The 72,089-nt window shown below is 35.0% G+C and overlaps 1 pseudogene; it reads right to left on the reverse strand.

The window, feature by feature from the left end:
* Window positions 1-6,420: 6,420 nt before the first annotated feature.
* Window positions 6,421-56,766, reverse strand: LOC131856715 (small ribosomal subunit protein RACK1-like; annotated as a pseudogene).
* Window positions 56,767-72,089: the final 15,323 nt, after the last annotated feature.

The following is a 72,089-nucleotide window of genomic DNA, read 5'->3' on the forward strand; positions in this document are numbered from 1 at the left end:
AGAACCAATACAATTATCATACCAATAATTAAAGACTAGTTGTAGAATTTAAGAACTAATGGATTAAAGCTGAAGTCAGAATTAGTGCTATGCATAAAGTAATCAACCTAAAGAAGAAGAGATATGTAGCTACATATACACAATATTTCAATTTCGCTATGATACAAATTTGTGATTGATGCCCAAGTCCTTCTCTTGTAATTCCCTCTAAAGAAGAATGGTTAAATATTTTTAGATGTTCTTAAATTTGAAATTGCTTGTTTTGTTGCCTACGTCATAATTCATGTGCTGTGATAATACCATACTAATATTTTCATGTCTAGAATATAAAAAAATTACTTAACATATTCAACATCTAGATACAATACAAAATAGGTACAATAATGTTGCTATTACATTACAAGTGACCTAGAATTATCTTGTGTTTTCCATACATTGAGTTCATCTAATTTCTATCCATCTATTCATAAAATAATAAAATGTTTTTAAATGTTTAATGATAAAAATACATTAATGTATTTCATCACCAAATGGAGCTCTTATTATATTTTTATTGAGAAAAAAGATAGCGATGCTCTGTGAAACGGACAAGCATTAGACTAAAACCTATGGTCATATAACACACAAAAACAACAAGAAACAATGATCAGAGTTAGTGTTATTCAACTGTAGACTAATCTAAGCAGGCATATCAAAAGAGATACTAAAAACAGGCTAGAATATTTGACTATGGAAACAAATATCATAAGGCATCTCCAAATGCCTTCTAACATGTTCTTAGCTCCTTCTCCTTTGTTCCTCTCCTCTCCAAGTTCCAAATTAGTGTAGCTCTCAGCAACTTTTTGCACTATGGATGCTTATGGAGGTTCAAGATTGTAGATGATTACTCCAAATGCTATGCAAATGTAAAAAAAACTAATTAGATATATTATGAAATGAACTAAGATTTATTTTAGTCCAAAATGACAATATATGTGATTTATGCTAAATGCTCTCTCTAAAATTCACTATAGATTAAATGCATACAAGTTTTCAGGATTATGGTTTGTGAAGAAATGGGCTCTATTTATAGGAAAAATAGTGCAATGGATGGTTGAGATTGAGTAATCTCAACAAGGGTCAGGATTGAATGATATTCAATCCATGTGAAGGATTTCAACCCAATCCCAAGATGACAAGTGTCAATATGAGATAGGTTGAGATGAGAGGGAATAAGCATTAAATGCTTGACATGACCTGAGAGTTAACCTGGGAGTTAAGGTCAAGGTTGGGTTGAGTGAATAAAATCTTTATTCAAAGAATAAAGCTTTTATCCAATGGATAAACTCTTGTGCAAAGGCAAAAGAGATAACCATGGTCAAAGCAATAAATGCTTGAGGAGATACATGAGTTACATGAGGGTTGAGTTAGGGGTTAACCATAAATGGTCATGTAAGAGCCATTAATGGTTTGGGAGACTTTAGAGGTTAAATTATTGAACACACAAATCATTTATTGCTTTTCAAAGACTTTGAAGTCTTTGAGAAGTGACTCCAAGTTGCTTAGGAATGTGACAATAATTAGGGGATGGATTAGGCTAATTTGGAAAGGTTTAGAAGAATCTAGAAGGGGGTTTAGGAGTGCAAGTGGATTTGGTGGGTGAGGGAAAATATGATTTTAATTAAAATAAAATTAATTTATTTCAACTTGTGGTTGCAACATGCATTTGTAGGAAAATACAAGTGGGGGGGCGGGGGGAATTTAATGATTTAAATTAATGTTTTATTTAATTTATTTAAAAGAGGAAAGAGGATTAAATTGAATAAATAGTATTTATTCATTTAATTGATTGTGAATTTGGTTGAATTAATTAATTAAAATAAATTGAATAATTTATTTAATTAATAGGAGAATGTTTGAAGATGAATTAATTTAATATTAATTTAATTAACTAATGGATTAGTGGATTTTTAATCAAGTAAATACGAAATATTCATTTAATTAAAATGGACAGATTTATGTGATTACAAATAGAAAAGCATATTACAAAGTTTTTATGACAATGGTAGAATTGTAAGAATTAGATGCTATGAGTGAGCATTAATAATAGAAGAAACTTGGATCATGAAAAGGAAATAAAGGAGAGAGAAACCAACTGGAATATTATAAAATAATATAAATACCTTAACCCCCCTAGTGCAAGTGAGGGGTTTGAACCTGTGACCAAGCTCTAATACCACTTGTTACAAGTGTGGTTGTCATTGCACCAAAATATCAACTTGTTAAAGCCTGATACAACAACTAGACTTATAGAATCCACAAGAGGCGGTTAACCCATGTCACAAACCTGAGAGTTGCGCTACACTACACAAGGAGACCAAGGGCGCACACCTTGCAACATAAATAAATATAGAAAGTTGAGGAGGATAAGATAAATATTGACAACTAGATATAAGTAGTAAATGAACCTAATAAAGAATAATGGGGGTGTCCTGAAGGAAAGTATAAAATAAAATATTTGTAGAGTCGTAAAAAACACATAACTAGATTGGAAATATAGTTGAAAGAGAGAAGAATAATGATCAATACCATGGGTTAATGATAATAATATACAATAGTGACTAGTATGTAAATATACATCTTCCACTTACTACTAAATATAAAGTTAATATTAAGAAAAAAGTGAAAGTAGATGAAAGAACAAAAACAACAATCATAGAAGAAGGAAAAAGATTGAGGGAATGTTAGGAAAATGTTAAATTTTGATAAAATTAAAAGGATATGGATATGAAAGAAGAGATAGGAAATAAAAATTAAGAAAATAACGGAAGGTTTAAAATAAAGGTGTGATTAAATAACTAGAGAAAATGAGGAAAAAGTTAAAAATGTGATGAGAGAATCCAAAATAATAATGTTATAATTGAATAATGCTATGGTTACTATACCAAAAAATGTATTTTTATATAATTTATAAAAGTGCAATCATACATTTGTCAAATATAGAGTTGACACTTTTCACCTTCCCATTCATTTGCAATGTAAATCCTCTCTTTATGTTGAAACATGTGGGGGATTTTGGGAGGAGTGGAGCGTACTTTGTATACATAGCCTATTGATTCCCTAACAATGTGGTTTATACATGTGAGAGACTTAATGGGATTTCCTAATATCATAAATGAACTTAGGAAAATGAAAGTGTAGTTTGAGAAGTCATGACATTAGCCTTTGAACCTCAATTTTTTCAAACCTCTTAAAGGGACACTTCTCAAGTGTCACACCTAGGCATAAGTCTAGAGTTATAGGCTAAATATGTACCTAACTAGTAGCTTCCTACCTTAGAATCCTAGAAAGCATAAAAGTACTTAAAAATAAACTTTTTCAACATTTTAAAATCTCTTAGACGATTAAATCTGGGAATTCCAACAAGGATGGGAACTTAACTCCAAAAATTAAAACTTTAGACTTAATGCCATTAAAAAATGGTATAAACATGTACAAAACTATGTTAGATAAATCACATTAAAATGAGACTAAAGTCTTGAAAATGGACTATAGTTAGCATTATAAAATTAATCACAATTAAAGTTCTTTGCAGCTCTCTAATTCTATTAACCATGGAATTTAACGTACACACTTCATTTAGGTCATCGATGTATAATAACATCTCATAGATGAAGTGATAATAAAAGAATATAGAGTAATACATGTGTTCATAAATAAATCTCTATTATTAATTGTAATAGGACATCATAGTAAAGTGTAATTGTTTTAGTATTAATTAATATGATCTTCAATATCACTAAATATCAAAATCACACAATAATACTCCTTCAATTGAAACAAGATACTTTTTTGTTAGCTTAAGTCGAGAAGGGACCTAACTCATTATACATCCATATAAAAAATGATTAGTCATAATATTAAATTAAGATAAATCCCAACAACCAAAGAATCAAACAGTTTATAAACTATTTATATAATAAAAACTAGAAAAGTACAGAAACATCAACCTATAAATTGCTAATGGTAGAGACAACAAAAGGAAAAAACAAAGGAACACTAAGAGATGTAGTCCCATCCATCCAATATCTCCTCTAGCTCCACCTACCATGGGGATAAGGTTTTAGTCTTCTTACCTTTACAAAATCCATCCTCTCCCTTTGTAGGAGCTTTCCTCTTCTTTATCTCAATTTTCTTTCCAACTAATACCACCTCCATGAAATGTTTTTTCATCAAATTTCTGTTAATTCTAACCAAGTTCTCAATACCCCCCTTTAGGCATTTAATCCATCTATTTCTCTTGCATCCAAGGAAATTTTGAGGGGTTTCTAAACTTTCAATCCTAGCATATAGGTCCTCTAATTCCACAGAAAACTCATGCAAATCATGAGACTAATTAGTGCCACCAAGATAGATATGAACTTGTATTACAAAACTTTATCAATTAAATCATCATCACATATAAAATTTACTTACATAGCATGAATTTTATGTTCTTTAGTCATACAAAGGCTTTAAAGCTTAATTAAACTATTCTATAGAAGAAAATATACTCATTAAACATAATAACACATAGAGCCAATACTTTGAATGACTATAAGGGAATTAGTATCATAAGGTGTCTATGAAAACATAAGAAAAATAACATGGAGTGTGATGCGATATGTTGATACAAAAAAATTCTCACACAATCTAATCTAGAAAGAACAACACTAGCAATAAAATTATGGATTGTCAAATCCTAGATCATTAACATCAATGATAAGTCTGTCAAAGAGTGGGCCTCCCAAAGTCATGTATGATTCACACTCAAAAAATAATAAAGGATTTTATTGTCTAACATAATACACATATACTAATGAGAAGGTTGTTGGTTCCTAACAATGACTTATTAACATGGACACATATTCTAGACTCGGTACGCCAATTTATTGTATCACATAGATACTAATTTACTAACAGAGACACATTTACTTGTCAACCTAGGAATATACAACTTGAAATGGGTGAACATTGTGTGTGAACCAAGAAGTTATGAGGTATGCTAAGTTGACTTTGAAGAAACTATCATTAAACTAACAAGAAATATAAAATCTAGTGTTAATCTAATGATATGATCCTATCTTACTACACATGGAACCTATTTCTTCATACAGAAATGAACTGGCTAATAAAAAACATAATTCTATGTTCTAGTTGCTTGCATGAACAAACATAGAATGGAGTTTCCATGGTATAGGGCAATCAACTGATAACTAAGATAGTAAACAACATAAACAAACCTACCTAATAGTGTAGCAGAGATGAAACAATCCCCAAGTGGGCCCCCTTGGATGTGTCTATTTTATGGTAGTGCTCGTTAACCACAAGAAAACATCATATTTGTTGCCTTCCCAACCATGGATGATAAGCTCTTATCATCACCCCCGAGCACAGTACATGTCCTTCATGTTGTTGAATTCATGTCTATTGATGCAATCATGACCTTGCATATATATAAATAAATACCTCCTAATAGACCTCAACTCGGCCATATATTTTTGGTGCCAAGGAAGGGGTCAGACCTATATATTACAAGTTGTACATATGAGTCTCCATTAGTTGCAAGTTGCATTTAACTTAATCACAAGTTACACACAAGTGGTTCACCCAAATAAGGCCTGCCCCAAATTAGACTCATATAACTAAGATATCCAAATGCCAAAGCCGATATGCCACTTGGCATTTTGTGCACTAGGTCGGCCCTAGAAGGGATCCAACCTAGCTACACAACATTGCTCCCTCTTAGCTAGGGAGGATTCCTTCCGAATAAAAAAGTCTCATAGTGACTACCACCATGGCTACTCCCGTGAATAATACGTTCACCATAGCTACTCCCAGAGGGTGAACAAGAACATCATGAAATTTCTTCCATGATTCCCACCATACCTACTTGCAAACGGTGGGCTCACCATGCCTACTCACAGAGGGTGGAAGAGGGTTTTCACCTCAACACTCTCATAGAGAAGGATGCATTACCAGGTCATGCCTACTCGTAGAGGGTGGCTCCACCATGCCTACGTGCAGAGGGTGGAACAAGGGCTCTAGCCTCAGACTTCTCCCAGAGAAGAATGCATCTCCACCATGCCTACTCGCACAGTGTGGATCCACCATACCTACTTTCAGAGGGTGGAATGAGTGCTTTCACCTCAAACTTCTCCTCATAGAGAAAATTGAATTAACCAAATATTCATGAAGATGTAGCTCCCTTCGAAGCTGAAATGTTAGGCTCCCTATGAAACTAAAAAAAAAACATGCTCCCTTTGAAGCAGATATCAACCTTCTGACCTCTTTGTCCAATGTTACTTCTGATGATATGACAGACTCCCTCTAAATGCTGATTCTTCCTCTACAAAGAAATGCAATAAATATTCCTTCTTTGAATGCAATCTCTAATTCATCCTAGGATTTCTTGGTGGGCAAGAAATCGGGACAAAGATCAGCAACAATGCTCTTACTCTCAAGATCCCAAATCTTTAACGTACTATTGCATGGTGGCACAAAGCCAATACATGTTAGGGCTGAAGCAAAGAGTGTAGATGATTTCCCCTATATCGAGTGAATAAAGCCTCTTGCCCTCAACAAGGTCCTAGAGAACAGTAACCCCATCCTTCCCACCGTTGGCATAGAGTGAGCTGTCAAGCAAGACGACAATAGTGTTCACATAGCCAGCATGGCCTACAAGTGTGTTCTTGAGTTTGCAGTTGGTGAGCTTCCAGACCTTGATGGTGTGGTCCTCGGATCCCGATACAATGGTGGGGTCTATAGAAGAGGGGCTGAAGTGGACGCAACTAATCTAGTTAGAGTGTCCATTAGCATCGACCAGGATGGTGTACTTGCACTCCCCCAAAGTGTTCCACAACTTGATTGTGCAGTCACATGAAGTGGACACAATTTTATGATTGTCAATGGAGAAGGCCACACTAAGGACATCCTTGGAGTGCCTCATGAAGCTTCGGGTGGTGAGGCTAGAGCCTCAACTCACTGTCCCACAACCCCGATAGAGTGAATTGCCCATCTAATGAGATCACCACCTCCTGTGCGAAGTGAGAGTGGCCCATGAGGTGATGCCTCGACATGCCATAGGTTGTCTCTTTTGGTCAGCTACCACAATAGGATGGATTTTGTTGTTCACTACCCTTCAAGTGATTAATGTTGATCTTCTAATGATGATTGCTACCTCTTGAAACTAGTTCATAGTCCTTCAAATGATGTTCACTAACTTCAAGAAGAATTCATTGATTAGAGAAGTAATTTTCTTGAGTGTATTGAACTCCCTCAAAAACATGGGATCTACCTTCAAGCAGTTAGGCTCTATAGAAGGAACCCACTCTGATACCATGTTGATTTTATGGTAGTGCTCGTTAACCACATGCAAACATCATATTTGTTGCCTTCCAAACCATAGACGATAATCTCTTATCATCACCCCCGAGCACACTACATGTCCTTCATGTTGTTGAATTCATGTCTATTGATGCAATCATGACCTTGCACATATATGAATCAATACCTCCTAATAGACCTCAAGTCGGCCATATGTTTTGGGTGCAAATGAAGGGGTCAAACCTGTATATTACATGTTACATATGAGTCTCCCTTAGTTTCTAGTTACATTTAACTTAATCACAAGTTACACACAAGTGGTTCGCTCAAATAGGGCCTGCCCCAAATTAGACTCATACAACTGAGATATCCAAATTCTGAGGCCGACAGGCCACTTGGCATTTTGTGCACTAGGTCGGCCCTAGAAGGGATCCTACCTAGCTACACAACAACAAGATGATCTTCTAGGAACTAACCAATCCTAAGAACTACAATAAGATCATTGACATATGGATTTTGATAATAACACTAATAACAAAAGTAGAATATTGTTTTTATTCAAAGCTATAAAAACAAAGCATACTAAGTTCAGAAAGATAAGATACATATCATATTCAATCATTCTTCCTATATAAACCTAATCGATGGATTTATAAGAAACACTTATAACCAACTCATTACTCAACTAATTCACTCCCAACAAGATAGGAGGACAACTTTTATTTGAGAATAAACACACATAAAGATGAGTCATCTTAAGACTTAATCTTTCCCACAAATCTAGGACAATACTTTCATCTAGATCTCCTCAGCTACCCAACACATGTTCAAAGAAAACAACTACCTCGATCTGAACTAGGAGTCTCCATTATGGCATTGGTTACTGGCTTTGACAATTTCAACAAATCTCTATCCAAGTGTGACCTCTACTCTATAAAACAACAACAAATGTCTTCTTGTTGACTTAGTCCCCCTTTATTAACTGCATACGCCAATGTTAAAGTACACAATACACACATGCATAATATTACCTTAAACAACATCCAATAACATCATTTATACATAATTAATATAGATTTCTCATAACTTTTATAAGGTTATCTAGTTAATAGCGAAAGCTCATAAGTTAGGATCAAAAGACTTATATCTAACATAACCATAATGTCCAAACCATGAAATAATAATCATAATTAAAATTAAGAGTTCATATAAAATGACCAAAAATAAGGCTCATCAAAGGTGTTTTTCCAAAGCCATACCTAAGTGAAGGCCTTACATCCCCTCCCATTGGAGTATACATCCTCTTGGAATCCTCTAAGGCCTGGGAAATTCAAGCTTTTAAACTAAATAGAACTATTATATGAAACAAATATCAACAATACCACTTTATCTTAATAAATATTAGTACAACTAAAGATAATATGATCATACAATAAATACTCTTCATGCATTCTTATTATAAAATAAGGGTTCATGGTAAATCAAAATGTTTTAATAGTTCTCACAAAGGTTTAACGATGATATCCCAAATAGCTTCATTTGACATTATTGATTAAGATCTTTTGAACAAGGTATTCAGCATTCATAACTTTGATTATTAAGGTGCTAGTTATTTCCTTGTATTAATTTTGTTTGTTTTAAATACTAATGAAATATTTTGTATTTTATTTTATTTTCATACATTATTTATTTTATTGAAAATCTTAGTGCTTAAGTTTTATTTCTTTATATAGATTCTCTAATGTATCATTTGCTTGATCCTTTTGTTTTATTATTTAGTCCACATCTATTTTAGTATTAGTATAGGTTACAGTATCTTATTTATTTTTTGGTCGCTTTTTTTATTTTGTGGTTATTGAGTCCACTTTATTCTTTTCTCTTATTTTAATTTTTTTTACTATTGTTTAACCTTATTCCTTGTATATCTCTCCTTCTAGCTATGCAACACTTTCCCACCTCCTTGAACCAACAAGTTATAGTCTCCATAGATCTACAACAATCCATCTTTCTACTTCTTGAACTTTCTATCATCTTGATGATTGATCATAGAATATCATATCAATATTGATACAAAAAATTAAACACAATCAAAACCAAAAAAAACAACAATAATACCAATACAATCAATATATATATAAAATGAAGTACTTTAACCTATTTTTGTCATATCTAAAAGCATATTTATTTTAGCGAACCCTTAATCTTTAAATGCAATTATTGTTTGTTTTATTTGTTTACCCTAAACTATTTATGATAATGGTTCCGTATTTTCTTTTTCATGTTGCGTAACTGGACATGTCCTCCGTCATATATATGTTTGGCAATTCAAGTCCCTTGCCGTTGTAGTATTGTGACAATACTTGAGCAATGATGAAAACTGAGGAGAACTGGTACAAAACTGTTTCCAAACATTGCAATATTCTGCTCTGTTGATTTGGACACTGAATTATTGGAGCAGAAATCAGAGTGATTGTGACACTCATTCAAACAACAGAACCCTAGGCCCACGCTTTCTGAGCAGTCAGTTCCAGCAAACATAAGAGGTTAACTTTTCGTCTCGTCGTTTGGTCGCTTTGGAAAAGACAGCCTTATTGCAGCGAACGAAATCACCATAGGAGCGATGTACACTCGTATCTCTGCTGCATTACCACACATTACCTTACAGATCAAGGATTGTCAACTAATATTGACAACAAAATTTCTCTTTGGAGTTATGTAATTTGTACTACTAATAGCATCACAGTCATATATGAACACCTACTCATTTGGCTTCTACTTCATAAACTGATTTAACGTTGACGAGCTTCTAACACTTCTACCTGAGGTTGCACATGGAGGGAATCCTTACTGCTGGAAGAGATGCGGACAACAAGAGGAAAACATTAACAAGCAAAACCCCGTGCATAACCCATTGCCACAGTATTTTATGATCAGACGCTTGTCAGTACTCATGTGACACCACTTTGTAATTTTATAGTACTCTTCTCTGCTGCTAGGAAATCAAAAGTCTCCTGTTTTTGATGCTAAGGAGAGGGTAACTAAGTTGGTTATCCTTCGGTCAATTTTACCTTGCGCTTAGCGCATGAGGCACGTTGTTATCACTCAAAATGTCGAGATCTTTACAGTATATTGTAAGGAAAAATACAAGTGTAGAAAATTGTAGAAAAGAACAAAGTTCCATAACATTCAGATTTACGTGGTAAAATCTGGTAAAAATGTATCAGTTAAAAAACTACGGAAAAATATTTTTCGTATTGATTCTGAGAAATTACAGAGTTAGAACAATCTCAAGACTATACATGATGCAGGAGCATCCCCAGTTCACAGCAATCTTGCATCAACCAATAACATTTTCCTTTCTGTGTGTCTCGGTTTTGACTCACCAGATCATGTGGAGTTGGATTCTACTTGAAGACTTGATCATCTTTCTTGCTTTCAGATCGCATCTCATTTAAATCACTTTCCGACAAGATATCTCTATTGGTTTCCATGACAGTTTCTTGTTACCAGTTGTCTGAGACCTATTCTTGTGATCTACTGGAACCCATTCCCAAGCTTGTGGAGCCTTGGGTATCTATTTTGTGGTTCCTTAGTGTGTGGCCGACCTTTTCCCACGATATGCATTTCATTCTTTGGATTTTTCGGAGGAATCTCTTGGTGGAGGCCGACCTTGTTTATTTTGCATATTAGGTCTTGTTCTTTGGGTTTTGATCCCTTTTAGGCCGACTAGATCCTTTGGATCGATATATATATTTGTAATCATGCTTTAGAATGGAAATCAATTAGAATTAATCAGAGTATTAGATAGATAGACTGTGCCTAGAAGATAGATCTTTCTATTCAAGGTCCCGGTTGTGACCTATTCTACCAAGCTTATTGCTAGTATGTTGTAACCCGATTGTTACTGGTTGGGTGTAATCAAATTTCATGCAATAAATCAATCTATTTTGCATTGCCTCCATCATATCTATGTATTTTTGTTGTGTTTACTCTTGCTGACCAGTTCAGATTGATCTCTTTGAGGTCCCTTCTCACCGGTGACTACTTCAAGTGGTATCAGAGCGAAGTTTCATTTTGGAGGTTGCGAGTCCTCAATTTTTGTTGTAGGGTGGCAGATTTCAGATCCGACCTGCAATTGCAGAGAACTAGCGTGAAATGATAGCACGAAGAGGAACTATGAATGGTGGAATGCATGGGAATGTAGACCCTGCTGTGACGGAGATGTTGCGAGGAATAGCAGCTCAGTTAGAAGTCATGGAGACATCCTAGAGAAGAGGCCGACATATTGAAGATGTAAGTGAAGATGAAGGAGAAGAAGCCCTGGTAGAACAAGTAAACCTACTGGCATTTGATCCAGATGAAGAAAGGTTTTTAAGGGTTTTGAGTAGGGTGAACACTAAACCTCATTTTACCCCACCGGAATATGATGGGAATATAGATTCAGATGAATTGATGGATTGGATCTTGGAGATAGAGAAGTATTTTGATTTTGAAAACACTGCAAAAGAAAGGAAGGTGAAATATGCCTATACCCGGTTGAAAGGTCACACATCTCTTTGGTGGGAGCATTTGCAAGTTGATAGACAAAGAAGAGGTAAAGAAAATATTAAGATATGGGATTAGATAATTGCTAAGTTGAAATCAAAGTTTGTGCTGACGAATTATCAAGTGGATTTATTTTGAAAGTTGCAGAATCTGAGGCATAAGGAATCTAGTGTGAAGGAGTACACTAAAGCATTTTACAAGTTCAACATCAGATCCAAACATGTTGATGATGAATTTGAACAAATTACAAGATATTTGAATGGATTGCGAATGTCTATACAAGATGAACTCAGTATGATCAAATTGCAGAGTGTTGAAGAGGCTTACCAGTATGCACTAAAGGCTATACAGAAATTAAACAAAAGACATGAGTAGAGACAAAGAGTAGAGGTGGAAGGTTTACTAGAGGAAGATTTTAAGGAGGAAGATGGTATGCCAAAGGAAGAGGAACCAATACATATTAGAAAAAAGAAAAGGAAGTGAGCAAAGAAGGTAATTCATACTAGAAGGATGATAGAAATTTCTACCGGAGGAGACAACCAAATGGTTACCGAAATGAGAACTTTAAAAGACAAGACAAGAGGACATTTAGAGGAACTTGCTTTATGTGTGGAGGAGAAGGACACCATGCATTCGAATGTAAGAAGAAAAAGGCTGCCGAAAGAGAAACAATGGTGGAAGAAAACCCCACCGGATCAGACAATAAACCAAAAGATGGAAAACTATTGATGATGAGGAGAGCTTTGTGTCATACCGGAGGAGATGTAGAGCAAAGAATCAGTTCAAAACTAGATGTAAGGTATCCAATAAGTGTTGTAAAGTTTTTAATGATAGTGGTAGTTCAGATAAACTTGTTTAAGAAGAGATGGTGAATAAGTTGAAAATGGAGAGATTGAAACACCCTAAGCCTTATCAGATAGTATGGATTCAGGATGAACATAAGTTGTTAGTAAGTGAACAGTGTTTGGTGAAATTAAAAATTGGGAATTATCATGATGAAGTTTTGTGTGATATTATGCCTATGGATATTTGTCATCTTTTGTTGGGTAGACTTTGGCAGTTTGATAGACATACAATACATGATGGAAGAAAGAATACATACACTATTGTGGCCAATGGGATGAAGCAAACCTTGTTACCTTTGGGGGAACCTTTGAAGAATGAAGTCTATACAAATGCCAGAATCTATTTAGTAGATGGAAGGAAATTCATGGATGGACTGAGACATGAGAATGTGTGTTTTTCCCTAATTCCTAAGAAGAGTGAGAGATTGGAACCAAAAGAAGAGCACCGAGAAAAGATAAGATATTTACTAATAGAATATGAGGACATCATTTCAGATAATGTACCTGATGGATTTCCACATGTTAGAAGTATTTGTCATTGCATGGACTTGGTTCCCAAAGCCAGTTTGCTTAACAAAGTTGTCCACTGGTTGACACCGACAGGGAATGAAGAACTGAATAGACAAGTGTAGGAGTTGTTAAAGAAAAGTTTGATTAGGGAGAGTCTGAGACCTTGTGTAGTACCAACTATACTAGCACCTAAGAAGAATGGAGAGTGGAGAATGTGTATCGATTCAAGAGCAATAAACAAGATCACACTGAAATATTGATTTCCTTTGCCTAGGATGGATGACATAAAGGACTATTTGAGTAGAGCAAAATAGTTTACAAAGATAGATTTGAAAAGTGGATATCATTGGATCAGGATCAAAGAAGGTGATGAGTGAAAGACAACATTTAAGACCAACAAAGGACTATATGAATGGTTGGTGATGCCTTTTGGATTGACTAATTCACCAAGTACTTTCACGAGGTTGATGAATGAGGAATTGAAGAAATTCTTGGGTAAATTTGTTACTGTGTATTTGGATGACATTCTGATTTTTGGTAAAATAAAAGAGGAGCATTTGTTGCAATTAAGACAAGTTTTGTAGGGGTTGAGAGAAGAAAAGTTGTTGATCAATATCAAGAAGTGTACTTTCATGAAGGATGAGTTAGTCTATTTAGGATTTGTGATATCCGAGGATGGTTTGAAGATGGACCCTAAGAAAGTGAAAGACATTGTTGAGTGGCCTACACCGGAAAGCATTTGGGAGGTAAGATCATTTCATGGATTGGCTAGTTTTAAACAAAAGTTTATAAAAAATTTCAATTCAATTTGTAACCCTATGACTGAGACCATGAGACGAGATTAGAAGGAATTCAAGTGGATCACTGGAGCAAAAAATAGTTTTGAATTGTTGAAGTGGAAAGTGACTGAGCAACCTGTGTTATCTTTATCGGATTTCAATAAGGTATTTGAAGTGGATTGTGATGCAAGTGGAACAACAATAGGAGCAATTTTGAGTCAAGAAGGGAGAGCAATAGTCTATTTTAGTGAGAAATTTAATGATGCCCGAAAGAGATATTCAATATGGGTCAGTGCAAGAAGATGAGTCCACTTTTTGGCCAAAAAGTGGAAGTGTTTTCCCTGATTTTCAAATTTTGTCTCATTTGAGATTAAATTTTGAAACACTTAGAGATTGAATCTTGGAAAAATTCAGTAATATAAAAGATAGCCCTCTGAGTGTACTTTCCAAATATGTAATTTATTTTAATACCCACATAATAAAAAATAACTTTTTGAATGGAGTTCTGAAAACTATGTTTTAAAAATGCCTGTTTCAGGACCATACCATGCATGTGTACGACCCACACTTTTTGACACGATTAAAATTATTTTCTCAAACCGTTTTGGGAAATGGTTTGCAACACACTGAAGATTGATGAGCATATTTTTCTGTATTTTTTTTTTCTAATATTTTATTTTTAATTAATTTTTTAATGGCCGTAATTATCTTTTTAAAAATTTGACGTGTACGACCCACATAATTTGATGTAAACTTAACATTTTTTGATTTTTTTTTTTTTAAATACAAAATAATTTTGTGTAGATTGATGACATATAATTTTTTTTCCAAAATTCTTTAAAATAAAAAAGTTATTAAATTAACAAAATTAGTTAATATTTCAAATTTATGGACCTGATTTAGTATAAATTAAATGAAAAATTGTTAAAATAATCAATTTTTAAATAAATTTATATATTTAGAATCTAGATAGTATAATCTTAAATGGGTTTTAATTTCGTATAACAATTTTCTGATTAGAGGCACGTAAACTATTTCTGAAGTTCATATTTGTGCTTTCATTCATGTAGATTTGAATTTGCAGGTCCATGTCTCAGGTGTGGCCATCCCAGGCCTATCTCAGGCCTAATCTCGAGCCAAGTGGCAGGTTGTGGAATCAACTTCCACAAAACGGGCCCCCATTTTCAAACAAGGGCGGCTTGTGGAAAAAAAAGGAAAAATGCCATTTAGAAATGGGGGCCCGTTTTTTAAAAATGAGCCCCCATTTTAAAAAATGGGCCCTCGTTTTGTTTAAAAGCGGGCCCCCATTTTAGAACAAAATGGGGGCCCATTTTTTTTTGCTTCAAACCCCCATTACCTTTCAGCTTGGGAGCCCGAACCATAAACAGGCCCTCATTTTTTGAACACAGGCCCCCGTTTATAAGAGCGCATTTTCCAACGCACAGACTTCCGCGAATTTGTGACTCAATACCTTGCACTTGCCCATATATGATAAGGAATTTTATGCCATAGTTCAAGCCTTGAAGAAATGGAGACACTACTTGTTGCCTAAAGATTTTGTGTTGTATATAGATCATCAAGCTTTGCAGTATTTGAATAGTCAGAGTAAGTTGAATAAGAGACATATGAGATGGGTATAATTCTTGCAGAGTTACACCTTTGTGTTGAAGCATAAAACTAGGAAATCTAACAAAGTTTTTGATGCATTAAGCTGGAGAAGAAATTTTTTGACATAGATGAGAGTGATAGTATTAGGTTTTGAAGATTTGAAGACCTTGTATGATGAAGACCCGAATTTTGCAGAACCTTGGAAAGCATGTAGAGAACCAGTTATGGTTGATAGGAGAAAATGGATGGATTATTTCATTCAGGATGGGATGTTATTCAGGAGAGTTGAGTTGTGCATACCTAAGAGTTCCATGAGAGAGAACCTAATAAAAGAGAAATACAGTGGAGGACTAGCTGGACATTTTGGTATTGACAAAACAGTTGCATTGGTGAGTGAGCAGTAGTTTTGGCCCCATATTCATAAGGATGTTAAGAGATATGTGCAAAGTTGTAGATTTTGTCAAGTTGCAAAGGGTAGTAGACAAAATGTGGGATTGTATAAACCTTTGACAGTACCGGTAAGACCTTGGGAGAATATAAGCATGGATTTTTTACTTGGATTGCCTAAGACATTGAGAGAGAATGACTCTATATTAGTGGTAGTGGATAGATTTTTGAAGATGACTCATTTCATACCTTGTTAGAAGACATCAAATGTATTACATGTAGCAGACCTATTTTTCAAGGAAGTGGTGAGATTGCATGGATTACCTAAGAGCATAGTTTCAGACAGAGACACTAAGTTTGTTGGCTATTTTTGGAGAACACTTTAGAAGAAGATGAAGAGAGATTTGAAGTTCAGTTATACTTTTCATCCACAAACTGATGGACATGCAAAAGTTGTTAAGCAGAGTTTGGGAAACCTATTGAGATGTTTAGTGGGAGATAAAACCGGAAGTTGGGATTTGATCCTTGCGCAAACATAGTTTGCCTACAATAATTCAGTGAATAGGAGTATCAAAAAAACACCTTTTGAGATTATTATCGGAGTGCATCATAGAGGAATATTAGAATGATATATATTAGCAGTGAAGACCGGAAGAGTTTAGAAGCAAAAGATTTTGTAGATCACATGGCAACATTGCATATTTAGATTAAAATACATTTGGAAGACATGAACAACAAATATAAGGAGAAGATAGATGAGAAGAGGAGACAAGGAATTTGAAGTTGGTGATGAAGTGATGATATATCTGAGAAAAGAGAGATTCCTAGTTGGAACTTATAATAATTTTAGATGAAGAAATTTGTACCTAGTAATATTTTGAGGAAGTTCAATTACGAATATGCATATGAAGTGGAGCTAGCGGATAATCTAAGTATTTCACCTATATTCAACATTGCATATCTTTATGAGTACCATGAACCAAAATTCAGTGAGGACAGTGTTGCAGACCTTGAGAAACAATTGCCCTAGAAGGAACTAGAGATTGAAGAGATTTTGGACAATAGGATTGGGCATAGTACCCAAAACAGTTAGTATAAGGAATGTCTTGTGAAGTAGAAGGACAGACCAGTTGAAGATTCATCTTGGATTTCTCAAGCAAAGGTAGAATTCCTTGGTTTCCCTCTGACCCTAGTAAAGTGAGAGGCTCACTTTTTTATTAACCATAGATGTTTGATGCGGGATCATCCCCGATTCAAAGCAGTCTTGCATCAACCAAAAACATTTTTTTTTTTTTTTTTTTTTTTAATTTTTTAATTTTTTTTTTCTGTTTGCAGTTTTAGTTTTCCTTTCTATGTGTCCTAGTTTTCGCTCACTAGATCCTATGGAGTTGGATTCTACTTGAAGACTTGATCATCTTTCTTTCTTTCAGACCGTATCTCATTTGGATCACTTTCTAGCAAGATATCGCTACCGATTTCCATGACAGTTTCTTGTTACCAATTGTTCCTTTGTTACCGGTTGCTTGAGGCCTATTCTGGTGATCTATCAAAATCTATTATAAATCTTGCAGAGCCTTGGGTGTTTATTTCAATGTTCCTTGGTATGTCGCTGACCTTTTCCTGTGATCTACGTTTCATCCTTTAGATTTTTCGGAGGAATTTCTTGGTGGAGGCTGATCTTGTTTATTTTGTGCATTAGGTCTTGTTCTTTGGGTTTTGATCTCTTTTGGACCGACATGATCCTTTGGATCGATATATATATTTGTAATCATGCTTTAGAATAGAAATCAATTACAATCAATCAAAGTAGATTAGATAGATAGACTGTGCCTAGAAGATAGATCTTTCGATTCAAGGTCCCGGTTGTGACCTATTCTACCAGGCCTGTTGTCAGTATGTTGTAACCCGGTTGCTACTGGTTGGGTGTAATCAAATTTCATGCAATAAATCAATCTTCTCTACATTTCCTCCATCATATCTATGTGTTTCTGTTATGTTTACTATTCCTGACAGGTCTGGATTGATCTCTTTTAGGTCCCTCCTCACTCGTGTTTGCTTCAGTACATCAAAACATGACTTTGAGGAGCATAAAAAAACCGAGTTGTAGAGTCCTAATTGAAGACAACTTACTAACTATAGTAAGTATGACTCTTACAACTACATGTAAAACACATGTCAAAATTACCATTTATAGTAAGTTCTAAAAAACTATTTGTGCCTCCTGACAGAATGCATTCGACATGTCAACTAATGGTGAGTGCCTAGTGGTGCACTAGCAGACAATCCATGATGACTCAACCACTGCTAGAAGAGTATCCAAGGTGACTCAACCACTACTAGAAGAAATCAATTTGGACTTCATAGTCCAACACAAATTAGCAATAGTTGAAATGTATGATGAAGAGGTTGGTAGTTCCAGAAAGAAGAAGTGCAAAATTGATATTAAATGGCCTAGATACCTCATTGAAAGGGAAATACACTTTCCTTTATGCATTCCCCAAGGATAAAAACAAATCATAAGGGATATAGTTTTTGATTAAGGAAAAAATAGGTTTTAGGGGGACCCGAAACCCCATACAGCAAGTTTTGAAGGGACCCAAAACCCTCCACATTTTTCCAAGATCTAGACCCCAACAAATAATGTTGCTCAAAGATACTAACAATGAAACACAATAGCCAAAATTTAGAAGAATAGGCCAACACCAGCAAAACACAAGCACAACCACAAATAGAAAAAGTCAGCTAAATAATCATAAGATAATCATTACAAATCCAGTTGGCACCACCAACACCGCTACACCAACAAACTATAGCCCATAAGAGAAACGATCGAGGGTTTGACTGGCACACTTAGCCAACAAGCAAAGATTTTATGGGTTCCCTTAACCTGAGACAAAATTTCCAAGCTGCTCAAACTAAGCCCAGACCTTAACCAAAAACAACCACAGTCCATATTGGGCCCTTGAAAACTATCAGCAACCAACCATACAAGACACCACATAGTAAAAATAATAAATATTAAGAACTGAGTATAGGCATGGGTGTTTTGAAAGGCTCCCTTAACCTTCGAGTTGGGTTTTATAATGACACCCAAAACCACTAGAAAGAAGCCAGTCACCTCTCAGCATCTGAAAATCACACCTCTAACATCATCACACCTCTCCACCTCTATAGGATAGGGACCCACCTCAATATGGGTTGAAAGAAAGGAGATTGTTAGCCGAGAGAACAAAGCTTCCAATCACGAACCAAAGTCCAAAAACTGAGAGATGGAACCACTAAGTTTTTCTGGATAATTGGGTTGCGAAAAGGCTCCCAAAACCTTGCACTTAGAAAGAGGCCTAATCCAAAACGATCTCCTGCAGACAAGCTCCTCCATAGTCTCCACCTCTATAGGAAAAAAGTTAAATAAGCCTCGCAGCAAGGAGAAAGCATCATTCAACATTTTAGCCTCAATAAACTGGGTATCCAACACGCCCAATAGGATCTAACCTAGAAATAAAAACACCACCACCATGGGAGTGAACCTCTAGAGAAACACAAAAAAAATAATGCACCCACTAGCTTGAAGAGGACTCCCTATAGATCTAGAAATCAGGGTCAAGCAAACCCCCCAAGCAGAGAACCCTTGCAGGAACAAGGCCCTCATCAAGGGCTGAAGATAAGCATCCAAATCATAGCTTGAGGGGAGAGAGAAACCACCATAAAACCTTTGCAATGGCACAGAAGCAATAGGGGTATCAAGAATAGTCCTCAAATAGATCATTGAGAGAAGCTCTGAATCTGAGCTCAAAAAACTCACTCAACCCTCTGAAAGAAAGAGGGACTAGAGAGAAACAAAAACAATAAAACCCCAAACCCTTCAAAACCATCCAAAGCTCTAGAGAAACAAAAGCACCACCTGAGTCCCAAACAACCTCCCCACACCAAGGCAAAAGAAGAGCCACAAACCCATCGACATAGGGACACAACATCACCCATGCAAGCCCTCTACACTAGAGGAGGAAAGAATAAAAACCTAACAAAGAGTAATACCCTCCAGCAATCACAAGCACAGGCCCCACCCTCACATCGACCAGCCTAGAATCCTTGACCCGAGAAAAAATAGGGCGCATAAAATAATCAGTAGGGAATGAAGGAGGGGAGATAGCCACAAGCTACGCAAAGTAGACAACCAAGAGCATAGGAGGGAGTAGACCACAAACCCCAACATGCACGGCACATGGAAACAAAACTTTGACCAAGGCCACAAAAGCCCTAATGCCAAGTCTTCCAGAAGAAGAAACACCCTCTTGTCTTCATCCTCTTCATCCCTATCACCATCCCCTGCATCCTCAGATGTAGAAACCCTAGCACAGGACAAGCTCCTGCTCCCACTCGTCTCCATTTCAGTTTGGGTCATTCTTACATAAAGGCCATAGTTAATGGAATGTGAATCAACAATTAATTTTTCTTTTTTTTATTATTGTAATTAGACGGAGGCTCATCTTTTTGTCGTAGTTTTGGAAAAAATTGTCAATTGGGATGAAAACATATTATGTATGAGATCATTTATATGATTTTACTTTCTATTATGAACAAAAAGAGTTTTAATGATTTTTGTTAGTGACTAGTTGTTCGGTTTGTTCTAATATCATTTCTTTTTCATATTCCTTGAGAATAGAATGTCTTCGTTGATTATTTTGCTAAATGCATGTTTGCAACTCCTTGAAGATGTAATGCTCTTGATTGAGATTCTCCTTTTGTTGACTAGGTTGCTCAATATCTTCATCTTTGTAAACATGGTAAGAGTTGATCATTGGTTTTGTATGTTAGATTTTGTTTCTTTTATTGGTTTTTTGGGTTGGTGGATCTATGTGAAGCCTCCTTAACCTTCCCTCTAGTTTTGTGACATCTATTGCTGCTTGGAAATGTTTATGTAATTTTTTTTTTAATTTCTTGAAAAATAAATAATTATTCTTCTTTGTCCAAAAATATCCAAGGCTTGATTTAAATTTAAAATTATCAAGGGGGTCATAGTTACATTATATTTTTTACTCGGTTCATTCATATAATACACATTTGGCACCATATGAAAATTCAAATCATTGAGTTGTGTTAAAATGATAGGGATTTTTCAAGATAGTGTTACAATAGTTTCTAGTTGTTTGTGGACATTGACATAAAAATAATTTACTACACTATTCATTATATTATTACCAAAAAGATAAAGTGAGTTAAAATTGGAGCGAAATAGTAAAAACTAGATAATTTACTTTATATTTCACCATCACTTTGATGTACACATGAGTTAATATGGGGATGCATGTCAAATTAAACTAGTCAACAACAAAGAAAATGACAAAAAAGTAATTAAATTATAGAAATATTACATAGTAATTTTAATGAACACTCCATCCTTGAAACACTCAAGCATAAATTACCATGGGTGGCAATTCACTAAAGTATCGAATCAAGACAAGTATAGTTAAAATTCAACATGGTGGGTGTGTTAGAAATATAAAAAATTAATTAGGCATGGTAACAACTACAAAAATGATCATTATGTTTTAATGGGGATGAAACCATCAGTAACATAATATTTTTTTTACAATAGTAATCATCATCAACTAATTTTTAGTGATAATATATGCCCACCTCTTATTTATTATATACAAAGAATCCAAGGAACATTAGTAGAGGAGAAAATGAAATGATGTGCAAATAATTATGTAAAAAAAATTAAATGATAACCAAAGAAAAAACATTAAGGAAGAGTTTCAAAAAATTGGCTTCATATAGGAGAGGTACACAAAACCTAGTGGGAGATGGCAATGGTAGTGGTGTAAATGATAACAAGGAAAGTTTAGAGGAGGGAGAAGATAATTTGGCTAACTCTACAGATGCAAAGATAGAAATCATGGGGACAAATTTCATTGAGAAGGATGACAAAAGGCTTGTTAACTTTCAATGGGATGCTTACAGTTGTATTAGGTTGAGAGTAGAATCTCTGAATGCACTTCCTTCTACGGTGCTCACCCTTATGGAGATATCCCCTTTAAAAGATGATGACCCTATTCTCTCTTACCCCTCCTGATATGCATAGTTGTATGCTATAATCTTTGTTGGTTCTTAAAGTTAGACTAGATGTTTCACTTCTTTTTTTACAAGAGTTGGTATGGTTGGTATTGATGTAGTCCATGGTGATGGAATAATGTTGGAGTATGTTCCCTATTTAGTGTTCTCCATAGGGTCCTTACCTCATATGGTAGTGATTGTTTACTCTAACTCTTTGTGTGACTATTCTATTATGAATGAAGGTGTTGTTGGTATTAGTACTTCTTATGAAGTTCTATTTTTTGGTGGTGTGATTGGAAGTGAGGATGGGGTTTTGTGGGAAGAGGAAAAGTATTTTCCTTCTTCCCCATATTAGCTTAATTTTTTACTTTATGCTGGGGATGAATCATATGATGTGGATGAGTTCCTCTTGAACGTCCTCTAGGAAGCCAATTAAAGGTGAATAAGACGGTGGAGTGCTTCTGGTTTAGACCATTAGTAGTGATTAGTTTGTGGGTATGAGAAAAAAACAATTCTCCTTCTTCAAATCCTTTGTCTTATTTGATGGAAGAAAAAGTTTCAAATCTACTAAAACCATTTCATCTTGTGTAGTATGAAAGGAAATTTCAACCTAAGTTTATTAAGGATATTGTTTCACTTTTTTACAAGTTGGAAGATTCTTCTAAGAAGGATTTTGAAGAGGTTTCTTCTTCTCTGGAGGGTGTGAAGATAGATATATAATATCTATTATTTCTATAGTTGGTGTTTCTTTTAGGGTTGTTCCTGACCTAGCCCTTGCTATGATTTATATTCTCAATCTTTTTATGTTTCTATTCTTGACATTACCCCTGATATTTTTGATTAGGGATAAAACAAGTTTTTAGGGGACTTGAAACCTTATAAAATAGGTTTTGAAGGGACTTTAAACCCTTTCAAATTAATAGGAATCCAAAACACGCAAGCAGAATGCTACAAAAAGATACAAACAGAGACTAACAGTATCCAACCATCAACCAAACATTATCAAGGTAGCTAAGAAAAAGTAAAGCCACCCACTTGGCCTATGCCATTAGATAATAGTAGATCCAAGATCCAAGGGTTTTACCAAGGCACCCTTAACCTGCATCAAAATCCAAGGGTTTCTTCAGGCACCCTTAACCTAATCATTGGGTTTTAGTAAGGTTCCCAAAACCCTAACAACTAGAGTCATGAAGAAAAACTTTAAAGAATAATCTAGAAATAACTAAGCATCCTAGGCAATCAAATGCAAGATAAGAATCATGGGGTTTGGAGAGGCTCCCTAGACCTTCAATTTGGATTTTTACATGGCTCCCAAAACCATCAAGCTTAAACTAGCAAAGAATCTCTAGCAGATAGTCATCTCCCCTCTAATGAAACTCCTCTCCACCTCAATAGAAAAGGAACCCACCAAAATAGGAATAGAAGAGAAACATACCAACAACTAGAAAACCCAAACTCAATTTGACCCTAAAACCAAGCAACCAAAGACATAAGTAGACCACATAGAGCTACAACCAACTTATCCCAATAGGTAAATCATCACCTCCATAGGAATTTCCTCTGCCTCAATAGGAACTATGAAAGAGGAAGAGTGAAGAAAAATGAGCCACAAACACACCATGACCACAAGATAAAACCGCATTTCAATAGGAGCCTTGCGAGGAAGCACCCAACCAAGAACAACAAAGTCCCACTTGAGAACAAAAAACATAAATCATTGCATAACAGTGTGGATGAGAACAATCCCAAGAGAAAAAAAATCTAACCAAAACCAAACCAAAGCCATCCCAGGTCATTGAAAACTTCCAGCAACTTCTTGACCACCAAGAAGAATAGAGAGATCAAAATCTCTAGCACCAAAAATGAAGCTCAAAAGAAAAGACAAGAAAAGAATAGTATTAGACCAAAGAAAACCCCACAAGGAGGTAAAAACCACAACACCCACAACTAGGTTCTATGGAAACAAAAAATAGGGAGTCCAAAACAATGCCAAAAACCACAAATCCATACACAGGGCTTTGCCACTAACAACCTTACCACCAACTGAAACCCCACTAAGGAATACACTAAGACCAAAAGGGAAAGTATAAAATCCAATGAAATGTTGAGGGAACTAAGCCCCAATCGATAAAGAGAGCTTCGGGAAAATACCCATGAAAGAAGTCATAAACCCAAAACAAAAATGCCAAATATCTCCCCAAACATAGCTAAAAGAAGAAATAATGCCACCCTTGCAACTACCATTATACACCTTCAAAGTTAAAGCATGCAGAGTAGACCAGGAAAAAATAGACACGGGGGAGAAAGAGCAAAAACCATGCCACTGAATACAACACCCAAATGGAACAAAGGAGAAAAAAGCTTCCCATCATTTGGTTTAGAGTCAACTTCATCCTTAGACAATTCCTCTATACACATGCTCCTATTCGAAACTTTGCCCCCTCACACTTTTCCACTCCCACTCATCCCAAAAACTAGTCCCACAAATGATTGACATTACGTCTGATGTTATTTCTAATGTATGGGCTACATTCTAGTGCCCAATGGATATCACCCTCATATAATTAATTTTTGTTCTTACTCTCATTCATTTCGATGACCTTAATGTATTTTGTAAGAGAAAATGATTGCACTTTGATCATCTAGAGAAGGTATTTAAAGGTGCCAAGAGTTTGGCTATCTTTTAATCCTAAGAAGTTTCTATTTATTGTTCCCTAAGGAAAATTTTTTGGGACATGTAGTTTCAAAGGAGGGAATATCTATAGACCTTGTTAGAGTCAAAAGAATACAAAACAATTCATTTAAAGTTAACATGGTGTTATAAATTGTAAACCTTTATAATTTCACACTCCTTTGTGGACCGTTTCTTGAGTATGCTCTCAATTTTTATCTCTAACACATCTAAACTATAATTTTATGCTCACGAGGTTCAGATTAAATTCTCCATCCTTAGATCTTCTACTTTACAACCATCTTTTCCTAGTCCTTTTTTGGATGGACTTGGATGTCTAGCAAGCAGGCTAGTGGACTAGGACACCTAGTCCCATATTTTGAAATGTATGTGAGTGTCATTTCTTACATTTTTTTATCCAATCCTAATATTTTGAAATGAATATTGGAAGTCTACCTAAATTAGGAAATACTTTGTGAACCTATATAAAGTATTCATGTCTAATTCATTTACACATCTAAAAATGTTTTACAAGTTACACCATTCAACAAGCTTCTTCAAATTTGAGCATTATCGAGTAGCAAGCTACAACAACCTACATGAAAGTATCTTTTTCATGATTGATCTTTACTTTTCTTATAATGTCATGTTATTGCATCAATCCTTGAAGAAATTATCCAAAGAGAATTGCATCACCACCATATCAATCCCAAGGTAATATCATTTAAATTTTCCATTTTGTTTTAAATTTATCATCTGCCCTACTAGGGCTAAGTTAACTTTTTCATCACTATAGCTATAGTGAAGGTAGAAACACAAACATGGGGATTTGCTTGGGCAAGCCCCTATAGAAAATAATATTTCCCTTTTTTCTAAATTTTGGATGAAATAATGAGTAGAACATCCTGATCCAAAATATAAATTTTTAGCTCATAGAAGCACCTATAGGTCTACTACACATAAAACACTTCACCAACACTTTCAGTTCATGATTTTATTAGAGGGTTCTTTATTGTATCTTATTTCTACATTGATTTTTTTTTAGCTTCATGTTCTATATCTATGTTTTTGTTCAATATTATCAATTTTGCATTATACTACCTAGTTCTTGCATCTTCATATCAAAGCATTTGAAAAAAAATTAAACATAAAAAGAGGAAATAATCATACATAGTATCCAACTCACCTTTAGCATTGAAGTTTGATCTTGTTGGCTATTTCCTCTAATGAATGGTATTTATTTGGATAATAATTTATGTCTTTGGTATATGATTCATTTCCCAATCATTTCATTTTGGTGAACCCGATGCACTTACATTTTGCATTATTATGAATTTAGAATATTTAAGATCTAATTTTTTTATTATGGATCCTACACAATCTAATTTGTTTGGACATTCACATTTGGTTACATTGTTAATTAGCTACATCTATCAAAATAATTTGTTGAAAAGAGTCTTATATCATTTTATGTTTCTTGTATTGATTCATTACATTTTAATGTATTGCATAATGAGGATTTCAAGGATGTTCATGATTTTTACTTCATTTTTGAAATATTTCATCTTTATTTCATATTTCTACATGGTGATGCTATAAAAGATGTTGATAGCATATTTTATTTTTATAAAAGAGTTAGTAGATGTATCTTGTTACACCTTTGACATCCCCATACAAATGATATTGAGATGAATCATATTTGCCCTTATCCTAGAGTTTCCCTTAGGAAATTATTATTATTTTCATCAGTGATCTCTATACTAGATATCAAGCATCAAAAAGTAATGATGAATCCTCTTCCTATAAGGATTCTTTAGTGCAACATGAACATGTTCTAAACATTGATAATCCAAATATCAACACATCAATAGACTTAGTTACCCCTTCTTCTCCTAGAGCTTACCTTAATTGTCAACATGTTCTAAGATAAGTTGTTATTCATTTCCTTAATGATATGTCACCTCACAGTACATTGAGTAGAAATAAAACATTCAATGATGAAAACACTTCCTCCCAACCTAAGAGGTTAATTAAAATGGACATTGTCATCTATCTATTCATTATTTAAAAATGATCCATTGTCATCCATCTATTCATCCATTTGGTGCTTCAAATATATGCTTACATTACAAATTCTAATAAGGTATATGATGAAATTCCTTCGACATTGGAGTTTCAAACAAATTACAAGTATGGTTTTGATATGATTTATAAACAAGGATATAGTGGACAAGGTCTTGAGAATATGGATCAAGGTTGAAATGTAGTATTGTAAATTGAAACCCTTTACAATTTCACATTCCTTTTTTGGCCATTGTACTAATGTGCTCTCTTTGGATCATTTTGATCCTATTTGGGCCTTATCTCATCAAAACTATCATCATATTCTAATGAGGCAACCTGATCATATGACTTGGGCTAGTGCACTCTAAAACCACCTTTCATTTGTCCCCTTTTAGCTATACTATGACACTGAGCACCCTAGTCCTAGTGGACAATGGTGCTTGTTGTCTTAGTCCCTAAAAAGTGGGCCCAAATTTGAACCTTTGTGAGTGTCATTTCCTCGCCATTTGTGGTCAAACATTAATATTTTGATGACTGTTGGAAGTCAACATAAATGTGAAAATACCTTGAGAGCCCTATAGAAGACAATCATTTTATCACCCTAAAATCCCAATCACACAAGTTATGATTAAAGTGTTCCTAATTCTTTCAGGAAAAGACCCGAGTAAGAGGAGTATTCATCAAGTTACAACCTCCTATCTTCAAGTATGTTTTCATGTTGGATATTGTTAATATTTGTTATGCTATTACATCAAAATTTGGAGGACATATCCAAAGCACATTAGATCATCGTAATTATCAATCCTATAGTATAATATTGTCGATTCATCATTTCATCTTTTATTTAGCCTCTTATTTACAAGGAGTAACCTCTATTTCTCATAATCATAGTTGTAGTGGAGGTGGAACTGTTAGTGTAGGTTTTTTATACTTATTTTTCCTACACATTATTAAGCATACTTAGGCTATATTAGGATGGTTTATGTGAGGACACGTGGCATATTCCTACATTCACATGTGTTATTCACACCCACATTTGGGTGGTTGAATGTCGTACCCTCTTTTGGACTCACTTGTCACCTCCCCATAACCATTTGTTTGTCTCTACCTGAGCTCATTTGCCACATGTTTGGCAATTTACACGTAGGCATAACTCCCATCTAATTTGGTTATTTGGGAGTTATTATTCCTCTTGGAATTATGTGCCCATATTTTTCTCTATAATTAGCACTCACCTCTCCCTTATGAGCTAATCCAGTTGAGCACATATCAGCTCAGTCTGTACAAAGGAGTGTTGATCCATATTGTATTATTTGGAGTGTGATAATATCATCATTCTATTATTGCACCATATTCTAGCATTCCATCCTCTCTGTTACTCTTGTATAGAAGGTTGATCTTGGTTTTGCAGGTGATCCTGGGAGATTGAGTCCATCAATTACTTTGAAATGGTATCAAAGCTCTCATATCTACAAGCTCCTTCTCGAATTTGAGAGAAATTTAGTAGTGAGATTTTGTTGGGTACATTTTTAGCTAAAAAGGACATCACCATCAAGTCTAGAAGGCTAAATAGATGAATTTTGATATTAAAAACTCTATATTTGGGTGACAATCAAATTCGAGGCAAAAATTGGCCCCACTTGCATAATTACGATACGAAAAAATATATATTTTTCCCTCATATTTAAAAAAAAATAATTGTCCAATAGCAGGGTTTTTTTATATATTTTGAAAAATAGAAATTATTATTTATTTAAAAGTTTTTAATTGTATAAACTTTGGAAAAAAAATCATTTGAAAAGATTAAGAAAAAAAATAAAAAATAAAAATAAACAATTGAAAAACAAGAAAAATACAAAAAAATAAAAATAAAACAAAAAAATTTAAAATATAAAAAAAACTACGAAAAGGACCTTCGTAGACTGTGTAGGCCCTGCACGCAGGGTACCTGCGCATTTGGGCAAGCCCTTTGCACAACTCACCCCACCTACAACCTTTAAAGGCTTGTGTGGCAGGGGTAAACCCCTTAACAACCGCTTCACATGGGGGATAGGGATAAGGCTACGACCCCCCTAAATTTTTAAATATTTTTTTATTAATTTTTTCCAATAAAAATAAAAATTTCAAAATTATCGTCCGTACCTGCCACTTTGCCTCGACTAAATTTGGAGTCTCGCTACATTTAGTGTCTTTTTTGGTGCCATCAATTTGGTAAATTTCTAAAATTGATTGGTTTAAGGAGGTTGATGATTTCACCAATTTTAGCCGCAATCCAATTTATCTAGTGGAGTTATTAAAATTGGAGAAGCTTCTATAAATAGATAAATTTGGCATTTTCACCAATATAGTGTATTTAATCTAAATTTGCAAGTTTTTTTGGGCAAGCTTGTACCCCTCTCCATTGGAGTTTTGCATTTGGCACCTCAACTTCAGAAGGCAATATCTTGGTAATACGGAAGTATTTTTCTGAGTAGTTTTTTTTCATTTGGGGAAGAATTTTGTAGGCTTCCCAGTGGTTGAATTATTTTTTTCTCAAGTGATCCAGATTTTCTAGAAAACTAGTTTTCTCAGCAAATTTGAAGGATAATCCTAGTTTTTGCAACTTCAAATGCCTATAACTTTCACATACGACCTTAGATCGAGGTATTTTTTATTTATTTTAAAGTTGATATTTTTCTGATAAATTTCCATTGGTGCTATTTTGAGGTTGTAATTCTAACAATCTATTGTATCTTTAGGATTTGAGTCCACATTTGGACATTTTAAAACTCTAGAAATTATTCAAAAGTGTAAACATGCTAATTTATAAAGTGCCACCATCATATTTTTTTTTGGGGGGGGGATCATTTCATTTAGTGAATTTGGGGGGGTGGTCTTGTGGTGATTTGGTTTCTTGTGTTCTATGTTTGTACAATGGTGAAAACTCAAATTGAACTCCTAACTCCATATAATTATGAATCATGGAAAAAGTCAGCATGGAATTATCTAAGGGAAAAAGGTTGCATAGGCTATGTTAAAGAAACTATTCCTGCACCTACTAATGCTAATGCTCTTCAATCATGAGAGAACTCTTGGTTTCATTTATTCACTAGTCTCTTTTGATATACAATTTCATCTTGAATCATGCAAGACACCTATGGAGGCTTGGGATACTCTTGAAAATTTGTATGGTAAAACTGACAAGATTAGGGGTTATCAGATTGATAATGATATGATGAGTCTTGATCCAAAAAGTTTCAACAACATCCAAGACTATATCTCCAAGATAAAGAAACTAAGAACATAGTTAACAGATTGCAAGATTACTAAGGAGGATTTACAATTGAATTTGAATGTGTTATCTAAGCTTGGCCCTGAGTATTTTGTGTTTGTTTCTAGCTTTCATACCAATAGGGTTTCTATGGGAACTGCATATATGTTCAACCCATTTTTGATGTATTTTCAAATCTTCTAATCCAAGAAGAAGTTAAGGTAATTCAAATGGGTATCATCAAGACTTCTAAATCACAAGTATTGATTGCTAGTGAACCTAAGGTACATAAAAAAATAGGGAATCATGATTAGAAACAAAAGAAGAAAAATAATAAGTCATAGAAAGAATCAAAATCCTCTTCCTCAAAAAGGGAATTATCTAAAAAGGAGAAGCCCACTTGTGCATATTGCAAGAAATCTAGGCATGATGAACATAAATGTTATTTAAAACAAATTGATGAGTTGAAATATCTTTTAACAAATAATAAAATCAATCTACCATCAACTATGTCAAAGGATTCAACATCTTCGTCTAATTCAAAGTCAAAGAAATAAAAGGGGAGAGAACTTGTTGCAATTGTAGATTCTAACTTAGGGAGATGGATCCTTGATTATGGAGCTTCACATCATATGGCTTTGTCAAAGAGTATGTTCTCTTCATTTTAAACTTGTTTGTCATTAAAAAATTTGATGGCTAACAACACATATATGCATATTCGTGGGAAAGGATCTATTGACATACATGAAGGATCATTCAACGATTTCCTTTGTGTGACCTCATTGTCAATAAATATCCTTTCTATCTATCATATCACACAAGGTGGGGAAGGAAAAAGTTTTGAGTTCACTCCAAATTCTATGATGATTCAGGATTTATCTAGTAGAGATATTGTTGTAGTTGGGGAGGTAGATCATCAATCTCGAGTATACACCTTCTCACATTTTTCCTTTGTTATTCCTTCGAACAATGTACACACTTAGGCATCTAGTGTGGACACTTTTGAGGAGATTCAATATGGTCAAGTGAATCTTGGTATTCTTTCTTGACTAAGGTTCAAGAGACATGTGTTGATACTTCATCTCTTACATCAACTATTGTTTTTGATGATACTGGAACTGCGACATCCATGGCTCTTATTGATTCAGTGCAACGGGACATTCATTGTTTTCCAAACATAGCTACTTGGGATGATTACTTGATAGACATTGCAGGTTTATTTTGTGAGTCATATCTTGTAGACTTGGAGGACACTATTGAGTTCATGCATCTTCTCTTTGATGAAGTTACTTTGTCTTCTTCAAATGTTGAGGGGGGACCTTTTAACCCTCTTGTTCTTAACCCACATGATCATTCCTCATAGTTTGACATGACTGTGGCCACTATTCATGAAGAGAATTTTGAGGACACACCTTTGTCTTCAGAGGAGATACCTTTGTCTCTAAATTTTGTTCTACATCCATCTCCACTAGGTTCTGGATTGTCATCTTCTACAGTTTGGCCTAGAACACCTAATTTGATGGTGACAACTTTCAACATCAACATAGGGACACTTGAGTAGAGTTTAGAGACATCATAAATCTTTATCATTCTTGCTACATATTCCTTTGAGGAACGGGGAGACAGTCTTCATGCACCTTTGGTTTTGTTTCTTCCCAAGGGGAGGAACATTGTTCGACGATCATGGTCCATCATCTACATTCAGTTTTGGGCATCAATGATTGGTACAATTTACTGCTTTTGGGAAGGCTACATAGTATTTCTTATCCTTTCTATTTCAGAAGGGATTTCTTCCTTACATGGGATTCCTCTTGTGTTCAAAAACTTATTTTCTTTTCTCTCTTTTCGGGAGGAGTTTTGTCCCACTAGATTTTATCCTTTACTCTATTTGTGAGATATTTTTTTGTACATGGGTACCTAACATGGCCTTTTAGCCAGGACACATTTTTGCATCTCTGCATCTTTTTACCCACCTAAGCTATTCTTAAGTGGGGGTGTTAGTGTAGGTTTTTTATATTTATTCTTCCTACACATTATTAAGCCTACTTAGGTTATATTAGGATGGTTTATGTGAGGACACATGTCATAGTCCTACATTCACATGTGTCATCCACACCCACTTTTGGGTGGTTGAATTTCACACCATGTTTTGGACTTATTTTCCACCTCCCGATAACCACTTGTTTGTCCCTACCTAAGTTAGTTTGCCACATGTTTGGCATTTTCCAAATAGGAAAAACTCCCACCTAATTTGGTTATGGGAGTTATTATTCCTCTTAGAATTATTTGCCCACATTTCTCTATATAATCAGCACTCACCTCTCCCTTATGAGCTAATCCAATTGAGCACATGTCAGCTCAGTAAGTACAAGGGGGTGTTGATCCATATTTTATCGAATTTGGAGTGTGATAATATCATTATTCTATTATTGCACCATATTCCGGCATTTGATCCTCTTTGTTGCTCTCATGTAGAAGGTTTATATTTGTTTTATGGGTGATCCTAGGAGATTGAGTCCATCAGTGACTCTGACAAGAATCACCAACATGAGGTTTAAATTATGAAAGCCCATATACAACACAATCATCTTTCCCTCTTCTATGCGTGCACGTAATAGATTCAATAGAACAAAGTAGTACATTTTATTAGTATAATGAGACAAAAAGTTTTATACTTTTACCAAGTGAAAACCCTAAGACCATGTCAATTTGCAAATGGACTACACTTTTTGCCTAATTTTTTGATGAAATGATCTAAAAAACATCTTGATCTAGAATCTAACATTTTAGCTGATGGAAAAACCTTCAAGTCTATGGTTCCTAGCACACTTGACTAACACTTTCAATTCTATATAAGGTTCTTTAGTGCAATTCATTTCTAGATTTGTACCTCTATTTTAACTATTTATTTTATGTCTTTCTCTTTATGATGAGTTTTGTTAATTTTACATCACTTTGCCTAGTCATTACACATTCATATCAAATCAAATCAAATCAAAAGGAGGAAATAATCATATACAACATTGTCTCTCCTTTGGGATTGAAGTTGGATATTGGTGGTTATTTCCTCCAATGAAAGATATGTTGAACACACCATGGGACTAGGAGGGGGGGATGAATTAGCCTAGACGTCAAAATACTCTATTTCTACTCTTTTAAAATTCAAAACATAATTAACTTATTATAGCAATTGAAAAATGAAAGTACAAAGCACAAATAACACATGGACACCAATTTTACATGGAAAAACCTAAATAGATAAAAAACCACAATAATAATTTCACTTACAATACGAATATTTGATAATATTTTTTAGGTTCAAGGCCAAGGAGCTCACACCTTTGGAATGGACTTGTAAGACTAAGGCACATACACTTAGGGCAAGATACAAAGGGCTACACAAGATGACTAAAGGAAAACACCTTCTTCTGATAGGTGTAGAGGACCAATTATTTGAAATAAACAATGTCTCCTAATGATGAAATTGTCCTTGATCCTTTGTGTCAAATGAACAATATCATGGTAAACACATCTGACATCAATCACTATCCCAAAGCTCTTCACAAACTATCTTTCACACCTTAAGTACACCAAATCTTCTTATGCAACATTCACATTAACTTCACATCAATTCACACACATCACATACTCAGCTCAGATAATCACACATATAAATATAGAAGATCACTCATTAACACCACCAAGTATGTCAGCCAACGACAAAATATATTAACTAATTAGGTAATGTAAACCAAAAATATTAAATGTGGCTCACCCCAAGAGATATAGAGGACCCAAAAACATCAAAACACATCATTTCCAAATGATTCTAACAAGACATACATGCTAACACAGCCTCCAAGGTTGGCATCAAATGAAATATATAGATGAGAAATGAAGCACACCAACTAGTCAGCCAAAAAACATGTTCCAATGCACAATACATAATACAGATTTTCACATACAATGGTGAGACCCACAACAACATCCAAAATCAACTTCCAATGCATATTTGGACTGAAAAGGAATGATCTAGATAAGATACACCACCTCAAATAGTTAGAAATCAAACCAACTAATAGCACTAAATATAGAACAACACAACTCCACTTTCTAATCAAACCAACACTAAAAAATTAAACTGGAACACTACACAAACCAAATGAACATGTCCTTCAAGCCATAACACTTAAATGCACATATTAGAGAGCCACCAAGCATTCTCTATACCATTTTTGATAGACACCTCACTATTAAAAACAACAACTGCTAACTTTACCATCTTAGCAACAAAGGACGTATAAACTTGATAGTGAAACATACATAAATCATAAACGTTATATCTATAACTACACTCCATAATCTTCACAAATTGGAAGAATTCAAAGCATTCTTCCACTAGGAAATTAAATACTCTTTCCTACATATAAATATTGTTTCCTGGACATTGAAGCTTCAACCAACCCTTCAGAAACACCTCAAACTTGCTCAATATTACTGCCACACAACACAAAAACATCACAACACTTACCTCTGGACCATTTGCACCACACATAGTGAAATCAATTACAACACTAGATGTATGTTGACATTAATAACAACACAACTGAATATAACTCAATTTTACAGCACTCTCCCCCTTTTTAATTGATGGAAACACCTATATGACCAAGAAAAAGAACACTACATTCACAACTGATCTATCTCTCCCTCTAACATCAAGGACAAAGGGTACAAAAAATACCAATAACATATCTCTCTCCCACTTCCAAATATCTCTGATATTTGCAGCACACGTGCTACTCCCTCTAAGAGTAGCTACCATAATAATCTAGGAGAAAAAGATGAACTTTAGAACTCCCCCTTGATAGATGAATCACTTTAAAAAGCATCTAGTTTAAAGAAGGGGAAATCACCCCTAAATTTTCTCAAAGATACTCAAAGGTATCCTTTGCTAAAGCCTTAGTAAATATATTTGTAATCTATTCCTTAGTAGTTTAATGCTCCAATATGACTTCCTTTTCTCCAACCTTCTCTCTCAAGAAATGATATCAAATTTACACATGTTTAGTCCTTGAATGCATCATCAGATTCTTTGAAATGTGAATATAACTTGTATTATCTCACATAATAGGAATTTTTGCATCATACTTCACATTGACATCTCTAATAGTGCTTCATCTAAATGATGAGTATAGCAAGATGCGAGTACAATTTATTTTTCTTTTATAATAAATAATGACACCTAATCCTATTTCTTACTGAACCAAGAGACTAATTTTACTCCCAATAAAATGCACCACCACTTGTACTTCTCCTATCATCTGCACATATAGCCAAATCAACATGTATATATATTTTCTAAGTGAATTTATCATCCTTATTATATCATAATCCATAACTAGAGTCCTTTTCAAATATTTGAATATCCTTTTCATTGGTTGATCAGGAGATTTTTTAGGATTATCTTGATATCTAACAATCAAATAGATATCCTGCATAATATACAGTCTTGAAGCAATCGAATACAATAATCCTTCAATCATAGATCTATACTAATTATGATCAACATCATGAGATCCATCATCCTTTCTTAACTTACAACCATTAGCTATGGGGGTTGCAACTAGTTTGGAATCCTCCATCCCAAACTTCTTCAACATCTCCTTGATATACTCTGTCTGAGAAATTAGAATACCTTTTTCTATTTGTGTAATCTGAAGAGAAAGGAAAAATGATAGCTCAACTATCATAGACATCTCAAACTCCTTTTGCATCTCTTCTGCAAACTTCCTGCATACATTATCATCTCCTCTAAATATGATATCATCAACATGCACAAAAATAACCAATAGTTTATCACCTTCAACTTTGAAATAAAGATTTTATTTATTTTGGTAATTAAATAGCTACAAGGGATAGCACCCATTATATTAAAATAAAAGAATAAGTTATGATAGATTATATAAAGAGTAGAAGATGGCATAGAAATTGTAGAGAAACCCCAAATAGAGAGCTTAAAAAATGGACTAAGCACCCCCGACAAAGCTGGAAAGGATAACAAAATTTGATAATTCCAACCAAAAGATCCCAAGAAACAAAAATCAGATCAAGACAACTCACACGATCAAACTTTGAGAGAAAAGAAAAACAGATAGAAGATTCAACAAGGAACTTGGAGTTTCAACCATCCATCTCATAGTCTTTCACAACCATGTTTATTAGAGAAATGATATCAACCTAAATAATATCCTCAAGAACCTCTAATAGAATGTAGGGTTTGATATATTTTGGGTCATCATTAGTCTTCATCTTCATCCAATTATGTAAGAATACAAAACCCCTCAAGGCCAATCATTTATTATCCTAGTATTCCTCCTCATTGTCGAGTAGAGCTAGAGGGAATTTGGGCACATTCTCAAACATCTTATTTAATTTTATTTAATATAGGAATGTGTTTGTGTTGATCAATATTCAGCAAGGCATCGTCCATCTCACCTAGAACCTTTCCTTTGAAGAGGCAAACATAGAGAATCCTTGCCTTATCCTTCTTCAAGCCCAGACCCAAGGCAATGACAAAAATTATAGAATCAATATCTATGTTCACCCGATACTTGCGGTCGACCTTCATGAATTTATCACCCAAAATCATCTTCACAACATGCAAAAAAAGTGGGTGGTCATGGAAAACAATAACCTTCAGTCGTTTGTCTCCAATTTCCCCTAGAAAAGACATCTGCCTTTTCCTAAATAAAGATTGTTATCTATAGTAACTTTTTTGAAATTTTACTACAACAAATACTTATCCATCCTTGCATAGCAAGCGCTAAGAGCTTTCTTGAGTCCATAAAGTTCCTTCTTGAGTTTGCAAACCATATCTAGATCTTTCAACAACTTGAACCCATAAGTTGTTCAATTTATACTTCTTCTTCTTCAAATTCTGAATTCAAGAATGCCAAATTGACATCCATCTAATATACCTTAAATTTTCATGTATGTAGTAAATACAAGAAATATTCTTATAGCCTCCATTCTTGCAACCAATGCAAATGTCTCCTCAAAATCTATACTATCAACTTGCGAATAACCCTTACAAACTAATCTTGCCTTGTTCCTTGTGATATTTCATTCTTGATTTAGGAATGTTAAAAACACAGATTATAAACCTACCAAACTAAAAACCTTTTAAATGAATTCACATCAGTGGATAATTTATAATTTTAATGTGAGTGGGCATTCTTGATGTGAACATCCATATTGAGTTGTTTTTCTAAGTCATCCAGTATTGACACTAAATAAAATAACATTAATGGGGTGGAAATTAGTACCTTTTAGAAATATATAGTAATTCCTAAAGAAGAATGTAAATTTTATGAATACTTTCTTATTTATGAACCAAAATTTTAATTTGAAATTGAATATCCTCTATTTATTAGTATGCTCTAAGGTTTGGGTATTTATATCGATTTTTTATTTTCATTAAAATTTGGTTTATCTTCTTACAATTACCTTACATATAACTACAAATGATCAAGAAAATTCATTTATACCTAGTTCCATTATACTAAAATAAGATGACATTGTCATATGTGCTATAGGTTAGATAAAAGAATAACACAATAACATAAAATTTACACATGCCAATACATATTTATATATTAAAAGTGTCTTTTATTGTATTAAAAAAATAGTAAATGAAATAGAGGATGAAATTCTTAGTAAGTTGCAATAAATTATGACGTCATTCCCCTTTCTTTTGGACCCTTTTATGTCTATATCTTCAAAACTAATACCTTATTTCTATCTTCCTCTATATTCATAAATCACCATCTTCTTAAAATCCTTTCCATTATCTAGTAATTGAATAAGTATGCCCTAAATGGTTTCTAGCACATCCAAGTAAATTAGGAAATTTGACTTCCCTTTCAAAAATGGTCCAAATTTTGGTAGTCAAATCTTTTGATCCAAGGACGCAATTGTATCCATTTTATTTTAAATTGAAGTACTCAAAGTGTCTTACGTAATAGAAATATCATAAACATAATTTCAACAAATTTTTGAGGCCTCAAAATATCATTTTAATCCCCAAAACTTAATCTCAAGGAAGTCTACAAGAAACTTGACTATTTAATATATTACCATCTAAAATTTAAATTTTCTAAATACTCAAACATAATGTGTAATGTTTGACTATAGATATTTTGGTAGAACTTTAGGTCCCTACATGCTCACATGCAAACTTACTAAACATCAAACATCAAGGACGTAGTAATTTTAAATCCCTTTTAAGATTTTTCTTGAGGAAATGAGGTTCAAGTGTATTTACCAAACTAAATATGATTTAAAATATATTTATGTTAATACAATATTTCTCTTACACTTCTTAATGCTCCTACATAATTACTACAATAAAAATGATATATATTTGGTTACAATTAGGATGATAAACATCTTACTACAAACAAGAAGAAGAAATAGGATCAACCATAGAATGGACGTACTCTCTCAATTCACTAGTTCCTAGAACTTGTTTGATTCGAATCATATCAATGTAAGCGGATACAAATAAGACATTATAAATTCTCCATCTCTTATAACAATTGTGAATGCAAGTAGAATTATCGGTACACGAATATAACTAGACCCACCAAGACCTTAATGCTAATAAAAGATATTTTTACCTTGATTCATGACTCGTGTATATGCAATCATTAATATAACACTAGATAACTTGCATAGTACTATACTCACAAAACTAATATCACAATTCCTAACACGAGCATAGAAATTATCAAATCTTTTTCTACTACCTCCACTTTTTTTTTACATAATTTCATTTATATACGTATCTAGCATAATTTCCACACATATATATGTTCACAATTTGAGCAATATTGACACTTATTTTTCTTATTATTTATTCTAATTTATTATAGGTCTTACTCTACAATTTATTTTATCTATTTAGATTGCATATTAACTTTTCATAATTTTTTTTCATTAATTTCTCTCTATTGGGAGATTCATTTAACATTATTTTAACATTTTTAATCAACATATTTTTTTATCTTCCTCTAATCAATTTTTTTCCAATACCACATTTGAGTTGGGTTCCCTACATCCTCATATTACACTTGAACCATTAGAAAATAGAATGTAATTTGATAAAAACATGAATATCCCCTTCTACTTAGTTCGACCAAATCCTTAATATCCTTTTTCTTTACCACTCAAATCAATTAATAAAAAACATCATGCCTCATAGTATAATATTAGAAATCATGCATTTGAATAAGAATTAGAAAAAAACTAAGCTTTATTTTAAATTTATTAATCTACAAACATTAATCTAGATTGTAATCCAATAAATTGTTATTAAGATTGTAATCACTTTAATTGTCATTGAAATGATCAATATAGTCATGTTCAGATATTTTATTATTATAACATAACTAATATAAATTATAACATTTGAATTATTTGGATTACTTAACTAATCATCAGGAGACATGAACATGAGATTCTTAGTAATTCTATCCTAACATTGAGATAATAAAAATTGATGAATTATTAGATATTAGGATCATAGAGTACGATTGAGTAAAAATGCATTATTTTTGTAGACACCTAAAAGTTGAACAATGAATTAAGTGAATTTTATCCATTTAATTATCCCTAATTCTTCCAATTAATTAAATTAAGATTTACTTAATATTTCTATTCTTGTAATTGACCTTTTAATCAAATTAAAGATTTGATTAAATCACATTCTTCTATCTAATCCATTTAATTAAATTCACATTTAATTAAAACATCCATTTATCCCCTTTTCCATTTTAATTAAATTTACATTTAATTAAAATCCCCTTTTGCATTTAAATAAATAAAAAATTATTTGTAAATCTCCCCACTTGTAAAATCCTACAAGTGCAAGTTGCATTCCATTTGGCTAAATTAAATCATTTTAATTTAACTAAAAATCCTATTTTCCCTCACCCACTTGAATTCTCCTACATCTCCAACTTGCATCCTAATTTATTCTAGAAACCTCCTAATCCCATCCTAATCATGTCTAATCTCCTAATAATGTCCTTTCCCTAAATTTGGGGGAGTCACTTCTCCAAATTTGGAAGAAAGTCTTCAAAATGCATTTAAGACTTTATCTATTTCAACAAGTTAACTTGTTGAGTCTTCCAAACATGTAAGGCTCTTACATAAACCACTAGTGGTTTTCCTCTTTAGGCAAGTTAGCCTCCAAAGTCTTCAAAAGGAATTTAATGCCTCTTACAAGCCCACACCCCTTAGCCATGATGGTTGTCCCTTTAACCATTTTCCCATGTTGCACAAGAGTTTACCTCTTGGGTAATAGTATGCCTCCTTGGTTAATGACATTATCCAATGATTTCACTCCTTGAGGTTATCCCTAATTCCTTTCTTAGCTTCTAATGCTTGTTTAGCATCCTCTCAAGCCCTCTCAAGGCGACATTTGTCAACTTGGGATTGGATTGACTCTCTCTGATGGATTTATAACTTTCAATCCTAGCCCTTGTTGAGATTATTCAATCTCAACTATCCATTTCTCTATTTTTCTTATAAATAGAACTCATTTCATCAATTCAAAAATCCCCAATCTTGTGCATCAAAATTATAGTCTTTTGTAGGCTATCAAAGGATCTCATAAGTCATCTTCAAGCATCCAAGAATTAGCATAAAGCATCCATCTCATAGCATTTAGGTTAATTTTAGCTCATCTCTTACCTTAATTATACATCTTTTCTAGAATTGCATACTCACATAGCCTAATTAACACATCTAGCATCATCTTAGCATTTCACTAGGATATTAGTTGCATCCATTTTGATCCTAGAATCATTCTCATAAATATTTTTCTCTAGGTTGTCATCCAAGAGATCAAGTGCTCTTCCAAGTGAGGGCCACCTTGAATCTTGAGGATCTTTAGAGATAGAGGAACACAAGACATGCTTAGAGTTTAGTTTTTCAAGCTAACTTCTTGGTTTTGAATTTTGATTTCTAACCTCTAACATAATGTTTCATGTGTATGTTTGAGATGTTTTCCTCTCTTGCAGGTTGATACCAAATTTCTGGCATACATTAATTGGCACCCACCATGTGGCAAGACCCCTGAAATTTGAAAATTTCTAATATTTTTCTGCAGGTTCACGCCCAGAAAGTTTCACCACAGTCTTGCACATTTGATAGTTTTTCTCGTGCTTCTGACAATTCTTATAAGACATTTGACTATTATTTTCGCACATCTGACTCTTATTTTTGCGTATTTGACAGTTATTTTAGTACATTTGATAGATATTTGCATGCATACAATAGTTATTTTAGCGCATACGACTGTTGTTTTCATGCATTTGACCTGCATTTTAATGTATATGAATTAACACGTACAATCTTTGTTTTCACGCATATGAGACAAAGGATGAATTTTGTAACCCGAGTTTGAATTTAGGCTTGTGTAAGCCCACCTAAGGTTTAGATTTTTCACTAACTTCTTTTTCTTGCAAGTTACTAATCATTTATTACAGGTTGGAGGAGTTAGAATTAGGAATTTTGATTTCTTTCGAGATTTTCAAGTTAGATTAAAAAGAGCTTCATATTTTTATTTTGGGCTTAAAATAAATCAAACTTTCCTTTGGGCTTAAAAAGAACCTCATTGCAAGGTAAAAAGAACAACAAAATCAAACCTTTTTCTTTTTTTCAAGTTAGGAAAAACACTTCAAATTTGGGCTTAAAAAGAACAAGACAAATTTCAATTTTCTTGGAAAGGGATAAAAAGAACAATCCACCATATTCTTGCAAGTTAAAAGGAATGAGCCACAATTTCCAATTTTGAAAAGAGATTTTCTTTCTAGCAACGTGCTTTACTTTATGTTGACTAGGATTACATCTTCCTAGTCTAGAAAATCATTGTTATGAAGGATTAAAAGAAACACAATGTTTGGCTGGAGCAACATCTCCAATTAGGATTTAGCAAATCATTGCTTTGAAAGGATAAAAAGAACACTTGTATTTTGTGTCTTGAAAGTGGTAGGTATATGCTCTCCCCTTAATTGGGTGACAAAAAAGCCAAACCCACTATTTTCATGCTTTCTTTATTTTTATTCAATTAAATCCTTTAGAGGGCCTTTCTTCCTAAATCCTTGAGGGGGATAGTGAGAACAAAATGACCCTAGTGGGCAACAACTTTATCGGCAAGTTTACCAACCCACTATAATCAAATGTGGAGGCTGATGAAAATACCCTCCAACGGAAGTGTGTATTTGATAGCCTTCCCCTAGTATCCTTGTGATGTGAAAAGCCTTTGTTCTAAAGATTGAGAAGCCTCTTAATTGATTTTATCATTTGCCACACTGAATGAAATCCTTATTACGAACCATAGAAGTAGAAGCTTTGAGCTATTTAAGTTGCCATACATTGGTAATATCATAGTGTAAGGGTGGGGAAGAATCCGCCGCCAAGATTACTCACCATATATCTCCCAAGATAACTACCCAATTGTGAAGAAATTCACTTTGGGTTAATTTCTAGAAAAAGGCAAAAAAATGGGCGCACTCTAGGGGGTGACAAGACTGTTTGAGCTGACAGAGTATCGAGACTAATAGGCTATGATATTGTCAATGACCTTTAAATAAAGAGTCTACTTGGTGTGTTTTATTTCTATCCAAACCAGTGAAAACATCGGGGATTTGAAAACATCCTCAAAAAGAACATACACTCAATGTTTAGCATTAGGATGACCATTGTCTTCATCCGTTCTATGTATTCTTTTCATAAATGCTAAAATATCTTGCAAATATATCCAACAATCAAACTAAAAAATCAGTTCAAAACAAAGAGAGATCATAAGTGAAAGAAATTTTCAAATCCAACCAAGCAACTCTGGAGGTGGTTATCAACAGTTCAACTATCTTTAGGAAAGATTTTCATCCAACTAAAATAGAGGAGTATCAAACCAAGTGATCAAGAGTTCATGATCCAACTATCTCAACAATCAACCTAGCTAGGTACTCAAGTTAGTCAAATCAAGTTTCCATATCGGGAGACTTTATCCATATCATTTGAAACTTTTTCATAGGGGCCTTTCGAACAAACCCTCTGTTCGACTTAGTAAGCTTGAGTATTCAAATTGAAGTATCCATATAAATCATCAACATCAACATTCTTAGACCATTTGTATGACCACTTCCCATATTTTAAGAAGAAGAAGTCTTTGTCAAAAGATTATGCTGAAGAAGAGACAACCTAGTCCTAGGGCACTTATCAAGAGGAGAAAGTTTCTCTACATCAACCATCAACTCTTTTCATCACATCACATTTTCTTGCGTCATATGCGATTGTACCTTCAAGGAAAATCTAACAAGTTTGATGGATTACATTTAGAAAGAAGCATTCAATCAATGCCTTAACAACGGGGGAAAGATCAATCTAGCGTTATTTTCAATAAATTGCATCACTTACAATGAGGCTCGGCCTGAGCCACCAACTCCACCAAGAACCTCGTTACAAGAGGAGGAATTCCCTACTATAGAAATATATTGATGCCCACTAGAACTCAATCTTGAAAAGGTAAAAAATTGGATCCACAACTGAAATCTAGCAGGAGTCGTAGGGAATCCAACCCTTTTGACGAATATGCAAGTATGGAAGAAGAGGAGATCACCGAGGAATGCCAATAAAGCATCACCTTCCAAAAGATCATGGAAAATAGAAGTGGACAAACAAAAGCACCTCCTCATGTTAAATATCAAAAGAGTCAAGATGCCTGAGGATTTTGACATAGAAAATTGAAGGAATGAAAGAATCCCAAGGACAAGGTCAAGGACCTACACCTATAATACTCAAAATCAAGAGAATTTGAAAGGAAAGGACACACATGATCAAGACAACACCCGCAACTGAGATGATACCCATAATTATGACAATGTTAGTAAAGAAAGGGAGGCTTGTCATCAAAGGTCCAATGAAGAAAATGTTCCCTTAGCTAACATTACACAACAAATTCAAGCACTCCAACGACAAATGCAAGATATGCAACAAGGGTCTACGACGAGGTATTATTTGGAGGACATTTGTCCTTACCCTTTTGATAGGAGGCTAAACATGATACCTTTCCTACCAAATTCAGATATACCAAAGTATGATAAATACAATGGTAAGAGTGATCCTCGTGATCACATCACAAAATTTTGTACTATGAGCTAGGAGTTTTCTCATAATGATACATACATGATGAGGCTATTCCCAAGGAGTTTGAGAGGGCAAACAATGGAGTGGTTGTCAAAACTCACACCTCCCATCAGATCATTCGATGAGTTGGTGAATAAATTCATCACACAATACTCCTACAATATCCAACATTAGGTTATCATGCTTGACTTGTGAAATACGAAGCAAAAGAACAATGAAACATTCATGGTGTTGTTACAACGATGGAGACATATAGTCTCAAGGTACACACGAGATGTACCTGGAAAGGAAAAGATGTAAATATTCATAGACAATTTGAATGATGAAATGAGTTATCAACTCAAACTACAATGTCTACCTACTTTTACAAAATTTATAGAGAATGGTATCCAAGTAGAAGAATCTTCAATCAAAAGGGGGACCTTAAAATTCTCTAAGGAAGGTGTTAGTTCATCAAGAAACAACACCTATAGCAATCAATATAATAAAAACAACTCAGACAAGTCCAGATTTTGGACTAAAAACAAAAATGTTGTTAATGATGGTATAGTCGATGCCAACAATGTAATGTCTAAGCAACCAGTGCTGACTTTATCAGGTAACACTCTATCCAACAATGATCAAAGAAGTGCCAATCAAGGCACCAACAATTATCAACACACTCCCAACCAAGGAAACAATAACAACAACAACAACAATGAAGGAAACAATAACTATTGAGGGAATAACAACAATAATTAGGGGACCAACAATAACCAAGGGGGTAACGCTAACACTCCACCTCCCCCATATCAAAGAACATATACACCATTGGGACAAACCTTGGAATTTGCATTTTGAGAACTATTGGCAAACAAGATTATCACATTGCTAGTGATAAGAAAATTTGAACCCCAAGTCAAACCACCATGGTGGAATGATGTATTATTGTGATTATCATCGAAACAAGGGGCATAGAACAAACGATTGCATGAGATTGAAAAACCTAGTTCAAGATATGATAGACAAGGAAGACATAACAGTCGATGGTCATAAAACCAATGGCAATCATGAGGCTTTCAAAAGTCCTCTTCCTAATTACAACAAGGGAGGAGTATCAATGCCAAACAATAACAAAGGATCCCACATCAATCACATATATGAAGACATCATAAATCACATATCAGCATGCGATGATCAAGTAAATGTCATAAAGATCAAAGATAAACAACAACATGCACTGATAAATGTGACGACAAGGGCTTAGAAATATGTCTTAAAAGGGAGTACATATAACGCAACAACTATCCCCAAGACTCAATTTAACTTGGTCGATCAAATACAAATGATACTTGCTCAAATATCAATACTTGAATTGCTTAAACTCTCACCAAAGCATAATGATATCTTGGAGCAAGCTCTTGTAGAAACAATAGTGCCAAACAATCTGTATATCAATCTGTTCCAAGCCATGGTGGCACATATGACAGTGCCACATAACATATCCTTTTCAGAACACGATGACGTCTCCTTGAGTCATCCACACAACACCCTGCTACATATCAAAGTCCTTGTCTACAAACATCAGGTAAAAAGAGTGCTAATAGATGGAGGAGCTAGTCTCAATATATGTACCTTGAAGCTTATCCATGCATTGGGCTTCTCCAAGCAAGCTATTGATCCTAAAAAGAAGATCACTATCAAAGCCTACGATAATGAAGAAAGGTCATCCGAAGGAACGGTGGTACTACCCATTCAGGTAGGACCTGTGCAAAAAGACAAAATGTGCCAAGTCTTGGACATAGACTTGATATACAACATACTCTTGGGTCGTCCTTTTATCCACGAAATGAAAGTGGTACCTTCTGCGTACCATCAATGTCTCAAATTCCCCTACAATGAACAAGATATTTCTATATCAGTAGGCACAAACCCCATTCAGTACTGCAATGCTATGGGAGCAACTCAAAATGTCCTTGTTCCACACAACAGGGAGGCCCCAGCTTCCTCATCATCCAACAATCAAGAAAAAATCAAGTCATTATCCATAGACATTGAGCAAAAGATGAAGATAAAAGACCAAGGTATGGTGGAATACTCTTTTGAACCCCTATGTCTATCAAAATTGCCAACCTTGCCAAAATCTCATGGACAACCTTCTAAATCAAGACATCAAGCAATACAACCCATTAGGAAAATTGATGGTAAATTTATCCAAATGGGCACACTGGCTGAAGAATTAGATGACAAAGACATCCTCAATTGGCTATACAAAGATGAAGAATAAATCAAAGATGTTTCCCTGGATGTGGTCGTTCCCACATAATAGTATGGCAATGGGTTTAGAATCATGCAATGGGATACAATGAAAAAGGACCTATTGGCAAGCATCAAGAGGGAATCCTAGAACCCATACAACCCCCTTCACAACTTGCAAAAGATAAATTAGGACTTGGGTATGGCCACCATGTTCAACCTGTGCAAAAGTGAGATCACCAGTAGAAATCCCGATGGAGAGAGAAGATAACACAAAATGAAGAATCCTGGCAAGAGGTGCTACACCAAGAAATGGAAAAGACAAGAAAAGAACAAGAGCATGAAGAAAATGAGAAGTGACAAGAATAAATCACTATCCAAAGTGAGGAGGTTTCTTATAAAAAAATACATCATGTATAAGCACCTGACCAATCTGAATTTGAGCCACAACCTGACGAGATTGCTACTCGAATAAGGGAGACTATGTATGAGAAAATATAAAGAGTACAAACAAGCACATATCCAGAATCAACACAATCTACCCAACTTGTATCGATTATCAGTGAGCTCTTTTTGCTAGACAACATTCTTGTCTAATTCAGTGGGGTAACCTTGGATAGTGATTCTAAAACAAATTCCAATGAGTATGAATGGGATACTTGTTTTGATATTATTGAGGATATTGAGGTGGATACAATCCACACTTATACACCCATACCTTATGAGGAAAAAGGCTCAAGATCTATATCGTTTAAATTCATAACACATATCTATGAGGCTAGTGAGAATGAGCCGCTTCAATACAAAAGAGGCAATATCGATGAGAGTACCATCAAAAACCTTGAAACTATTATAGAACTCACCCATTCTATTGACAACTATGATAATATCTCTATCATGACTCTTACAGTGGCAAATCTTAACCTGCCAAATGACTCCCTACCTCTCATATATCGTGACCTTATAGATTGGGAAGAACTTGAGCACAATGATACACCAATATTCCAAAACGATGAGGCCATTGTTTAATACCTTTACTTAGTCAACCCTGAAATATGCTCCACCAACAAACCACATAACGAGATCCACAATCAGGGGAGTGCCAAGTCTCTTAGTTATAAAATGAACAAAATAAAAAATTGATCTAATGGCAGTATTAGATCACAAAAAAATAAAAACAAAGGACACATCTGATGGTGAAACCTCTTCGAGGTGCCTAAAGATGAGATACTTGACACTCTTCCTAAACATTACCAGGAGAGATCACCCATCTTCATTAATCTAACTCAATCAATAAATATCAGCACTGAAGCAACAACAAGAACCATACATATGGTAGAATCACTAACGGAAAAGGAAAAACTTGACTTTGTCAAAATATTCAAGGAGAAGAAAATCAACTTTGCTTGGTCTTATGCAGACATGCCAGGGATAGATCCAAATCTTATCATGCATCACTTGTCCATCACTCCTAGAGCTAAACCTGTGAAACATAAATTAAGGAAGATGAACCCACATGTCGCCATATTGGTCAAAGCAGAGCTCAAGAAGTTACTAGATGTAGGATTCATCCAACCCATTGATTATGTATAATGGATTTCTAAAATTGTGCTAGTCTCTAAACCAGATAAAAGCATCAAGATTTGTACAGACTTCAAGGATCTCAACAAGGCTTGTCTAAAAGATGACTTTCCTTTACCAAGCATTGACACCATTGTTGATCTAACAACAAGGCACACAATGCTATCCCTCATGTATGGTTTTTCCGGCTACAACAAAATCAAGATAGCTCTAGAAGATTTGGATAAAAATACATTCACATGTCGATGGGGTACATACTGCTGAACGTCATGCCTTTTGGCTTGAAAAATGCTGGTGCAACCTATCAAAGAGAATGACAACAATCTTCCATGACATGATGCATACTTTTATGAAGGATTATGTGGATGAATTGCTAGCCAAATCATTCAAAAGAGTAGAACACCTGGACATCCTGGATAAAATATTTCAAGGACTAGAGAAATTCAAAGTCAAATTGAACCCTAAAAAGTGTATTTTCAGAGTCACATCTAGAAAACTCTTGGGCTACATTATATCAGAAAAAGGCATCAAGGTGGATCTAGCAAAGGTTCAGGCTATGTTGGAAATGCCACATCCAAGGATCATTATCCAGCTACGATCTTTTCAAGGCAGGATACAATCTATCAGAAGGTTCATTTCTCAATTGGGGGACAAATGTCTCTCGTTCAACCATCTACTTCATAAAAATGTACCTTTCAGTTGGGAGGACAAGTGTACAAAATCATTCCATCAGCTAAAGTAATATCTCATGAATCCATTTGTTTTAGTACCACCAATAGTGGGAAACACACTCATCCTCTACATATCAGCAACAAAAGTGTCACTGGGGTCATTACTAGCACAAGAGGACTCAACATTAGTAGGATGGTGAATGACTATGAACTCAATTACACATTCATCGAAAAAACTTGCTTAGTTGTAGTGTTCACTTCCCAAAATCTACGACACTATATGTTAGCTCATACTATCAAGCTAGTGGCAAAGATTGACCTACTAAAATTTCTACTCAGCAAAGCCACTCTAATAGGGATGTTAGAAAAATGGGTCATGATCCTAAGTGAGTTCAACATTCCATATACAAAACAAAGGGCTATCAAAGGACAAGCAATACAAGATCAATTGGTAGAAGCACCTCTACCAGACAAATACCCACTATAGGTGGAATTTCCAGATATGAAAGTGCTCATTATTGTGCCAAAGAAATGGACCCTATACTTTGATGGATCCTATACATAGTATGGATCAGGTTCTGGTATCTTGTTCATCACTCCAGAAGGACACACAATTATATGATACTACAAATTGATGTTCTCATGCACCAATAATATCGCCAATTATGAAGCTCTAGTGACACGTATCAATGTAGTCATGGAATGGAAAATCATAGAATTAAAAATTTATGGAGACTCTCAATTAGTTATCAATCAGATCAATGATGACTATCAAACAAAAGATGATAAGATGACGTTGTACAAATGCATGGTGGATGATTTTAAGAAATACTTTGTACACATCACATTTGAGCAGATTCCAAGGTTAAACAATAGAGCTACTGATGCAATGGACACTATCGCCTCGCTTCTATAAATTCCAGATACAAAAAATTGCTATGAGTTCCTAGTGGAGCAATTGTTTTCCTTGACCTATGACAATTCAAAATCCCAAGTCATATATGCCCTAAACGGTTTTTATTCCCCATTATACGGGAAGATCTGTGCCTACCTCAAAGACAATACCCTCCAACTAGACCTATCTCATAACAAATAAATGAAGTTTTATCCGACAAGCAGCCCATTATACTTTATACGTTGATTCACTTTATCATTGAGGTCTTGATGGTACTCTTGTTCGATTCCTCGATCGTAACAAATCTGACTCTGCTTTACATGAGCTTCACAAAGGTATTTGTGGTACACATTCAAGTGGTCCTACTCTTTCCAAGAAACTACTAAGGATGGGATATTATTGGCCATCAAGACATTACCCATTTGGAATGCAATTGTATCTATTGGGAATGCATTACCCAAACACCGTAATCGATCACTCGCACACGAAGTTCCATGAGTGTGATCTTTTTCAAATCCTAATATGATTTCTATCTCATCAACCTCTAGAGGAGCCACCTAACTTGGCCCCACCCAAACCAAGATCCATTCTTCCCACTTTTCAAGATTGTATTTCTCTTCACTATCTTGCAGTTTCCCTCATGAATTTTCAATTATAGTGTAGAGTTCTTCACAAACAACACCACCACATCGTCTAGAGTCTATGCTTTAATTTTTTTCTTTGATCCCATGGAGGCCATTAGTCCTTTATTTGAGGAAGTGCTTCCTGAATAGTCATGGGGGGGAGAGGTAATTTTTGAAATTGCTCTTCTATTGGGAGATTGTGTACATAACCTCTTGGTCTTCTGAAAGCTGACAATTATACTTCGAGTCCGCCAACTCTTGTTCCACACTATAGAAATTTTTGGATATTGACTTCCAAATATCCCTCGGTGCAAAAGTATCATTCTCATAATAGGAAAAAGGTGCTCCTTGCATGAACACATTGATTTCATCCAAGCGTGGCCCAATAGGTTTCGCAAGAACTCCAAAACTAGTTAGTCCCTCCAGACATAAATTAGAGATGTCACATCAGACACTCTAGACATTGTTTGTTTGTATTTCATACTATCTATCTATTTATCACCCTTAAACACTTTCCTCTGCCATTCTCCAATTGCTGTCTTCTAGGCAGCTGATGAGCTTGTTTCCATGTCATTCAAGATAATGCCTACTTGCTTTCTTTTAGGAAATTTGCTTGCAAGAGACTCTTCAACTTGTATGTTATGCTTCCGTACAGATATAAATTTTAATTCACACTCAGATAATAATTAAATTAAATAAGCAATTGTAAAGAAAAAATTTAGTCATTCGATGTTACATATTATCTGATGGAAAGGTCCTAGACAATTCTTGGAGAAAGGAAACATCATTGATAATCATTTTTTGCAAATAACACTGAATCAAATAAATTAAAATGTTTAATGTAATTTAAAAAAATAGAACTCATTCAATGCTTTCATGCATCGACGGCAAAGCCATTTGACCCACATCATCTCTCACTATCGGAATTCCGACGACAACTAATGAAACGCCCGACAAGGATGTTGTGCATCCGACGACACTCCTCTGTCGGAATTTTATACTTTGGAGTCAGAATTTCGACGACAGCCCGAGATGGCGACGGTATTCTTTTGTGGAATGAGCATCCATGGTGGCCGTCAGAAAGGTTGGAGGTGATGTCAGAATTGCAATGACCACAAGGATAGTCAGAACTTTTGACACAAAGTTTTCGATGGCCTTTTTTGTCAGTAGTGCTATGAAATGTGGTCGGAATTCCAACGATTGGCTATCAAAATATTGACCCAAATGTACTAGTGGTTCTTTGCTCGATGACATAGTATAGTATTAACCTTACAATCAACAACATATGTAGGATATCAAAACAATCTAAACATCATGATCTCATCATTGTCTAACTTGGTAATAGCTGCCCATTGAATAACTTATTTCTCCCCTTTCTTAACACATTCTTTCTGTGTCTTTTACTGACCACTTAATTATCTTCAAATCAATCTTCTTAAGATATGGCAACATCATATTGAATCAAAAAATCAATTTCTTGACATAAATGACAAAATAGTGTTATAAAGATAGTTATCATCCCTTTTCAGTTATATCAATAATCTTCAACAACCTTCTCAATATCCTTAATGAATATCAACAATCTCCTTCTATTTAAATGCCAACAGATGTATCTTTCCTGAAACCAGACGTTTTGATCAGGTCTTATATAGGATATATCATTCCTGAAACTAGACGTTTTGATCATCTTTATCTTATACAGGAGGTATCATTCCTGAAACTAGACTTGATCTCATTCTTATCAATTTGATCAATTTTATCAATCCAATCAATCCAATCAATCTTATCAATCAAATCAATTTGATCAATCTTAGCAAACCCATGCATGTCATCAACTATGCACTCTTCTATCTTTCACATATTAACATTCTCCTTCTTTCAAGAGATCATTCATGCCTTTAGTGCACGAACGATCTTCCAAGGGGGAATTATCATATCAAATCTCCATATCAGTCTCATATTAGCGTATCATATCAAAATGCTATTAGTATCATATCAGCTCCATATCGACCAATCAATTCCATATCAGCGTATCATATTGAATCTCCATATCAGTCTCATATCAGCTCCATATTGACGAATCAATTCCATATCAACATATCATATCGAAATGCTATCAGTCTCATATCAAATCCATATCGACCAATCAATTCCATATTAGCATATCATATCAAATCTCCATATCAGTCTCATATCAACTCCATATCGACCAATCAATTCCATATCAACGTATCATATCGAATCTCCATATCATTCTCATATCAGCTCCATATTGACCAATCAATTCCATATCAACATATCAAATCGACATCATCATCACTCTCATATTGACTAATTAGTTTCATATCAGCGTTCCATATTGAAATCAATTTTTTATATCCAGGGAATCATATCGATAATTTTGACGACAAATTGAGCATTTTTCTTTGAATCAAAATGTGATCACATGCTGACTCAAAGAGGGGCAAAATGTAGACACCTAAAAGTTGCACAATTCATTAAGTGAATTTAATTCATTTAATTATCTCCAATTATTCCAATTAATTAAATTAAGATTTAATTAATATTTCTATTCTTCTAATTGACCTTTTAATCAAATTAAAGATTTGATTAAATCCCCTTCTTCTATCTAAGCCATTTAATTAAATTCACATTTAATTAAAACTCTCCATTTATCATCTTTCTCATTTTAATTAAATCTAGATTTAATTAAAATCCCTTTTTGTATTTAAATAAATCAAAATTTATTTTTAAATCCCCCCACTTGCAAAATCCTAGAAATGCAAGTTGCATTCCTTTTGGCTAAATTAAATCATTTTAATTTAACTAAAAATCCTATTTTCCCTCACCCACCTGCATTCTCCTACATCTCCCACTTGCATCCTAATTTCTTCTAGAAACCTCCTAATTCCATCCTAATCATGTCTAATCTCCTAGTCATGTCCTTTCCCTAAATTTGGGGGAGTCACTTCTCCAAATTTGGAAGAAAATATTCAAAATGTATTTAAGATTTTATCTATTTCAACGAGTTAACTTGTTGAGTCTTCTAAACATGCAAGGCTCTTACATAAACCACTAATGGTTTTCCTCTCTAGGCAAGTTAGCCTCCAAAGTTTTCAAAAAGGGATTTAATGCCTCTTATGAGCCGACACCCCTTAGGCATGATGGTTGTCCCTTTAACCATTTTCCCATGTTGCACAATAGTTTACCACATGAGTAATAGCATGCCTCCTTGGTTAATGACATTATTTAATAATGTTACTCCTTGAGGTTATCTCTAATTACTTGCTTAGCTTCTAATACTTGTTTCGCATCTTCTGAAGCCCTCTCAAGGTGATATTTGTCAACTTGGGATTGGATTGAATCTCTCCCATGGATTGTTAACTTTAAATCCTAGCCCTTGTTGAGATTATTCAATACCAACCATCCATTTCTCTATTTTTCCTATAAATAGAACTCATTTCTTCAATTCAAAAATCTGCAACCTTGTGCATCAAAATTATACTCTTTTGCACATTATCAAAGGATCTCATAAGTCATCTTCAAGCATCCAATCTCATAGCATTTAGATTCATTTTAGCTCATCTTGTAGCTTAATTCTACATCTTTTCTAGCATTGCATACTCAGATAGCTTAATTAACTCATCTAGCATCATCTTAACTTTCAGTTTGCAACTCATCTAGCATCTTAATCATGTAGTTTTGCATTTCATCTTCATCATCTCATCTTAGCATTTCACTAGGATCTTAGTTGCATTCATTTGGATCCTAGAATCATTCTCATAAATCTCATTCTCTAGGTTGTCATCCCAGAGACCAAGTTCTCTTCCAAGTGAGGGCCACGTTGAATCTTAAGGATCTTTAGAGATAGAGTAACATGGGATGTGCTTAGAGTTTAGTTTTTCAAGCTAACTTCTTGGTTTTGAATTTTGATTTCTAACCTCTAACATAATATTTCATGTGTATGTTTGAGATGTTTTCCCCTCCTGCAGGTTGATACCACATTTCTAGCATACACTTTTAAATCACATTATTGTAATTAAGAAGCTAACACTTTCAAATTCTACCTAAAACTAGCTTAACACTAATATATTGTTTTATTATTTTGATAAATATGCTTATTTTTTTATCTAAATTTACATGTCATATAATTTTTTTGTTTTATTTATTTTCCCTAAAACTATTTGGAAATATTTCTATATATTCCTTTTCATGTTCATCAAATGGGCATGACTTCCATCATGTATTTGATCTCCTATAATTGAATTCTTACACTTGTTGTTGTTATAAAATAATAAATAACCAAATTGTACATGGGTGGTGTACATGTCATCAATGTGTCAATAAACAGTAGTAGACTACTTGCTAGTTTTAGTTTATCATCACTAATGTTCTCTAGTTTGTTGTTGATCATAAATATTTTTCTATCAACTTTCTTAGGATGATTGTTGAAGTTATTTGTAACTATTTATATGTCATACCAAGTGATTAATAAAATGGGCAACAAGTTTTCTCTTACATTCTCTATTTTGTTCCAAATTTTTGAATTCTTTATCAAAGAACATGTTCTATTTTATGCTATACTTAAGTACATTTGTAATTTTAGTCAATGAATAATTTCTAATTCAATCTAGAGCCTTTGGATAGGGAAGCTAGTTAGCACAATACAATGCAGGTATCATAGTACCTTCATTTATTTATTGGTGTCAAGGCATTATCCCAATTTTATTTTAGCAATACACACACTCTCAATTATCCTATATGCAATGGTTAAGTAGAAAACATGGATTCTATAGAGATATTTTGGTAGCAATGCATATTCAATTATTTGTGATGTATCCTAGATATCCACTATTTCCTCTTGACTGAGAGTCTGATTGCTCCAAAAAATTGGGAATATACAAGAGAAATAATGTTTGAAACATTTAATGTTGTACACATTTATAAAGCTATGCAAGCTATACTTGCGCTAGCTCTTAGTCATGTAACTTCTAAGTGTGAAATTACTATAGTGGTTGTTGGACCTACACATGCGGCCACACATTATATACTTATACCAGAGGGGTATGTGATTGGAAGCCACATCAAGTAAATTTATATTATTGATGAATTAACAAATGTTGATGTGATGGAGATTTTATTGAAGATGAGGCACTCACTTTATTTTGAAGAGACCAATACTTTGAAGACAGAAAAAGATGTAGTAGAAGATAGTTAGATAAGTAATAGTCTCATGTGTTTGTGGATCAAAGAAATTATATCTCATTAGGGTTACCAAACATACATGTGAGGACTGGTGTCTAAAAGTTCAGAGGAGGATCCAAAATCTGAAATTCCAACCTCATACCTTTATGATGCTGATGAGACACTACATATACAAATGGTGTCTAGTGATGTCGGGTACATAGATTATTGCTCAGTGATTACATATGATGAGCAACTTGAACAGGCCTCACTAATTCGCAAACTATTTTTAAAGACTAGCTTCTACATAATGTAGTGTTTTGTTTTATGTTGTTATTCAGTTTGCATTATATAGAGATATGTTAGGAGGTCATCAAAATTCAGATATACTTATGTTGTGTATGTGTTATCCACGAGTCAATAAGAAGGAATGGACTTCTTTTTCAAGTTTTGGTTTGCTGTCACTAGTCTTCTCCAATTTCTTGTCACTCAGTTTGCTATCAAATTCCTTGGCAGAATTATAGGATGACTGTTAAAGGTTATTTCTAACTATTTATATGTGTCGTGAGTGATTAATAAAATGAGCACTAAGTTCGCTGGTCTGTTGTGTGTTCTGTTCCAAATTATGATTTTAGGCCCCTTCTCTTGTATGGTATAAGGACGATATTTTAAGCATTTAAAAGAATCGATCACCAGCTCCTATGGTAGTAGGCTTACAGAAACTGCTTTTGATAAACATGACTGTAGCCAATTATTGTGTTGGGATGATTTGCAGGGGAAAACAAGTACATCGTAAATGACAATGATGGTTAGAAACAGCAAAACGGTACACCCACATTTTCGAAACCTACACGTAACTTTTTCCTCTTGTCATTTAATGAATTATGAATAGACAATGTTTATACACGATCGAAGCAGTAGAGATGGATGGATATTTGTATCTACAGCTTGTAAAATTGAATGGTTCTTAATAAACTCACTAGAAATTAAGTTTTACTGAATGTAAGATTTTATTATCATAAAAAATAGACAAAAATTAGATCAAATTTGATCGAATAAATACCTCTCATTCTTTTGCGTTTTAATCCATAAGACTTCAAACCTAAAACTCCTGCTGCTAAAATGACTTTATAGATAAAATCATATAATATTAAAATGCTCTGAACAGTTCTACCTGCCGTTGCACATGGACAGAGTCCTTTGTGTCGCAATATGCGTGAGCAACAAGAAAACCCTGGCAACGTGCAAGCCCCACATGGACAGAGTCCTCTGTGTCCTGCACTGATTTATGAGCAGGCATAGGATCGGGCAACTTCTAGGAAACCACGACTTTCGTGTCTTTGTTGCTCACGCCGTATTGGCTATGCTTTACGCAAATGTCACTAGCGGGTGAGACTGTCTTAATCCAAAGAGTCGTCAAGGAGAGGAAAGAACGGTAGCGACAAAAAATGAAGGTACGTAGCCGATGCTAAATTGCTGTCTTTCCCTAATGAAAGGATAAAAACTTCTTTGAAAGTGCCCTGGGTATAAAATAAACCACATAATAACAAAAAAACATTTAATTTTGGTGACTTCATATGCGTCCGTGAATAAAAGTTGTGGCTATTGTTTACACAAGCTAACATATCTAAAATATCATGTCATTATTTTAACATTCAATCCCATGAAAGTAGCTATCTAATTTCTGGTGTCATTTGTTTTCATGCATGGATTCAAAATCAATCTATAGATGATTAATTTTCCATCTACAAGGGAGAAGTTGTAGATTACACAAAGCCAAACACAAGTTGTAGGGGACCATAATTCTTTTAGGTAGGTTAAACTATTTGATTTTAGTGAGTATTCTCTATATATTTTGTTGAAACTATAAATGAGAATAGTATAAATTTTGTGAAAAAATAAATATAGATGTCATGTCATATTCTATTATTTCTATTTCATTCTAGTGGAATGAAGAATGGTAAATGGCACATTGTTATCCATTTTAAACTTCTTGTGTTATATTTTATGTTTATGGTAAAGTGCTTTAATTTAATATTGAAATACCAAGAGTTTACTCATGGCTTTCATGAAATGGTCTTACTTATTTAACCATGTCTGCAAATTGGGTGATAAGAATGACTACAACCATAATCAAATACAATTGATAATGTTTCCTTTCATGTTTTAGTAAAGAATTTTTATTTAGTATTGTAAACGTATTGTTTAGCCATGGCTTCAATAAAAATAATTTAGGAAATTCCCCAACTGCTCTTATGGGCCCTTTCGCTTATGACAATAATTTTATTCACACATCCTTATAGGTAAAGTTGATCATATTTATGTAACCAATCAAGTAAATTGCTTTCTTGAAGAATTATAAATATTTAGAGGCCTCTTTTTGTTTTTTTAAACAAAATAAAGACCTATAGATATGCATCCTCTATTCCCTTGCATCCCCTAGTGTTACTTCTAGATCTTATTTTTAAAATTTAAACTATGTATTATAATGTAATCTTGAGACTAGCGGGTGAGACTGCCATTATCCAAAGAGGCATCAAGGAGAGGAAACAATGGTTGCGACAAAAAATAAAGGTACACAACCAATGCTAGATTGCCATCTTGCCCTATCCAAAGGGTTATGAACTTCTTTGAAAGTGCCTTGGGTATAAAATAAATCACATAATTATAAAAACATTTAATTTTGATGATGGAAAACCCATCGAAGAATAAAAGTTGTGGCTATAGGCTAACATGTCTAAATGATAATTTTGGGACCAATATTTCACGAATTTTATATATGTTTAGCTATCAAGCATTAGTTTCATTTGTTTTCATTCAAGAATTCAAAATCAGTCTACAAAAGACTAATTGTCTATCTACTAGGGATGAGTTGTAGATTATATAAAGCCAACACAACTTTCAAGCAACCATAATTATTTTAGGCAGGTTTATCTATTTGATTTCAATGGGCATTTTCTAGATATTTTGTTGAAACTATGAATGGGAATAGTACAATTTTTTTGGAAAATTAAATATAGATGTCATGTAGTATTCTATTATTTTATCTCATTCTAATTGAATGAAGAATGATAAATGACATATTGTAATCTATTTTAACCTTATTCTATTATATTTAATATTTATTGTAAAGTGCTTTAATTTAATATTGAAATAATAGGGGTTTACTCATGGCTTCTATGAGATGGTTTTAGTTATTTAACTATGTCTAGAAATGGGGTAGGAAGAATGACCTCAACTATAATCAAATACAATTGATTACATTTCAAGTTTTAGTAAATAATTTTTATTTAGTATTGTAAAGGTAGTGTTTAGCCATCTCTTAAATAAAAATAATATAGGAAATTCCCCAAGTACTCTTATGGGCCCATTGGCTTATGAAAATATTTTTATTTGCATGTCCTTATAGGTAAAGTTGATCATTTTTATGTAACCAATCAAGTAAATCACCTTCTTGGAGAATTATAAATGTTAGAGGCCTATTTTTGTTTTTGAAACAAAATAAAGACCTCTAGATATGCATACTCTCTTCCCTAGCATCCCCTAGTGTTACTTCTAGATCTTGTTTTAAAACTTTTAACTATGTATTATAATATAATCATGAGCTATTCTCTAAGATTAAATATTGTGGAGATATTCCTATTAGTTTATTCTCTATCAAACCAAAGATTATTAAGGTCTATACTATTCACTACAAGGACATATTAGTGTATGTCATTAAATCAAATTTCTCAATAAAGACCCAAATTTCATATCAAATTTTATAATTTTAAGTAAGGAAAGTATGTTATAGGAAATGCGTCGATCCGCTTTGCCCTCACCATGTTCCATATTTAGTTTATGATAAATAATTTTTGTTTAATAGTGCAACAAGGTGGGGATTTACCTTTGGCTTCTATGAAATTATTTTAGGCATATAATAAATCATGTCAATGAGGTTGGAAGAATGGTATATTTCACAATACCATCCACTTTAACCTTTGCATGTTTTATTTAATTCTTTAGTAAAGCATTGTCATTTTATATTGCAAAGGAAAATATTTGGATATGGCTTCCATGGGATTCTTTTAGGGATTTGATATAGATAAAAAATTATAGATTTTTCTTTCTAAATTACAAATGTTTAATTCACAATAATTTGAAGGTATATTATATATAATTATCTAAACGTATGAAAATTAAAAAAATAATGTATAATTCAACTTGCATAGGTTAAATTTTCTTTCTATAAGATCTCCTTTGTGTTTGCTCTTTCTATACTTTATTTGCTTCATGGAAATGTGATTCCCATTACTATAACATTTAATCTTTATCATTACATTATATGTGATTATTACTTATTAGTAACTCATGCAAGAGCATCCCCGCTTCTTGGCAATCTTGCATCAACCAAAAACATTTATTTTCAGTTTGTTTTCTTTTTTACAGTTTCAACATTTCTTTCTACATTTTCTTGCATTGGCTCACTGGATCTTACGAAGCTATACTTTTATTGGGAACATAATCATATTCCTTAGTCCTAAACCGTGGAGCATTTGGATCATTTTCTGGTAAGTTATCGCTTCCGGATTTCGAGACAGTTTTCTAGCTTAGAACATTGGAACCGCTTGGACCTATTTGTTGTTGGTAAATCTTGTGGATCCTTTCCATAGCTTGTAGAGCCCCAATTCATTGATTCCAATGTTCCTTGGTGTGTGGCCGACCTTCCCTTTGATTCGCACTTCATCCTTTGGATTTTTTGGAGGAATCTCTTTGGCGGAAGCCGACCTCATGGTTTTGACGTTTGATCTTGTTCATTCGGCATTTGATCCCTCTTGGGCCTACCCAAATCTCTCTTGACCATATAAATCAATGTAATTTATCATCATAAATCATCAAGGTGAACATAGAAGATATATCTTAAGACTTAGAGGTCTGGAGTTGATCGATTTTGTAATTGAGCATGTATGTAGAAGGCCTGTGAGATGAATCTTGTTACTTGGATGTTACCGGTTATTTATAATTAGTTTTCATGATATAATTCATTCATTTCAAAATTGCCTCCATCATATCCTCTTATTTTCGTTGTGTTTACTCTTGCTGCTCAGTCTAGATTGATCTATTTGAGGTTCCTCCTTACTGGTGATTGCATGAAGTGATCTCATGTAGGAGCATCCACAGTTCTTGGCAATCTTGCATCAACCAAATTTTTTTTTTCAGTTTCTTTTTTGTTTTGCAGTTTCAACATTTCTTTCTGCATTTTCTTGCATTGGCAAAGCTAGATTTTGCTTGTGAACATGATCACATTCCTTAGTTCTAAGCCACAGAGCATTTGGATTATTTTCCGGTAAGTTATCGCTTCTAGGTTCCAATACAGTTTTTTGGCTTAGAGCACCAAAACCACTTGGACCTATTTGCTACTGGTGAATCTTGCAAATCCTTTCCATAGCTTGCAGAGCCCCAATTCATTGATTCCAATGTTCCTTGCTGTGTGGCCGACCTTCCCTTTGATCTGCACTTCATCCTTTGGATTTTTTGAAGGAATCTTTCTGGCGGAGGCCGACATGATGGTTTTCATGTTTGATCTTGTTTTTTCGGCATTTCATCCCTCTTGGGCCGACCAGGATCCCCCTTGACCATATAAATCAATGTAATTTAGTATCATAAATCATCAAGGAGAACATCAAAGATATATCTTAGGATTTAAAGGTGTGGAGTTGATCAATTTTGTAATTGAGCATGTATGTAGTAGGCCAGTGAGCCGAATAATCTAACCCGGATGTTACGAGTTGTTTGTAATCAATTTTCATGATCTAATTCATTCATTTTTGCATTACTTCCATCATATCCTCTTGTTTCCATTGTGTTTACTCTTGCTACCCGGTCAGGATAGATCTCTTTGAGGCCCCTCCTAACCGGTGACTGCACCAGTAACATAGTAGCTCCCTATACAATTAAAGTTTTAATAAACAATATGGATTGCTGGATGTTTGGTGAGATTTCTGCAAATATTTGCATTACTAATATTTGAGAGATGTGTTGTCATTGATGTCAACATATTTTTGTGTCTGTGATAGTGTTGCAGTGAGATCAATATGTTGGTTTATTCTGCATTGTGGTGATCAAAGTTCAAAGATTAAAGGGTTTGTAGAGGATTGTGTATACATGATTCAGTATAATTTGCAAAGGTTTGAATGAAGATGTGAGTTAGTTATGGTTCTCTGTATTGTGGCTGGTTTTTCTATTATGGCAGTGTTTAGTATTTTGATCTATATTACTCTGCATTATAATATCTTGTTTTGCAGATTTGGAGGAATGTTTGGGACATTTATGTGTATCTTCAATTCAAGTGGTTCATGGTTTGGAGCTTTGCATGTTATTTTTCTAGGTTGATAGTCATTGCAGTTAGTCTTCTTGAAGTTTTGTATAATGATAATGTGAGTTGTTGTGGATGTTGTGGTGGTAATTCATGATTTGTGTGGATGTTTTTGGATCATGGTCCTTTTGTGTTGGTGGTCTACATTGATCATTGTGAATGTAATTGATTATTTTCTCTAGTATGTTGGTGTTCTTCATATTTGTGGCCAACTAGATGGTCGTAGCATGTTGTGGATATTCGAGACATATTTCTTGGAGCTATTTCATATTCAAGGCATGTGATATGGGTGTATGCTATGTCTTGGCTGACATTGCTTAGTCTGCATTTGATTTTGTCGTATGTGTGGTTATATTTTTGTAATTAGGTGATGTGTGTTGAGCCGACTTTGTTAAGGTTGATGTCATGTATAATTAAATGTAATATCTTTGTAATGATGTGTGTCATGGATAAATGTATGTGCGCTAAATGAATACATCTTTTGGAGGTAGAGAAGAAGTGTGAGAAGTGATTTTTTATGTGCTTAACCGAAACTGTAACCAGGCATTAGGAGATGCTATTTCTACAGTTCATGGTCTTCCAGATGTAATGCGAACCTGTTTGTAAGACAATGACTTTTCCCAGGGTTGTAGCCCTTGTTACTGTTTAGCAGTGAGCTCTAGATAGTGTGCTTGAATGCATGTGCATTCCCTGTTGTAATATTTCATATACTTCTAATAGAGTATCATCATATTGTGGGTAAGTTCCCACCGTGGTTTTTCCCTTGATTGGGTTTTCCATGTCAAAAATCTTGGTGTTATGTGTGTTCTTGATGTGTTGTTGATTTATGCTTTCATGCTTTATTATCAGATCTAAGAATAAGTTTAATTTGCGTAATTTTGTGAGACAACTGATTCAACCCCCCCTTTTCAGTTGTCCATGAGATATCAAGCCATTTCATCAATAGATGACCATGTATGTGTAATATCATAACTATTACCCCTTGTAATTAATGTCAAAAATGATGTTTTTTCCGCCATCATGTCCTTTTTTCCACTCCAACCATCCATGTCAGCTTTGGCCAAAGCATTACCAACTCTACCAACCTATCACCTTCGGGGATGAATACGCAGGGCAGAGATGTTCGTACAATGCATGAGTGTCCCACGAATCTCATAGTCTTTAGGTGCCCATTTGAGCGTTATGTCTATGTCTTGAAGGAATCGTAATGCCTCTATATGCACCCATCGACGTCTGGTTTCCTTCTAGAGCCTTTATCTCTCAATTTCAAAGGCATTTAGGGGAATTCTTTGGCAATTTTGCTAATCTTCTTGTAGGTTAAGCTCTTGGAGACCACTTTGGACAGTATCCATCAAGACCAACATTGTTGCAGCATCTCAAGCACACCACACCAACATTTCCAATAATTGTTCATAAAAGGGGAGTTGCCTTAATCTCTTTCTTCCATTTTCAAATACTTTTCATCAATCTTTTGTTCCATCCTTTCAATTATCTTTATCATTTTATTATTCATGTGGCTTCTTGTGTTGTTTGTGGAGGTGGAAACACCAAAATCGGGGTTTGACTTAGGCAAGCTTGTGTGTAGGTTCATGGAAGTGAGACAATAATCATTCAGTGAGAGGCTTCAATTGTTGACTGATTGTGTGTTTTCATCCTTCTCCCTTCCTAGCTTAGTTCATTCATTTTCTGTGTTTCATTATATTATCCATGTATTCAGAAATTTTCGTACGTGCTTTGTAATTTGTCCGCACAGGACGATAGCACGTTGCACTAGTGTCCCAGCTTTGCGCACTTGTCCTCACGACAGAGGCATGATAGAGTCGTCTATGAGTCCCAAATTGTGGGTAATTGCCTTGGTTTTTTATTTTAACCCCTGGCTCATCTCAGCGCCAGTTTGTAGAGGTAATCAGAAGGACAATTTGTCCTCAATGATGCATCATCCTTGAGGTGGCGAATTCCCTCCATTACATTTTGGTGAACACGATGTGAAACAAGATTATCTTTGCATTACTTTCTTTTTTCTTTATTTAGGTGCATTTAGTCTTTTAAATTTTCAAAAGTTAAAAAATCCGAAAACAAAATAAAATTAAAAAAAAGAAGAAGAGGAAAACCAAAAGTAAAAACTTTCATTTGCATTTAGTTTAAATTCTTGCATTTTTCATAAACCAGCTTTATCATTTGGTGTCCCTGTGAATGTCGTGTAGCTTGCCTATGAGATTTACGATTAAGACTACAACATGAGCCATAGTTAGGAGGTCATCGTGGTAGGGTTATCTCCCTGATCACTACAATCCTCCTCTACTCGACACCATGTAGGGTGAGCAGTCATCCGATCCCAGTGAGTTATTGACCTCTCATAGTCTGAAATCTATTATGACTAGGGGGCTTCTCCTTCTAATTCACAACCTAACTCTCCTAGGAGTTATACCCCATCTTCCCCTCCTGTGGTCGATCATGATTCTACGATCACTGTAGACTTTGAGAAGATCGATATGTTGGAGCAGAATCTGAGAGACTTTGAGGGTTTCTTGAATAGAGAGAATTTCCCCCGCAGGACGGGAATGTCATGAGTACCTTGAGAGACATGTTAATCTCTGATAAGAGAGGCTTGGAGATGTTGAGGGTCTTGTCCATGATTGTTAAAATCCATGTGCCCCTGGCGGATGCACCCCCGGTGGAAAATCAATATAATCCTTTTAGTTTCCAGGTTAGTGTTAGCATTCTAGGGCTAAGCGCACACATGGTCAACTCCACCATATACCTAGTGTTAGTGCTTCACTCACTCCCTTGGGCTACACAGGTATGGCTAGTAGTTTGATCTCCATTTCTTTTTAGATTTCAATAATTAGTGTTGGAACTACATCTACAGGTATCCCAGTGTTTGCTAGAGGATCAAGTGAAGGTGGCAACACACATCCACCTCCTCCACCTTCTAATCCTGTTTTGAACACTATTCTACAAAATATGGGTTAGTTGCAGTTGCAGCTCGCTAACCTAGATTCTTCTTCTGGTCATTCATCCTTGCCTATGTACTACATGAAGAGTCCTATAGACATTACCATATTGAATACTATTCTTCCAACTATTTTTGAATCCTTGAAGTTCAATAGGTTCAATGGCAATGGGGACACAAATGTGCATATAGATTCCTTTATGAATATATGTAGTGACTACCATAGTCTAGATTTTATCTTGTTGAAACTATTCTCACACTCCCTCAAAGGGATAGCGTTAGAATGGTATAGCTCCTTACCTGACCACTCTATTTGTACCTTTGATCAACTTATGGACCTTTTCCTTAAATGGTTTCAGGGGAACATTGGTAACAGGGTCAATATCGTGAACCTTGTTCATTGTAAATAGAAGCCAAATCAGGAGATCACTGATTTCATTTCAAGATATCAAGCTATTTCGACCAAGATCCCCTTTTCCCTACTAGATAGTGATCTATAAAGGATGTTTATCGACAATCTGCAACCGACATTGAGGGAGAAACTATCTCTTAACCAATATCAGAACTTCACTAACATATGCTATGCTCTCATTGATTACGAGCAGACTATGTCACAGTTTGGAGATACTTCCTCGAACCCTCACGGTGGGTCCTTCACAGGCACATCCATGGATGGGTCCTAGAAGAATAAGGTTGTAGCTAATGTTGCAGCTATTCCTCTTATGGTTGCTATGCAAGCCCCACAAAAAAATAGAGTCTTCACTAAGTTGAATGACTCCTACTTGAGCATAATGTAGTGGTTGTTGAAAGACAACCTTATTACCCTTTCAAAAATCAAACCACTATCTGATAGTCGGTCTTATCCGCATTGGGATGATGGTTAAAAATTTTGTCATTATCAATGTGTGCCTGGTCATGACATTGAGCGATATTATCGTCTTCAACATGTTGTCCAAGGCCACATTGATAGTGGTGCAATCAAGGTGGATGGACGGAAGCACATATCAAACAAGTCTGTTGATAAAACCAACGACAACTTGCAGATTTATAACGATCCTTTCCCTCCGCATTCGGCAAAATCTATCTCTACATCATATTCTTCTTTTGATGATGGTCCATATGCGTACATGATCAACATCACCCCCATTAGCTCACCTTCGGCCTAGAAGGTGAAGGTATCTGTCTTGTCCTTGTCATTTACCCCTCTAGATGCCCTATATTACGGAGAGCCTACTCCTCTTTACATCCCTACCAAGTTGAATGGTCAAAATGTCACAGGTGTGATGATTGACCCATCTAGCAAAGTCGATGTTATCACAGAGGAGACTCTCTTTGTGAATATTTGCCATAGATCGACGTATGGTGAGTGGCGCACAACCTTGAGGATGCATGATGGGTTCTCTATCTACCCCTTGAGTAGTATCACCTTGATGGTCCTCGTAAGGCCTTAGGCAATGTCCTCTATGTTCGTCATCATTCTTGAATTGAACCTCTTCTGAGTTAAGATCGACATTCCTTGGCTGATTGTTATGGAAGTAGTCCCCTTGGTTGTGCACAAATGTCTCAAGTTTCTCCATGAGGGCACAACACATATCAATCAAGACACTAGATACCGACCCTTGATTGCCCATGGAGATTTTTCGTTGGATCAGTTTTGGCCTACTCAAGTGGGGCCCTTTCTTTCCCATAGTGATTTAATGTACCGCACATATACCGCACGTATTATCAGTATAAATCAAGGGAGTCGGCCCCTAAATCTCTGCAACCTAGTGTTTTGTTGCCACCTCCTGCATCTAACCCTCCTCCATCGATTTTGGTCTTGGAGCTCGGGTAGTGCCTCATGTTTCCTCATCATTAGTATCCTAGGCTAAGCCTACTCCCTCAAATAGACCTCCGCGTATGCCTAGGACAACACAACCTCCAGTAGTGGTTGTTGTTCTTGTGACTACACCCAGTGCAGCCAAGGGAAAGGAACCCATCCTATCAAAGTCTACGGCCCACCCTCCCTTCGAGCTCTTGATCATGGCCCATATTCCTCAACCCTCTCGTTATGAGAACAATCAACTCTCTTCTCATGTCCCTTCATCATAGCCTATGCCGACACCCTCTATTCCTCTAGCCACTCCTCAAGAGAAATGAGGCTAGGTGCCCGTTGCTATGGGTGTGGTGCCTCTCTAGGATGCATCTCTTGTTTCATTGGTTAGGCCTTCTCTGATCCTTAACTCAATTCGAGAGGCCTCTTCTATGGAGAACGATGCTCCTAAATCTTCTTCGGCTCTGGTTGGTGGTCCTCACCTCCATCAAAATCAGCGTGCATGTGAGCATAAATGCTTTCGATGGGCCTAAGCTTGAGAGCGTGACATTTCCTTACAATCTGCTAGTGTGGCTCCGCTACCCAGCACTGCTATTGCAAAGCCTATTCCCTCGGTTGCTCCCATTTCCGCACTTATTTTAGTCTCTCTCCCTACTTCTTCAGGGGCTTTCGATCAACCTCCCTCTAAACGGGTGTAGCTTCTCATCGCTCCTTCTTTGGAGCCACCTCTTATCACTTCTTTGTCAGATATGCCTCCCTTATCTTAACACCTTAACATGTCACATACGTAGGTGGTGCCTAGTGTAGTTGTATCTTCCTTGCCTGCTTTGCCACCACTCTAGCATCTGAGTTTTCCTGGGGTCCTTCAGCCTACTACAATTGATAGGAGGCTTGACACTCTTATCCCATGTAAACAGAAGTTTGAGTAGGGCCCTGCTCTGGAGTTTTGATGGTGCAAGTCTTCGTAGGTATGTTCTTCATCCCTTCCTTTGCTTGTCTTAGTGCCTACTAGTTTGCTTGTTTCTGTTTGTATAATTGAGAAGGCCCCGCCTTCTCTTGAGTTTGTCAGTGCCCCTCTTCTAGAGGTTGGAAGTCCTTTTCTTGTTTCATCTTCTCCAGGTGAGTCACCTACTTCCTCCATGGAGGCCTACATGTTTGGCTCCTTGGAGGACATCCCGACCTTGTCTAGGATCTTCACACAATTGTTGACCCTCTCTTCCTTCAAGCCTGTAGATGAAGATGTCACTATTTCTTTGTCTCTTTCTCTCACTGTTGCAGAGGCACTGAGTGCCGCCTTTGTGGTAGTCCATCTTTGAGATCCTCCCCTTCTCCCTATGATCTAGATTGGGAGGACAAGGCTCTTCTTGAGGACAATGATCTCCTGCAGTACGATCCCCTCCTTAGGGATGCTTGTTAGGACTTTTATTTTTTATCTACATCTATTTGTATGTGCAAGTGATTGTGTTCCCCCATGCTTTCTTTATCTATTTGCTCCCTCCCAGAGGACCCAGATCACTCCATAGGTACTTGGATATAGGAGGTTGACTTTCTTTATCTGTTGTGCTTTTCTAAAGGACTCGAGTTACTCCGTAGGTGCTCGGATACAAGGGATTTTTCATCGTACACATTCCTCTATTTGTTTACTTCTTTCTTCTATTTTTCATCTCTTACTATTCGACATTCGGGAATGATGCAAAGCATTGGGGGCATTCTTTTTCTTCTTACATGTTGACCCAGATTTTTATTTTCTCTTTATCTTCATGTGCTCTTCTTCAGATCTAAAAAAATTGGCACTATGATGATACACCCATCTTGCAGTGCTACTATACATCCTTTTGACACTGCTATGGGTTGTGATGCCAAACTATCAGATCCCCCTATCGTCTTGCATTGCATTTTTTGATGTTGTGGATATCTATGTGCCACTTTCTCTTGGTGGCATTCCATGGATACATCTCGTTATGTTGCCGTGCCACAATTTCTCTTCTCCTTAGAATGACATGCCTTTCATGCATATTATTCTAAGGTGGGGAGCATCATATTTGCACTTATCTTTTTCTCTTTGGCATTTATCCTTTCAGCTTTTGTATTGATGTCTTTTATCGATTGTTTTTCTTGTTTGCTTAGGTGGAGACCAAATCACTTGATCTTTTTCTTTTCCAAGATGACCTAGGTGGGGGTCAAACCACTTGATTTTTTTTTTCCCCATGATTTCCTATATGGGTGCCAAACCATTCTTGAGTGCCTTTGTAGGGGCCAACCTACAATTTACCAATATTATCCGCCCTATGGCATGGCTGTCTAACCTGTCGCTACCCATGCTTGCAAATTTATCTTTATCTTCCCTATCGTATGGTTATCCATACTGTCATATCACGCCCTATCATATGGCCATCTAGCATAATGCATCTTTCTACCCATATCGGTGTATCTTACACCAATGGCAACTTCTTATCTCGTATCTTTCTATGGCGAGGGGCCTCCAAAGCGAGGTTTATTTCTGTTGCACTATCTTATCCATTTCTTTATCTTATCGTCCATCACACTAGTTTGCATCTAGTGTGTTTGAGATGCACCAAATAACAACATTTGTACCAAATCACAACATCATGTCGCTAGGGGAAACCTCATTTGATCAATGAAAATTTGCCTCCCTATCGTGAGTGTTCTTTCTTTGTATCTTCCTCTACTTCAGCTTCGCATACCTAGGAAAAGACATGCTTGCTAAAGTGGGGGCAAAATGTAATATCAAAAATATTATCCCTTGTAATTAATGTGACAAACTGTTCTTTTTCCGCCATCATGTCTTTTTGTCCCCTCAGACCATCCATGTCAGCTTTGGCCGAAGCATTACCAACTCTGCCAACCTGTCACATTTGGGGACAAATACATAGTGCAGAGATGTATGCATGACATGCTAACATCACACGAATTTGATAGTTTGCAGATGGTCATTTGAGTTTTATGCCTGCGCTCAAAAGGAATCATAACACCTCTTTATGCACCCATCGATGTTTGGTTTCCTTCTTGAGCCTTTATCTATCAATTTCAAAGGCATTTGGGGGGATTCTTTGGAAAGTTTGTGTTGGAAATTGACATTCATTTGGGCTTATGGTGTTGTCACTGATGGCAACATACATCATTTTGGGTTGGATGCTTATCTGGTATCCTTCAGTATTCAAGGTTTATCATCTAGCATTCAAGGAAACCGTCAAGCAAGGGAAACCAACAAACTAGGAACCAATATTTGGAGGCCGACATAGAATATTGATCAGGCAAAGGTTTTAGCAACAATGGTCATGAAGATTAATGTTTATATTTTTTTCTAGTTTGACATGTATTATCCTTTTGTAATATGAATGTAAGCTAACATAAAGCATTCATGTTTATGTATGTAAAGGGTATATAAGTCACTCCGACTAGGTCATTTTCAGATATAGAGGTGATAGGTTATGTGATATTATGTGAGCGAGATATTGATCGACAAAATGCAAATGTAATGATCTATTGTCGGTCTTGGTTATTTGTCAAAAGGATTGGGAAGTGAACAAGATTACCTATAAGGAAGGAGACAGTGATAACTGGTAGAGTCTGTACTTAAACCAGAACTCATCCAGCATATTTGATGCACACTCAGGTGGGTATGATGAGGGTGAAGGACTACCTCAAAACAATGGAAGCTAGGAGTCTCAAAAGGGAGATAGTGAAGGACTACCTCAAAACATTGAGGAAACAGATGCATCTAATAAAATTTGTAACATGTTGCTAAGTTAACCAACATTGTAACAATAACGATCTAGATCACTTGAAGATTAGATTATATAAAGAATTAAAGCCAATTTTGTGACATTGAAGAATGCCAAATGATGGCAAAATACTTATCGATCTTTCGTCTCCCTGAAATCTCATTCTTCCTGGTGATGATCATGAAGTGTGATCCAAAATGTTGATGATTAAAAAATCTTGCACATAATCAAATCTAGAAACCACTTACTTCATTATCATGGTTTGTGGAAATCTAATAGAATTAACTTTTAGTATTGCAAACTACATATTCAAATAAAATATTCCTTGCTAATTTTGGAAATAAAATAAAAAATAAAATATACTATTTGGGATATTTCAATTGCCATTTGATTATCTAAATCCAACTTCCATGTGCTTCCCCTTTGAATTATTTCTAATTTAGTACTTTATATCTGTAGTCAGTGAGGCTCGTTTGTGATGAGCAGTGTGCTCTAGGCAGTGTGCCTTCCTGGATGTGCAGGCCCCCATCTTATGTAATATTCATTCAACTGGTGAATGGATAGATATTGTGGGTCACAAATCCCACCGTGGATTTTCCTCTTTGAGCTTTTCCACGTATAAATCTGTGGTGTTATGGTGTTGATCTTTGTGGTTGCTTTGTTCTTCATTATATTTTGTTTATATGCATACCATCTTTTAATGTGTAAAGTATCTAAAGGAATTAAATTTTACTTAACCGGTAGAACACTGATTCACCCCCCCCCCCTCTCAGTGTTCTTGGATTCCAACAATTGGTATCAGAGTCTGGTGTCTCAGAATAAGTCTAACAGCTTGAGGAAGATCTTGTATCTAGAATACGTGGAGATGAGTTTGGAGAAAGAACTTGAAGTAGCACTTTAAGACTATCATTCTGAAAGATTGAATAACTTGAAGCTGGAAGATGAGTTGAATTTTGCAAAAGAATTTATCCTTACCCTATAGGAGAGGTTATCATCTACTCAAGCTAAAAGAATGAAACCCTTACAAAATCAGGATGATGAAGAAAAGAATTCCCTTAAGGAACCGTGTCAAAAGTTGAGTCGGGAGAATAATGTCATTAATAATGAAATGCAAGCCATAACCATGAGGATGCCCAAGGAGATTGAAGACCGAAAGAAGAATAAAGAAAATCTTGTCATATCTCTGAAAGATAGATATGAGGAATGCATTAGGTTGGCACGTGAGAATGATATGTTAGGAACTGAATTGGTGCAATCACAGAACAATGAGCAAGAGTTGGAAAGAATGGTGACAGTGCTAAGAAGTGATCTGGATGCTGCAAATGAATACAAAGAAAAGTTCAGGGTCAGTTCTTCAAAGCTTGATGAATTATTGAAGGATCAAAGAGACTTTGGAGATAGTAGAGGTCTTGGATTTGAGCATGGAGAAAGCTCTGGTACTACAAATGAGGAGATTCTATCAAAAAATCAAAATCATAAATCATCGATAAGGCAACCCAATGCACATAGATTTAATGGTATATGTTTTGTTTGCAATAAGTTTGGTCATAGAGAAAATCAGAATAATAATTCAGTTCCCGGTCAGTGCTCAAAATGTAAAAAGTATGGTCATAGCACAACAGATTGTAGAATGAATGTGAGATGTCATGCATGTGGAAAGTTTGGGCATATGGCTAATCAATGTAGGTCAAGAAATTATCAAGGTTACAACAAGAAAATTCAGATGAACAATGTTACTTGTTATGCATGCAATAAA

This window comes from Cryptomeria japonica, chromosome 1 (assembly GCF_030272615.1).
Source record: "Cryptomeria japonica chromosome 1, Sugi_1.0, whole genome shotgun sequence".
Taxonomy (NCBI): Eukaryota; Viridiplantae; Streptophyta; class Pinopsida; order Cupressales; family Cupressaceae; genus Cryptomeria; species Cryptomeria japonica.